The sequence below is a fragment of the Haliotis rubra genome, unplaced genomic scaffold (assembly GCF_003918875.1).
Source record: "Haliotis rubra isolate DU_JTF1 unplaced genomic scaffold, ASM391887v1 Scf332, whole genome shotgun sequence".
NCBI lineage: Eukaryota > Metazoa > Mollusca > Gastropoda > Lepetellida > Haliotidae > Haliotis > Haliotis rubra.
In genome coordinates, this window is record NW_025767005.1 from 727,376 (window position 1) to 795,462 (window position 68,087).

Consider the following 68,087-nt stretch of genomic DNA (forward strand, 5'->3'; position numbering starts at 1 on the left):
AAAGGACGTACGAATCAAGAGCTGCCCGAATGCTTGTGGCTCGTCCTGTTCCCAAACCTCGCCAGTCACAGCCTCCCAGACCCCCTCCTGCTGCTGCTAAATCAGTCCGCAAGGAGGTGAGGTTTCTCATGCCTAATCACCTGATTCCGAAACCTCCCCCGACAACAACAACCCCGCGTCCTCAGCGTCGACCAGCTGCTCAGGCACGTAATCCACCACCGCCTCAACAACAGCAAAATTATATTGGTAGTGCTGGACTTGGAAGGTGAGCTACAGTATATTGAATATCCCACTTACATATATTATTCACTCGCTTTGCCGAAATCCGAGACACTCCGACGCCATTCTCGTGAATATGACTCCTAATTTGGCAAGGATCAAATCTTCAAGCTTTTTATCACAGTGGGACGAGAGATATCGGCGTATGTGTGTGTTTGAAGTCATTTAATGATGTCTCCAGGTGTTAAAGGACTATAAGTCTGTTTTACGATGACATTTGTAAGATTTCTTAAATAGTATGGGCCTTGAAAGAGAGTAGCCGTAGAAGGTTCAATTATTTTGAAATTTTATTGGCAGTTTGGCATCAGTTTGGCATAAGCTTGTCATCAGTTTTTCATCAGTTTTTCATCAGTATGTCATCAGGTTGTCATCCGATTGTCATCAGTATGTCATGAGTATGTGGGAAACCTAGTTGTCTGTACTCCTATGGTTTGTGCATACGAGCATGTGTACGTTCGTTAATAGGACTTGCATAGCTTCGTGAGGACAAGCTGATTCTATTTCACAATCCGAGAATTAGTGTATGCCTTCTAATTTTGTAACTCTCAAACTACAAACTGTCGGCTTTAACAATCGCTTGGACGTTTCGAGAACATGCTGATCCGGGATTTTTCAATGAAATCTATGTATCTATATTCATATTGCAATGCGTGTTGTATTTAACGTCTTGCAACAATATTTTTTTCCCAACAGTATGTACCATAGTTAATATTTTCGAGCCTATTCAGTAGATTTTTTTTCGATAACGTCTCAGAACATCAAATTTCTCACACGGTCATAATCGAATACTCTCATCGATCTGCTCGTGACTGAGATAACTTCTAACAACAAAATTCGTGAAATTCCACGAAACAAACGCGTTTAAGTTATTATATCATATCATTTAGTCAGAAGCTTGCGCGTGTGTTACTTGTACAAGAAGAGTGAAAGTGACATAATCCTTAATACCTTGGACACCTTTATGCATGTGTATTTCATTACCGACATAAATTCTTGGGGGCTTTTTTTAAAATCTTGTATTAGATGACTAGGGGCATTGTCAAGCAATAACAACACATGGCGATTAGCTCTTCTCACCATCCTGTTGAATCTGTTCAACCATTCAGCAAAGATGGCTCCTGTCATCCAGGGCCTAGATTTTCGAAGCTCTCTTAGCGCTAAGATTGTCGTAAGTTAATGTTAATGTATGGCACTTACGACTAATTTAGCTCTAAAAGAGCTTCGAAAATCTAGGCCCAGGCTTTCTTGTTGGCATCATACTCTACATAACGTTTGTACTTGAGCTGTTTGAATCCACGGGAATTGAGTGCATTAATGAGTTTGTTCAGTTAATCTGAATCATGTCGATTAACCAATTAAGGTATTTATACTACATGCAGCCAGTGTAATTGGCTTTGTAGCCAAAGGAAAAGAACTTTTCTTCCACAAAACCATTGGCAAAAGACATCATATCCGGTTTGACATAATAACCAGGGTATTATAAGGGCAGGAAATCCGTTCTGGCAAAAACATGTCATTATATCTAGGGGGGTCATTATAACCAGGGACATAATAAGGGCAGGAATTTCATTTCTGCCAAAACATGGCATTATCTCCAGGGTAGCATTATAACCAAGGTGACATTATAACCAGGGTGACGATGGATAAGATGTGAAATGCAGGGCAAAAGATGTTTGATTGTGACTAAAACTTTAAAAAGAAGTGGTTGTTTTGTGTGCTTGTCAGAAATGGGGGCACTTGTCAACCTAGTAATGACTCATAGCGTTTATACTTTTTATGAAATCCAATTTTCAAATGTTATTTCCTTCAAGTTTAATGATAATCTTGTTTTAGGATTTGTTATTGTTCAAACCCACACTCAACAATATTCGAGTTTGTTGGGCTCTAGAAGAGGCGCCCCGTGAAGATCCTGGTTAGAATATTGATCTTCAGTAACCCATGTTTGTCGTAAGAGGCCACTGACGGGATCGGGTGGTCAGCCTCGCTGACTTGGTTGACACATGTCATCGGTTCCTAATTGCGTTAATCGTTGCTCATGCTGTTGATCACTGAACTGTCTGGTCCAGACTCAATTATTTACAGACCGCCGCCATATAGCTGGAATATTGCTGAGTGCGGCGTGAAACTAAAACTCACTCACTCACTCACTCAGTAATAGAAGCGCCTAATTGATTGGCGTATTGTACTCCTGAAATTCGTTATTGTAGGTCTTCCTCATCCCTTTGTTTCAGATACGGTCAGCAGCAGTACCGGTGGTATCCAAGTGAGCAGAGATGGAGTCGGTACAACACTCAGAACAGAGGGAAGCGTAGTGTGCGAGGTTCGGAAGGAGCAGGTCCTGAAGCATCTCAACCATCAGGAGCACCTGAAACACCTGTCCTGTCCTCGCCGATGTTGGGAGGGGTAGGTGGGGAACACACGCAGCCTCCTGCAGTCCATGATGACCCAGCAGTTACACAATTGGAACTCAAGACAATGAGGCGGAAGAGTCCGTTGCCTGATTCAACCATCCACAGTGAGGCTCCATTGCAATCTGAACCTTCTCTTTCGCGGATAACTGGCCAAGGGACATCAGCTTCTGAAGGTACAGCTGGACAGAACACTAGAAGGGAGGAGACAGATCTTATTTCGATTCCAAACATGAGAGGAATAGAACGAGTCGGAATTCAATTCCGCACACCCTCATTGGAGCAGGGACCATCGCCGGCAATCTTGAAAGGAATTGATGAAGCTCTACCCACAGAGTATGGCAAGGTGGATCCGTTAGATTTCAATTTTCCGTCTGTTCCTCTGAAACCTTTGAACGCACAAAGTATTAACTGGCACAGGTTGGCGACGAGAAACAACGCCAGAAAGGACCTGCATGGTCGAAATGAGGGCATCGTTGTACTTTCGGTGGCGTAACACATTCGGTAAGTGCGTTACTTAAACTTTATCTAAATGGAAAATATACTATTCACACTTTGTTAAGGGTCACAAAACTTCCCAACTTTACTTAAACATAGATTTATATTTTGAAATTGTAGTCATTTAAAACTGGATAAATAATAATATGGTAACCCTTCTTGGGGCAAACAGCCACTTTAAAACTAACCTTATGCACTTGATACATGAATAATCATAAAAATGGTTTTCATGGCACTAATCAACCATTTAGCAAATCATGAAACGAGTTATTGAGAAATAAACAACACCTGTCAATAGCAGGTATGGGATCCACAAGATGCAGTGACATACTGAAACCTAGGATCCATGCTTACAATAAGCTTAGATATTTAAACCAAATTAGACCCCACATAATAGTTTTCTGTTGAATCAATGATTTGATCCTTAGCAAAGTGTGAATAGTTAAAATTCAAATCATTGGAATTCGAAATGAGCACTGGTGAGGAAACGATTTAGCTGACACATTTCATATTGTAAATTTTGCTAACAATTTGTTGTCCTTTTCAGAAATTCAAAATGGTGGTCAACTAAAGCATTGTTGTGTTACCTGAGGCTCATTGAACACGACCACACTGCACGGTTACGCCATCATGTCATTGACAGTACTGACGACATTCATGTTGTCTTTCTAGCGCACAGTCTTAGGTTGGCCTGTACTGGACGAACCTGAGATCATTGTCAAGTACAGAAAGACATTCTGATACATACAGACATGCGACAACATATTTAGTTAAGGCGTTGACATTGTCATTCTGTTCTCGACAGAAAATCGCCATGGTAACAATCTCACCAGTCAGAAAGGTTATGGGTCGTAACCAAATAATGCATGTGATGTTAAATGGCTTTCAAAGAAGCCTGAGTATTGGTTCCTTGTTTCTTTTGTCTCAGTACAATTGTCGCAGAATTATGTCCCTTAATATTCGTCTGAAAATATACTAGCCAGTGATGTTAAATGGCTTTGAGTGAACTGTGAGTGTTTGTCTTCATATATACTCTCTACCTGCTGTTCTCACATCCTCGATAATCTCCAGAGTATACGTTGCTATAACTCTCCACTATACCCTGGATACATCAACGGCTTGGGGCGATGAATTTATTACCTCCCTTGGCCGGCTCCGCATTCTCACAGTAGCCAATCAGCTAAGCCGCCGTTACAACCGAGCTTGCCAGTGTCAACAAGGATAGCGGTCGCAGTCGCGAAGGTTTGTTCGCAGTGCCACTCAGATTTTTGGGGAAATAATAAAGAGAAATTGACAGATCTGAAACTTTAGAAAAAATATATGAGTACCTCTGCATCAAATTGTGTTGCCAAGTTTAAACGGTTAGATAATTTCAGAAGCGAAAGTGAGTTGTGACTTCCCAGCGTAGGCACCTGGTTGGATAAAAAGCCAGCCAATGGAGGTAATAAAATCATCGCCCCAAGCCGTGGATGCATCCAGGGAATAGTGGAAAGTTATCGTAACGTATACCCTGGAGATTATCGAGGATGCTGTGCTCAAAGTGTTTGCATAATTATAATATTTTACATATACTGAGGGAAACATATAAGGGAACACATAGAGGTACAAATGTTCCTTTATTCTTTACCAGATTTCTTCAAAGCTTTGTGTTGCACTGTGGGTAGACTAAGGCTTAGTCTCTGAATATATATACTTTTGATAGTAACAAACAAGCCCATTTATATTGAAAAGGAGCCCCAGGAGGAGCCCCAGGTAGACCTGAGGAATCTAGACTTGCTTTTTTAGGGCTTTAGCACTGCAGAGAGGGCTTGGCAGTAGGGAAATTAGTGTGGTTCAGGGACTGTGAGACAGACTACACTGTGGGTGAAAATCCGAGATGAAATGATGGAACACAGCGATGAAGTGGTGTTCCGTTATTTGTTTCCCTGAGTATATGAACTCTTAGAAAGGGCATCACGTAAACTTCAGAGCGCAATTTCAATTATCTTCCAATTCTTTTTATCTGTTGGGCAGAAAGGCAAACAAGTGATGAAAGTTGCATGCATGGGTCATTGAGAATCAATACTGATACCGGGTGTTACCGAAGAGCGTAAGAATGTCCTGTTTGACACCCGGAGTTCACATTAGAAACTAAGCGATGTTTACATAATGCCGCTCCCCGACACCATATATGTCACACTAGCGGCCTGTGAACAATCGGGTCTGGACTAGACAATCCAGTGATTGACATCATGAGCCTTCCCGTCGCCGGGACGATGTATGAATAACCACCTTAACTCGAATATGTTGCAACAGGAGACGATGCTTCATGTGGCAATTTCAAACTACGCTCTTCTTTCATTCGACTAGTGAGGAGCGTAATGGTGCAAATTGTTGAACGTCCATGGGAATCGTTTTGCTGAAGCGAGTTCTAAGTCCTGGTGGGGCGGTGGGGTAGCCTAGTGGTTAAAGCGTTGGCTCGTCACGCCGAAGACCCGGGTTCGAATCCCCACATGGGCACAATGTGTGAATGCTAAAAGCGGCGTAAAACCAAACTCAGTCAGTCTATGTCCTGGTACTGCTTTAGCATATTGTATAATGCATGTTGGTGACTCTCATGAATTCAAGCATGTTTTTAAATAAAGAGTTATTAACATTTAACCCTAATAAAACATTGTGTAATATATAGTGCATCGCCACATGAGTATTCCTTATCTGTGGACATGGTCACTTAGTACATGTCAAACCTCCTGCAACCTTTGTGTACGAGATAATGGTGAGTTTGTGATACCATGAAACGCACGATAATATTCTTGCCATATGAACCCTTTGGAGTTCATATTTTGAGAATCAATATTGCACAAATACCTTCATATTCAACGTTACTTGTGGTCGAAGTGCGTTCCAATCTCAAGTTCGCCCAAATTATGACCCTTTCGTTGTGACCGTCATCTATGTGGCAAAGCCTCATTCCAAACTAAACTGATATACTAAAACCAAAGTATACATTCAGGCATTGGTCTTGGCCGTCACCCAATTGCGTAGATCGATGCTCATGCTGTTGATCACTGGATTGTCTGGTCCAGACTCGATTATTTACAGACCGCCGCCATATAGCTGGAATATTGCTGAGTGCGGCGTAAAAGTTAACTCACTCACTCACTTGACCGTCACATTACAAACGTGCCATGACTGAACACAGTAGCCGATTTGCTACAGCATCAGATCCAAAACAGAGCTAGGTATGAAACAATCACAATTTGTATTAATTTTGTTAAAGCACTGGTTACCATCGCATCATGAAAGTTCATGAGAAATAGGCTTTACACTCCAATGTGGCAGAATCCAAAACGGAACTATGTATGAAACAATCACAATTTGTATTAATTTTGTTAAAGCATTGGCCACCATCGCATCATGAAAGTTCATGAGAAATAGGCTTTACACTCCAATGTGGCAGAATCAAAACGGAACTATGTATGAAACAATCACAATTTGTATTAATTTTGTTAAAGCATTGGCCACCATCGCATCATGAAAGTTCATGAGAAATAGGCTTTACACTCCAAACAGTATTAATAAAGCACAGCCACCATCGCATCATGAAAGTTCATGAGAACTATGTATGAAACAATCACAATTTGTATTAATTTTGTTAAAGCACTGGTTACCATCGCATCATGAAAGTTCATGAGAAATAGGCTTTACACTCCAATGTGGCAGAATCCAAAACGGAACTATGTATGAAACAATCACAATTTGTATTAATTTTGTTAAAGCACTGGCCACCATCGCATAATGAAAGTTCATGAGAAATAGGCTTTACACTCCAATGTGGCAGAATCAAAACGGAACTATGTATGAAACAATCACAATTTGTATTAATTTTGTTACAGCATTGGCCACCATCGCATCATGAAAGTTCATGAGAAATAGGCTTTGCTCCCTGGTGTATCTGCCATACTGTTTAAGCGGCGTTGAAACTGTCCAATTCGGCTTTGTCATTTAGCGTGTAAGGGGCCTTCAGAGAGAACAATGCGTCTTACAGAGATTGGGTTTTCGCATGTCATCTGTAGCCAGTGTTTACATGTTACTACTCACATGTTAATCTTGATATTTCTGTATGAAGTATTTTCCTGTAACCGCCTTGGTGAAGATGTGTACATACCCAAAGGCTTGTTATTTTTCTGTGTAGCGTTTAAATGGTTTGACGGAATAATAAAAATAGCTCAATTTATGATTTTTGAGTTTTGTCATCAAGCAGACTCGAGCAGAAATCACCAAATTTTAAAATCTCTTCAAATGAAGATACAGGAGAACTATTGTATAAAGCTTTTCCTTCTCATTGGACTCAAACCCGTATCTTCGGCCCGATGCGAGAACGCCAAGCAATATAGAAGTCAACTCATAAATAGAGTAGAACCCCAGGTGTCCCAGTCGCGGTGCAGAGATGCGTCCCCTTGGTACACAAGAAATCCGTCATTGTGGGTTCAAATTTCGTTTCGCCCCGGCTTGAATGGCAATGGTTCACTTGTTTTCTGAACACATCAGCTATGGTTAGGTTAACGAGACGTGTTGATGGACGGTATGACGGTCCTGGCGACGTGTTGTTACACGGGGACAGCCACTACGTGGACGGTCATCAGTGCTGTTGGTGGCGTTGTATCGCTGGCTAAGACGTTCTATCGTCTGTACGCTGCAATCGAATCATTAGACATTAGCACGTTGACCAACGTCAAGACGTCCAGTGGCTTGTTGTCGTTGATCGCTCGTTAACCTAACCTAGTGTTCAGAAAACAAGTGAACGATTGCCATTGAAGCCGGCAATTTATGCCTGAATGCATGCATGATGCACGTGCATCTCGATTTCAATGTTGTGTTTGTGCGAACAACGTCCCTTTTCACAAACAAAATCATTTCAAACCTCAATCTCAAACAATACTTTATTGGGCAATGCAGGATATACGACCACTTTTCATGTTTTCCACAAACTTGACTGTCGGTGTAGCTACATGTAGTCTACTACATACACATGTAACTAGTCTACTGTATACACATGTAACTAGTCTACTATATGCACATGTAACTAGTCTACTATATACACATGTAACTAGTCTACTATATACACATGTAACTAGTCTACTATATACACATGTAACTAGTCTACTATATACATGTAACTAGTACTACTATGTAACTAGTCTACTACATACACATGTAACTAGTCTACTATATACACATGTAACTAGTCTACTAGTCTATACACATGTAACTAGTCTACTGTATACACATGTAACTAGTCTACTGTATACACATGTAACTAGTCTACTATATACACATGTAATGTCTAACTAGTCTAGTCTATATACACATGTAACTAGTCTACTATATACACATGTAACTAGTCTACTATATACACATGTAACTAGTCTACTATATACACATGTAACTAGTCTACTATATACACATGTAACTAGTCTACTATATACACATGTAGTCTACTGTATAGTAACTAGTCTACTATACACATGTAACTAGTCTACTATATACACATGTAACTAGTCTACTATATACACATGTAACTAGTCTACTATATACACATGTAACTAGTCTACTATATACACATGTAACTAGTCTACTATATACACATGTAACTAGTCTACTATATACACATGTAACTAGTCTATATACACATGTAACTAGTCTACTATATACACATGTAACTAGTCTACTGTATACATGTAACTACATGTAACATGTAACTAGTCTACTATATACACATGTAACTAGTCTACTATATACACATGTAACTAGTCTACTATATACACATAGTAACTAGTCTACTATATACACATGTAACTAGTCTACTACTATATACACATGTAACTAGTCTACTATATACACACATGTAACTAGTCTACTATATACATGTAACTAGTCTACTATATAACATGTAACTAGTCTACTATATACACATGTAACTAGTCTACTATATACACATGTAACTAGTCTACTATATACACATGTAACTAGTCTACTATATACACATGTAACTAGTCTACTATATACACATGTAACTAGTCTACTATATACACATGTAACTAGTCTACTATATACACATGTAACTAGTCTACTATATACACATGTAACTAGTCTACTGTATACACATGTAACTAGTCTACTATATACACATGTAACTAGTCTACTATATACACATGTAACTAGTCTACTATGTACACATGTAGTCTACTATATACACATGTATACTACATGTAACTAGTCTACTATATACACATGTAACTAGTCTACTATATACACATGTAACTAGTCTACTATATACACATGTAACTAGTCTACTATATACACATGTAACTAGTCTACTATATACACATGTAACTAGTCTACTGTATACACATGTAACTAGTCTACTATATACACATGTAACTAGTCTACTATATACACATGTAACTAGTCTACTATATACACATGTAACTAGTCTACTACTATATACACATGTAACTAGTCTACTATATACACATGTAACTAGTCTACTATATACACATGTAACTAGTCTACTATATACACATGTAACTAGTCTACTATATACACATGTAACTAGTCTACTATATACACATGTAACTAGTCTACTATATACACATGTAACTAGTCTACTACATACACATGTAACTAGTCTACTATATACACATGTAACTAGTCTACTATATACACATGTAACTAGTCTACTATATACACATGTAACTAGTCTACTATATACACATGTAACTAGTCTACTATATACACATGTAACTAGTCTACTATATACACATGTAACTAGTCTACTATATACACATGTAACTAGTCTACTATATACACATGTAACTAGTCTACTATATACACATGTAACTAGTCTACTATATACACATGTAACTAGTCTACTATATACACATGTAACTAGTCTACTACCTGTTAATAATCTACTCATACTAATATTCTGCTTCATATTATGTATGTTGATATGACGTGTAAAGATTTGTTGGACAAGATGCATCCAAGGAGAGATATTTCAGTTACTTAATCTTTTAATAACTACAGCAAAGCTCGTGTAAGAAGGGTGTTCTCAAACCTATCAATCTGTGCGTAATGGCAATGTCCTATCTCTATATACTGTAGAATATACCCAAAGTACGTGTTTCATAAGTAAGTAAGCCGGATTGCAATTTCCGCTTTTCTGTGTGGTGTGTGACGCGGACCCGTGACCAGATTTTCCAATGAGACCCATTCTATTTGGCTTAAATGGCGTAAAGCGATGGGAATGTAATAATTAGAAACCTGAAATCTGTGAAGACAGTATGTGTTGCTTAGCGATGGACAGATCAGGTTCTGTAACGGGCGACAAATCAATAACTTGATTAAGCAGAAAGTCCAGTGACATGATTATTGATTTTGCTGAATCTAAATGTCAACTTTCAATTACGTCTGCTCTATACAAATGATGATATTGTGACGAAAATCGTCAAGAAATATATTTGTTTCGTAACTCAGGAGAAATTTTGATGTCACGGCTCTCACACTGCCTGTGTGGGTCACACAGTGTGACAGGCATGTCACGAAGCATATCATAAATCTTAGTCCGCCAGACGCAGTCCAAGTATATATAAAACGTCAGCGGTGGTGCGCTACCTGTCTACATTAGCCCAAACAGATTTCTTTGGTCGTAAATGACGACAGTGGTGAACATTATATAAATGGATCACTGAAAATAGTTTATAGCAACAAGACAATAGTTTATTCATTCTTTCGGCTATGGCCGAGAAGACAGCCAAATATAGTTACAGTCACGTGACTGACATACTACTTTGTGATCTAACAACGCTTAGAAATGTTATGCAATTGGACAAGCGCGTTTGGTGATGGTAGGTGCTGACTTACAAGTATTTAGATAATTTAAATTAAATGAATTGTAAATTACTTGGTGATTAACGTACTGCCTACGTGTGGCAAATGTAAGGCAAAGGTGACAATACCTGAAATTCACCTTGAATAAACCCAGATTTGAAATCAAGTCAAAGTCAAAAGATGTTTAGTGTATAAAAGACCCCCGGCCAATATACATTAGAGTTACAGTGATAAAGGAATATGGTTGATATTTACATATATATTTAAGGGTTTGCAGTTGGTTTTATAAGATCTCTTTTTGCTAATGCATGCTTTATATACAAAGACAATTGAACAATAATATTTTCATTATTAGTTTGTAACAAAGATATATATGCATACATGGGTTTTTGCTAGGTAATAGTCTTGTATATATTTCTGTCTTAATTCGTGACAACAAGGGCATATAAGTGTAAAATCTAACACGAAATGTTTTAATAAACCTGTTCACAACGCCAATATTGTCTGGTACAACCAAATAAAACCGAAACCATGAGAAAATAATACATTTCTGATATCAGTTACCCAAGTATATTTTCCCAAATTATCCTGATTTATAAGCAGATTGTAATATAACTTTGGCGGACGTTGTTCGTGCATATTTAGAATCTTAAACCAATATTTTAAACATCTTATTTGAGAATTAATATACAAAGGAAATCTGTCGGCAATATTTCATTTGAAACCTCCGGCTAATGCCGTCGGTTCCAAATGAATTCCCGTGCTTCAAATACTCAATAACACCCGGAAATTGTCCAACACAATATGTTTATCTCCTAATTAAAGGAGCCTTTTTTAACGTAAAGCTAAGTTCTGTGCGCATTTATTCAAATTCATTCTGTTTGCAAACATAATCCCAAAGTAAGAATACTGATCGGATACATTAATCAACTCACCATCGTAAAACCATTTCTTTTGCGGCCATAGGACCGCCCCTACTAAATGTTACAATTTCTAGTTTTTTAAAATAACCTGCTAAATTTCATTCATTAGTATACACTAGCTTTCTAAGATGTTTAATTGATTCTGTAAACCACAGTATCCGAAACTAAAATAACGTGTCAGCAAAAAAGAGGCATTAGAATTTCTACAGGATCTGGGTACATTTGGATTCCACGTTTTCCACCTAAATTGATATCATGATATAATTCACTAATGCAAAAGGTAAATAGGATTGGACGTAAGCAGCAACCTTGTCTTACACCAAGGGGGAATCGAAAAGATCTGTAACCCCGTCTTTGCAACGCACACAAGATCGAACGTTGGAATACATTGATTTCAGAATGCTAGACATTTTTCATTGTAAACCTGCCTTGCGTAAACACTGCCATAATTTAGAACGACTGCCGAATCGAATGCTTTTTAAAAGTCAACAAATGCTATGTACAATAACGCTTTTTTGACCAGTGCATACATAGTAAATATGTGATCCGTAGTAGAATATCCCTTTCTAAATCCTGCCTTGTTTTCAGGAATCTTATCACGAACATTCGTTCAGTTTGATAGTCTATTGTTCAATATGAACGTAAACACTTTCCCCAAGATACTCAATAATGATATATCCCGATAATTATCTGGATCGTTTCTGTCACCCTTTTTATGAAGTGAAATAATTATAGAGCTTGACCAACTGCAAGGGAAAATTCCATTTTCAAACAGCTTATTGAAACATTTCTTAAGGAACGGAATAATTTCGAATTTAGAACACTTTATCATTTCGTCAGGTCCATCCATTTTTAAGATGATTGCATCTGTTTCCTGTTCAGCGATAGGACTGTCCAGTACAAGTTGATCTACTTCTGTATAACAATCATTGTTAGAATCTAGAGTATTAATTTCATCGTCGAATGTCGAATCTAATATCTCACCGTTTGAATATACATCTTCGAAATGATTTAACCACTTAAGTTTTAGTTATGCTGTTTCCCGACGTCTTTCTTTTTTTGTAAATGGCGAATATTTTTCCAAAAATCAGACGGGCTGTTTATAGATCTTTCTAACCTTTGTCTGCGCATTCTCATATCAAACTTATATTTTCGACAAACTTAATACTTATTTCTACTTTCGCAATGTTTCCGAGCATTGCGTCGCGCATTTCCACAATCTGTATTTAGAGGTATTTTTTCGGTGTTTGTGATTGAGATATTTTAGCATACAAAGTCAATTATGGCTCCATTTACATTTGGATCAATTGTCTCGAGTAGAATTCCTCCAAACGAAGTTTGTTTTTTTCACGTTCGATAAGAAAGTGCTTGCAAAATTATTATTCCAAACCAGTCGTTAAATACTTGTTGACCCGTTGTCATCGTACATGCTATGATTCATACGGAGGAACTTACAAATTAATTCAAGAGGTAAATGGTCAGATTCATGCCGAGCCCTAATATTCAACATGCCGATATGTTGGAAGAAATCAGGCGAGCATATAAAATATTCATTGACACTCGCCCCTTGATTCGCACAAGACGTATATTCCCCTTGTAAATCGCCATATACTCTCCCATTAACGATAAACAACTGAAATGCGTAACATATAGTTAATAGTCTCTGGAAAAAATTGTTTGTAGTTGTATCGCTAGACTTCCGATCATCAACATTCACTTCATTATCTTCATGAAATCGAAAGTACAGTCCGTTTGATTTCATTTGAGACCGATGAATTGCTAACTAACACAGAATCTAATAATTGCAACAAAATCAAATTTTGAAATCGACAGACCAACTCTGATGATTTGACTCATAATTTTGGACACCCGAATGAAAAAGTTGTTTAACAAACAATCCTTATTTTTGACATCGAGTTATCACAGAATGAACTTTCTCCGCGAGAGCATCGATGTCGTCGTTCGCTATATCATGGTTTCGTTTGATGATATCTATGTCTCCACGAATATGTTACACAATCTTCCAGGTGTTCACACTAAGAAGTAATAATACCAATGTCATTCCGAAGGGTAATAGACGATTCATTCCGAGTTTACAACAAGGTGACAAGTAAAATATCGCGTCCCACATACACTTATTGAATATGCAATAAATACTGGACAGTTGTCTTGAGCGCACAAGCCCTGAAGGTCCGGGTTAGAATTGACCCATTGACTGACTGACTGACTGAGTTTGGTTTGACGCCGCTTTTAGCATTGAAATAACCCATGCTGGGGTCGTAAGAGGCGACTAACTGGATCGGGTGGTCAGACTCGCTGACTTGGTTCACATGTCATCGTATCCCCATTGCGTAGATCGATGCTCATGCTGTTGATCACTGGAATGTCTGGTCCAGACTCGATTATTTACAGACCACCGTCATTTAGCTGGGATATTGCTGCGTGCGGCGTAAAACTAAACTCAATCAATACATCTTGAGCCACAAAAAAGGCCCGGTCTAATATTCAAATCTATCTTATATTTGCAATTAACAATACAATAAATATAACCGTCTACGTTATCAGAAGTTCATAAATTAAGAAAATACGATGACCTCACCTGAAATATACAAGTGAGAACTGCCATAAACAAGTGACAAATGTCTTGAACAAGTGACAAATGCCTTGAACTACAAGTGACAAATGTCTTGAACAAGTGACAAATGCCTTGAACTACAAGTGACAAATGCCTTGAACAAGTGACTAATGCCTTGAACTACAAGTGACAAATGCCTTGAACAAGTGACAAATGCCTTAACTAGAAACGTAGCCTGGGACTGAATCAGTTTTCCCCTTGTAATGTATTCTTGGAAAAAGGGGTTTTCCCCAACCCTGACACATTTTCCTCATAAATGCTTTTACGGAAATAAACTCACCTTCTATTGCCATCAGTCATCTACTATTACCATTAACGTTTCTACTAAAATATGTATTAATTATATGCAAAATTCCAAAAAGCCCAACAAACTTGCATTTGAAACTATTGTTTTTCAGTCATATACTTGTCTGGTCCACACAAGATTATTAAAGGTCACATGCAACGTAAAACACAACTTTGCAGATTCTGATGCCTTTCCATATGGACTTACCGAAACAAATCGTCAAAAATGCAAATTCAAGTTACAAAGTTGAAAAATAACGCGATGAAAAAAAACGCGCGAAATCGGAGTTCAAACGTTTCACTAATTTTCCCCAGACTTTTCTGGGGAATACGGGTTTCAACAGCTGGGCTGCGCTCATAGCACGTGCGCAGTGAAATAGGTTCGCGCAACTTGGAAGCGGGCTGTCTGGTGAATACTCGGTGCAGGCTTTGGTGTGAGCTATTTTCATAATGTTTTGTTGATATCTCACAGGCGCGAGCTTTTTATATGTTATGACGGTAAAAAAAAACTGTTCATATAATTTCATTTGTCTATTTCACCACACGTTCTTCTTACCGAGTCACTTTCTCAGTTCGATACTTAAAAGCAATGTCATTATTTAGCGTTGACACAATTTCTAACTGTGATATAGATATGTCGTTGTCACAGACAAAACTCAATGTCTTGTGTTATTGACACCTATGTGTCTGCCTGCCAGTCTGCTAATGACAATATTCAATACACAACTGCGATCACTGACCACATGCAATTTGAACTTAACACCAATCAGGCTATACACCATAAACAAAACGCATTGATTTATGGCCCGAGTTCGGTCTCTGTCACATTATGTAATTACACAGACAGGCAGGTGTGATACTTGAACACAGGACATGTTATGATGTCTGTTGATTGCAAATTGTTATACACAAAAAATGAGCATGTATTTACAAAACCCAACATCTCTATATATACACACACAATGAGCCGGCGGCATCTGCTAATGAACCAGCCGTTACACTTGAGTGCACACCCACCCGCTCTGACTGGGTTCGGTATCCCGGCTGCTTCGTTTCGAGGGAGGTAAACCTAAGTACAAAATATTGCACTTTTGATTTGCGATTATACGCTTATAATTTTGTTTATTTGTTTTTTCATAATCAGCAATGCATATTATATGTCATGAAGAAGTGATAATTGTGTTTTAATTATGTTTGATTTTTTGTTTGCATGTGACCTTTAACAGACCGCCGCCATATAGCTGGATTATTGCTGAGTGCGGCGTAAAACTAAACTCATTCACTTACTCTGCCATATACATGGGTGCCAGCTAATGTGGGAGGAGAGCTTTGAGGACATCTGCATACCTAGGATGGTGAGTGGGTTTATTTTTCACACCGCACTCAGCAATATTAGAGCAATAGGGGGCGGTCTGTAATTAATCGGGTATGAACCAGACAATCCAGTGATCAACAGCATGAGCATCGATCAACGCAATATGGCATACGATGACACATGTCAACCTAGTCCGCAAGCTTGGCTACCCGATCCCGTTAGTAGCCTCTTACGACAAGCATGGGTTGCTGAAGACGAATTCCAACTGGACCTAAGATGGTGAGAAACCAAGAAACGACTTGGAGGAGTCCGGAGTTTTAACCCACGATTAAAGGTTTCCAGCACGCCTTGGGAAACATGAAAATGATGAAGATAAAAGTCTCACAGGTTGCAAACTCCAGCAAATACACTTGCTGGAGGGGTACACAAAAAATGGTAGTCTGTAAAAAACAGGCATGAGAACGGCAAAGCACAAAAAACACCGACAATCTTTTATTGCAGATTTACATCGATCTCAAAAACGTTCAAAATGAAACAACAATCCTGGAAATCTGCTGATCCAGGGAAAATTCTCGTCTGAAACAATCAAGCCTGGTTTAGCTAATCCAGTGATTGATAGTGTGAGGAACGACTTACGTTGCTGGTGTTCAATGACACTCTTTCAATCAAATCGAAAACCTGGCAAACTAATTCCATTAAGTTCAATCTTACATTGTACGCTGAGGATCAATTCCAGCACAAACCCCCCTAAGGCAGCTACAAATAACATTACTACTGCAAGTAAACAGTCAACAAACAAAACATCAACATTCATTTGATCCCACAAACATATGGAGTATATTTAATTTGACTGACATACACAAGGAACAATTATCTAATTCTGCGTAAATCAGAACAAATACATTTCATTTCTACTGCAATAATTCTCTTCTGATCACTTTCATCTCAAACAGACTAGTATTTGATAAGCAACATTAAAGCCATTTCACTGGGTAAGTCAATTTGATAGAGCACATGAGTTGTTAAAAAGATGCCAAATACCCCAGCTCCCATAAAATTGAAAGAAGAAATAATCTTTTACTTAAGTCCAATTTGATGAGAGTGAGAGAGTGAGATTAGTTTAGTGCTGCTTTTAGCAATATTCCAGCAATATAACAGGGGACACCACAAACGAGCTTCACACATTGTACCCATGTGGGCAATCTAACCCGGGTTTTCGGCGTGATGAGCGAATGCCTTAACCACAAGGCCACCCCAATTTGATGAGAGAATTTCTTTGTATTCTTTCTGCCAAAACACAAAAGTAGTTGTAGAGCTATCAAAACAATACCATGGAACTGGGATTCAGAACTTTGTATGTCCATGTCCCCACACACTAACATAAGTCAAATCAAATTGTTGCAACGGAAACAGTTTTTAATTGAAATTCTAAAAATACCTAAAGAGCAATATGCAGCAGTTGACCACCTGGGCTCGCTTGCACAAAGCGATCTTAGCGCTACTGATTGTAACTCCCATTCTCCAACATAGGCTTTAAGATTTGTGTGTGCACAGTTTCATAAAGGAATACCTATTATTTTAAGAGATCTCAGGGTGTAATTTCGTTATTTACCACCTGCAACACTGCATGTTCAAAATGGCTGGTCCAGGTTACCTTAAGTAACGGGTTGCACCTGTGCAGGTAACAATAAATCTCCAACATCTTATAACTGTCATTGCGTGTTTTACTTTGGAAGTAAGTGGCTCGAGGTAATACGATTCTCATAGCATGACTTGTTACAAGCAGAAACAATTGTGTACTCATAAATCATACTTGAGATCAATAAACAAAGGTAATGCAAAACAGAAACATTCATTATTTTCCATCATGAGGTCAGGTTCTGTTGAATGTATCCGATACTGAATACTTGTTATGAAAATTGCTAAACAAGTATGTAACTTACTTTTTAGAACCAGTGACATTATTTTATAGTGCAGCCAAACCTATAAGCCAGAGTGCACAGAACTGAATCAAACTTGTTGCCATGGCAACGTAATAAATATAATTTAAACACGATCTCTTTGTCATCGATCGGCATTGTCATGAAAGACTACCTATTAGTTAGTCAGATTTAGTCCTGACAAACACAAATCTGTTGGGTGACGTGGAATTTTGGAGTCTTTGAGTACCGCTATTTCCCTGTTTCCATCAGGGAAAAACAAATCATTAAAAGATTCCCAAGGCCAGACCAATTTTATGTCTTGTGTGGCGGATCCGCCTGTCATATTTTGTCAAGAATAAGACCAACAAAAAAATTTAAAAAATTTCCCGCGCAAAAAATAAAATCCTAATGTTAAGATATATGGCAGCAAGACTTCGACTACACGAGGCAGTTTGTTGGACTCTAAAACTCTGTTCTCAGAGAATTTAAACTGAATTATCTAACAATATTTGTGTTAGAAATCAGTGCTTCGAGCACCTCAGCAAGTAGTGAACTTGAAAATCAATGCCTTTTGAAAATCTTATGTGGATTTTTATTTGACTGTGGATTTTTTTTTTTTCAGCCCTGCCTTTAGGTTTTCGGAGGACAAAAACCTGTAAAACAAGAAATAAAATTGGTCTGGCCTAAACAGCCAAATACAGAACTTCAGCCCTGGTAAATATAGCTCTTAAATTCAGATGAAAAATGTTGAAAACGTTTCAAGTTCTGCACGAGAAATGAAACCTACCACCGTTTCAGCATAATCAAACTTATTTCTATAAGAAACCGGAAAAACATAATTGCCAAAAACTTGCCAAAGGCATCTCTTCAAAATCTGTTTGGTATCTACCAAGGTTTTTGGAAATGATATATTAACAGTTTTTTAATCTTTTGCAGAAAAGAAATGATTATGGATGCACAGACAAGTCGTTGATTTTATCTCCCCATTATATACTGAGGGAAAGAAATAAGGGATCATATAAAAGACAGGTGTTCCTTTACTTTTTTCCCAGGTTTCTTCACAACCTTTGTATCACACAACTTGTGAAGAAACCTGGAAAAAAATGAAGGAACACTTGTGCTTTCATGTGATCCCTATTTTTCCCTCAGTACATAATGCGAGAATACAAAGGGTCACTTTATTTAAAGATATGTCAAACAACATTGATTGTTGAAATATCCAAGTGCCCAAATGGATAAAGTGAGGTGAGGTGAAATTGGGTTTAACGTCGTGCTTGAGAATATTTCGCTCATATGACGACGTGCATGCGTGTGTATATGTATGTGCGGCTGCTTGTACTAGCCCAGACTGAAGCTGGTTTTATAGTGCTAGCTCACTGAGATACCATGCCGCAGTGAAGCATGAATACCCCACTCAGACACAGTATACTGACTCTGAGCCGACCAGTCCTTGTTGTACCCATTAATGGCGAGCGCCAGGCAGGGACCAACAAGTACCATATTTTAACGTCTTTTGGTATGACGCGGTCGGGTTCGAACCCGCGACCTTCCGCTCTCCGGGCGGACGCTCTAACCACTACACCACAGAACGGCCTCCAAATGGATAAAGGAGATTAGTGTTTGTTTTTTTGTGCATTGTACTCTTGACATCCTATCAACCATACTACATCCACACAGAGATTGTGACCAATCAAAATTCACTTTTTCCTTTGAAGTATGGAGGTCATTCAATAGCTGAACTGTACAATCCAGGGAAATCGAAGACAGTCTAGACTATACAAGAGCAAATTTAGTTATTCAATGGAAGAAACATAAGCCATGATAATCTACAACAGAGAACTGTATTGTGTAATGAAAGATTTCGTTGACTCCACTTCAGTAAATCATTCACCATGGTAACAGATTCGCATACATGTATGGTTGTTTGGTTGTCATCTTGGTAAAACAACCAAATGTCAGTTCGCTACAGTGTACACGTATCAACATCCATCTTAACAACATCCATGTCATGTTACCAAGGCAACACACTATGTCTCCTCTCTTATTACCATAGCAACACATCAACATCTATTCTCTGCCATTTAAGGATATCATTGTCCAAAAGAATAGTGTCTCTTTCCTTAAATTTTAACACTGCAATATGCAGCGTGTCTCTTACAGAATGTATTGTTGTTGTAGTAACATCAAGTGTGTCTCTTGCTTGTCCGGGTACCATAGCAACATCTTGTCTCTTCCAGGTCATTTAAGAAAGGAACATCTCTTCTGTCATGTTACCATAGCATTCCTCCATGATGGAAGTCAGGGAAGAGTTGCTGTGAAGCGCCATAGTTGATGCCAGAGCCCGAGTCTCATGAGGGTTCGACGCAGCTGGAGGAAAAAGACCAGCGAATGTGTAAGCTTGTAAGATGATAGATCTCATCCAGAAGGCGGGTGTTCTACGAGAGCCTTCCACTGATGAAGCTGTAGAGAGTGGGATGAAGAGGCGCTTACACAACCTACGAAGACGACGCCTAATCGTATTGCTGGGCACTGCTCCACTTGACCCAAGAACTAAGGCTGCTGTTACTGTTTCTGCTTGAGTTCGGTTTCTTTAGATGAGTGACCCGGATGAACCTGGAGTTGCCACTCGTTGCCGTCCGGTACAGGGACGATCATCAGCACCGGTTTGCTGATGACGTTGAGCACGTCATGTCATGTGGTAAGATGACAGCCCAATTGCCTAGCTACAGCGGTTGCAGAGCTACCTCCGTGCAACTTTCCAATGGCCACTCCCCTCTGCTCAGTCGTTAGTCTAGGCATCATTTGTGTGGCGTGTACACCTCCTAGCGTCAATACTGAACTGTTTTTTGACACAAACCGTTATAAAGAATACCTCAGAGTGAAATGCATGCTTTCCATCCTGAACCGTCGACGCACGTGCAAAAATTATGGTTTTGCTGCACTGTTGGTGTGTTTGTGCGAATGGTTCGTATGGACGCCAAATTGCATGACATCATCTCATCTGGGATCATTACGTCATTTTACCATGAACGTTCCATGGACGCTTACTTTCATGAAATTTCATTTTTTCGAAACTTGCGTTTCTTTTGCTGTTCAGTATAGAAACGTAGTCTGGGACTGAATCAGTTTTCTTTCCCCTTGTAATGTATACTTGGAAAAAGGGGTTTTCCCCAACCCTGACACATTTTCCTCATAAATGCTTTTACGGAAATAAACTCCCCTTCTATTGCCATCAGTCATCTACTATTACCATTAACGTTTCTGCTAAAATATGTATTAATTATATGCATTTTATATTCTAAAAACCAACATACCTGCATTTGAAACTATTGTTTTTCAGTCATATACTTGTCTGGTCCAGACAAGATTATTAACAGAGCGCAGCCATATAGCTGGATTAACGCTGAGTGCGGCGTAAAACTAAACTCACTCACTTACTCTGCCATATACATGCGTGCCAGCTGATGTGGGAGGAGAGCTTTCAGCGATGCCCGTCTTCCAGGACATCATCATACCTAGGATGGTGAGCGAGTTTATTTTTACACCGCACTCAGCAATATTAAAGCTATAGGGGGGCGGTCTGTAATTAATTGGGTATGGACCAGACAATCCAGTGATCAACAGCATGAGCATCGATCAACGCAATATGGGATACGATGACATGTGTCAACCAAGTCAGCGAGCCTGGCTACCCGATCCCGTTAGTAGCCTCTTACGACAAGCATGGATTGCTGAAGACGAATTCCAACCGGACCTAAGAGGGTGAGAAACCAAGAAACGACTTGGAGGAGTCCGGAGTTTTAACCCACGATTAAAGGTTTCCAGCACGCCTTGGGAAACATGAAGTTGATGAAGATAAAAGTCTCACAAGTTGCAAACTCCAGCAAATACACTTGCTGGAGGGGTACACAAAAAACGCTATCTGAGCTCAAGAGTTGTCAGACTTCCATGGAAGCCCGGGGGGAGGAGGGGGATAGATCGCTGACTTTGCTCGCGAATAGATGTCCGTCTCTGAGAATGTGGGTTCCAGTAACTATGAAGATCCAGGATAGAATTGATAACGGGGTCGGGTGGTCAGGCTTAAGTCTTCAAAGTGTCGTCGTGACCTTAAAAAATAAGTGAAGGTCACGAAAATCGACTGGACCCTGCGCCTTCCCTCGATGAAGCTTGATGTCAAATATGAAGAAAATCCAGTGAACGGTTCTTGAGGTATCTCGCTGACAAGGGTAAAACGTTAAAGTCCCCTGGTGACCTTGAAATGAAGGTCAAGGTCACCGAACCTGACTGGGACCTTTCTTTTACTGTGATGAACCTAGGTACCAAATAAGAAAAGAATCCAGTTAACGGTTCTTAAGATATTCCAATTCGTACGGACGGACGGACGGACGGACAGAACCTAATACAATAATACATCTGAATTTATATCTTGAAGAACTCTTAACCAATCCCAAAATAAATGTGCTGCAGACGTTCTTTTAGTTAGGAATCAAAAACATATTCCTTTGTCCCAATAATACAAACTATTCTCCATATTAACAGTGAATCTGAATTACATTTTACTGAAAACCTAAGCAGTCTAATTGTACACAAATGACAACACATGATTTAAACATCAAAAAACAAAACATTTCAATTCCAAATTCCATCTCCATCCCAGACTCAAAATTTGCATCTTTCCTGTTTGAAATCTCACATTATTCCAGCTCTAAGATGGTAGTCTGTAAAAACAGGCATGAGAACGGCAAAGCACAAAAAACACTGACAATCTTTTATTGCAGATTTACATCGATCTCAACAACGTTCAAAATGAAACAACAATCCTGGAAATCTGCTGATCCAGGGAAAATTCTCGTCTGAAACAATCAAGCCTGGTTTAGCTAATCCAGTGTTTGATAGTGTGAGGAACGACTTACCTTGCTGGTGTTCAATAACACTCTTTCAATTAATTCGAAAACCTGGCACACTAATTCCATTAAGTCAAATCTTACATTGTACGCTGAGGATCAATTCCAGCACAAATCCCCCTAAGGCAGCTACAAATAACATTACTACAGCAAGTAAACAGTCAACAAACAAAACATCAACATTCATTTGATCCCACAAACATATAGAGTATATTTAATTTGACAGACATACAAAAGGAACAATTCTCTAATTCTGCGAAAATCAGAACAAACACATTTCATTTCTATTGCAATAATTCTCTTCTGATCACTTTCATCTCAAACAGACTAGTATCTGATAAGCAACATTAAAGCCATTTCACTGCGTAGTCAATTTGGTAGAGCACATGAGTTGTTAAAAAGATGCCAAATACCCCAGCTCCCATAAAATTGAAAGAAGAAATAATCTTTTACTTAAGTCCAATTTGATGAGAGTGAGAGAGTGAGGTTAGTTTAGTGCTGCTTTTAGCAATATTCCAGCAATATCACAGGGGACACCACAAATGGGCTTCACACATTGTACCCATGTGGGCAATCCAACCCGGGTTTTCGGTGTGATGAGCGAATGCCTTAACCACAAGGCTACCCCAATTTGATGAGAGAATTTCTTTCTATTCTTTCTGCAAAAACACAAAAGTAGTTGTAGAGCTATCAAAACAATACCATGGAACTGGGATTCAGAACTTTGTATGTCCATGTCGTACACACACTAACATAAGTCAAATCAAATTGTTGCAACGGAAACAGATTTTAATTGAAATTTTAAAAATCCCTAAAGAGCAATATGCAGCAGCTGACCACCTGGTCTTTGTGTGTGCACAGTTTCATAAAGGAATACCTATTATTTTAAGAGATGTCAGGGTGCAATTTCGTTATTTACCACCTGAACCACTGCATGTTCAAAATGGCTGGTCCAGGTTACCTTTAGTAACAGGTTGCAGGTAACAATAAATTTCCAACATCTTATAACTGTCATTGCGTGTTTTACTTCGGAAGTAAGTGGCTCGAGGTAATACGATTCTCATAGCATGACTTGTTACAAGCAGAAACAATTGTGTACTCATAAATCATACTTGAGATCCATAAACAAAGGTAATGCAAAACAGAAACATTCATTATTTTCCATCATGAGGTCAGGTTCTGTTGAATGTATCCGATACTGAATACTTGTTATGAAAATTGCTAAACAAGTATGTAACTTACTTTTTAGAACCAGTGACATTATTTTATAGTGCAGCCAAACCTATAAGCCAGAGTGCACAGAACTGAATCAAACTTGTTGCCATGGCAATGTAATAAATATAGATTAAACACGATCTCTTTGTCATCGATCGGCATTGTCATGAAAGACTACCTATTAGTTAGTCAGATTTAGTCCTGAAAAACACAAATCTGTTGCCATGGAGTCTTTGAACCGCTATTTCCCTGTTTCCATCAGGGAAAAACAAATCATTAAAAGATTCCCAAGGCCAGACCAATTTTATGTCTTGTGTGGCGGATCCGCCTGTCATATTTTGTCAAGAATAAGACCAACAAAAAAATTTAAAAAATTTCCCGCGCAAAAAATAAAATCCTAATGTTAAGATATATGGCAGCAAGACTTCGACTACACGAGGCAGTTTGTTGGACTCTAAAACTCTGTTCTCAGAGAATTTAAACTGAATTATCTAACAATATTTGTGTTAGAAATCAGTGCTTCGAGCACCTCAGCAAGTAGTGAACTTGAAAATCAATGCCTTTTGAAAATCTCATGTGGATTTTTATTTGACTGTGGATTTTTGTTGTTTTTTTTGATCCCTGCCTTTAGGTTTTCTGAGGACAAAAACCTGTAAAACAAGAAATAAAATTGGTCTGGCCTAAACAGCCAAATGCAGAACTTCAGCCCTGGTAAATATAGCTCTTAAATTCAGATGAAAAATGTTGAAAACGTTTCAAGTTCTGCACGAGAAATGAAACCTACCACCGTTTCAGCATAATCAAAATTATTTCTATAAGAAACCGGAAAAACATAATTGCCCAGACTGCCGAAACTGAAGCTGGTTTTATAGTGCTAGCTCACTGAGATATCATGCCGCAGTGAAGCATTAATACCCCACTCAGAGTCCTTGTTGTACCCATTAATGGCGAGCGCCAGGCAGGGACCAACAAGTACCATATTTTAACGTCTTTTGGGATGACGCGGACGGGGATCGAACCAGCGACCTTCCGCTCTCCGGGCGGACGCTCTAACCACTACACCACGGAGGCGGCCTCCAAATGGATAAAGGAGGTTAGCGTTTGTATTTTTGTGCATTGTACTCTTGACATCCTATCAACCATACTACATCCACACAGAGATTGTGACCAATCAAAATTCACTTTTTCCTTTGAAGTATGGAGGTCATTCAATAGCTGAACTGTACAATCCAGGGAAATCGAAGACAGTCTAGACTATACAAGAGCAAGTTTAGTTATTCCATGGAAGAAACATAAGCCATGATAATCTACAACAGAGAACTGTATTGTGTAATGAAAGATTTCGTTGACTCTACTTCAGTAAATCATTCACCATGGTAACAGATTCAGCATACATGTATGGTTGTTTGGTTGTCATCTCTGTAAAACAACCAAATGTCAGTTCGCTACAGTGTACACGTATCAACATCCATCTTAACAACGTCCATGTCATGTTACCAAGGCAACACACTATGTCTCCTCTCTTATTACCATAGCAACACATCAACATCTATTCTCTGCCATTTAAGGATATCATTGTCTAAAAGAATAGTGTCTCTTTCCTTATATTTTAACACTGCAATACGCAGCGTGTCTCTTACAGAATGTATTGTTGTTGTAGTAACATCAAGTGTGTCTCTTGCTTGTCCGGGTACCATAGCAACATCTTGTTTCTTCCAGGTCATTTAAGAAAGGAACATCTCTTCTGTCATGTTACCATAGCATTCCTCCATGATGGAAGTCAGGGAAGATTTGCTGTGAAGCGCCATAGTAGATGCCAGAGCCCGAGTCTCATGAGGGTTCGATCGAGCTGGAGGAAAAAGACCAGCGAATGTGTAAGCTTGTAAGATGGTAGATCTCATCCAGAAGGCAGGTGTTCTACAAGAGCCTTCCACTGATGAAGCTGTAGAGAGTGGGATGAAGAGGCGCTTACACAACCTACAACGGTCTAGAGATGCAGCAATGTAGATTCTAAGTGCTCTGACCGGACAAAGCGGGAGGTCTTTGATGCCATCTGGCCCGAGGATAGTGGACAAAAGAGATAGGGTAGGTCTATCTGGTTGTCCTGGTAGTGGGTTCTTCGCACTGAAGTACCATGGGAGATGCAGATAAACTCTGCCATGCATCTTCCATACAAAACGTGCATGATTGACGTCCAACATCCATAGGAGAGTTTTGTCCAACATAGCAGAGTGAGTGATTGAGTTTAGGTTTATGCCGCACTCAGCAATATTCCAGGTATATGGTGGCGTATAAAGCATAAGTTACAATATCATCAACACCTTGTTACCGTGACAACGCTTGCTCGCTTCTCATCCACTTCATATTACCAAAGAAACATTTCATTATGACATGCTCACGTGATGAAGCGTAGGTGACAATAATGTGAGATTCAATAAAATCAGTGCGTAACTGTTGCTGGAATAACATTTGTTGCCATGACTACACAGTCCACTGGGTACAGATAAAGCAACATTTGACCCTTGAAGAGTCAGTCAAGCACAACCACCTTTCCTGTAATACACTGTCACTTAATTGATCATTTCCAGGACAAGTTCATTCAACTGGATGCTGCCGTCCAAAGTCAGGGACAGGAAACGTTCTGCTGCCTTATCGCTCACTGTCCGTAAAGCTGGTAACCGTAGCAACATCTTGCCATATCTGCGTGTTTCTAATGGATAGTGGAACTTCATGTAGCGCAGCATTGCTTCCAGGATCTCAATCTGAAGTGTGATCACGCTCTCCTTGTTCTGTATACCTACTGCATCTGAGGATTGGACAGGGATTGAATTAAATATACATTCCATAGTGATAGCTGATGAGTTTGTATGAGTGAGCAGGTGGCTGGGTGGGTGTTTGATTGAGCAGGTGGCTGGGTGGGTGTTTGAGTGAGCAGGTGGGTAGGTGGGTGTTTGGGTGAGCAGGTGGCTGGGTGGGTGTTTGAGTGAGCAGGTGGGTGGGTGGGTGTTTGATTGAGCAGGTGGGTGGGTGGGTGTTTGGTGAGCAGGTAGGTAGGTGGGTGTTTGAGTGAGCAGGCAGGTGGGTGTTTGAGTGGGTAGGTGGGTGTTTGGGTGAGCAGGTGGCTGGGTGGGTGTTTGAGTGAGCAGGTGGGTGGGTGGGTGTTTGATTGAGCAGGTGGGTGGGTGGGTGTTTGAGTGAGCAGATGGGTGGGTGGGTGTTTGAGTGAGCAGGTGGGTGGGTGGGTGTTTGATTGAGCAGGTGGCTGGGTGGGTGTTTGAGTGAGCAGGTGGGTGGGTGGGTGTGTTTGGGTGAGCAGGTGAGCAGGTGGGTGGGTGGGTGTTTGAGTGAGCAGGTGGGTGTTTGAGTGAGCAGGTGGCTGGGTGAGCAGGGTGTTTGGTGAGCAGGTGGGTGGGTGGGTGTTTGGGTGAGCAGGTGGGTGGGTGGGTGTTTGAGTGAGCAGGTGGTGGGTGGGTGTTTGAGTGAGCAGGTGGCAGGTGGGTGGGTGGGTGTTTGAGTGAGCAGGTGGGTGGGTGGGTGTTTGATTGAGGTGAGCAGGTAGGTAGGTGGGTGTTTGGGTGAGCAGGTGGGTGGGTGGGTGTTTGAGTGAGCAAGTAGGTGGGTGGGTGGGTGGGTGTTTGAGTGAGCAGGTGGGTGTTTGAGTGAGCAGGGTGCTGGGTGGGTGTTTGAGTGAGTAGGTGGGTGTTTGAGTGAGCAGGTGGGTGGGTGGGTGTTTGAGTGAGCAGGTGGGTGGGTGGGTGTTTGATTGAGCAGGTGGCTGGGTGGGTGTTTTGAGTGAGCAGGTGGGTAGGTGGGTGTTTGGGTGAGCAGGTGGCTGGGTGGGTGTTTGAGTGAGCAGGTGGGTGGGTGGGTGTTTGAGTCAGCAGGTGGGTGGGTGGGTGTTTGAGTGAGCAGGTGGGTGGGTTGGTGTTTGAGTGAGCAGGTGGATGGGTGGGTGTTTGAGTGAACAGGAGAAGGAAGGAGGAAAAGAGGGAGGGAATAGTTGAGCTAGGAAAAGGCAGAGAAGGAGGGGTGAAAAGAGGATAGAGAAAAGGAAGGAGAGAAAGTGAATGAGGAGAGAGTGAGGGAGATGGGGAGGGAAAAAGAAGAAAAAGGGGAGAGAACATGGCGAACAGTCGAACAGTGGTACGATGCTGACAGACTTACTGTATCAATGAGAGAGTGAGTGAGTGAGTATGGTTTAACACTGCTTTTAGGTGAGGTGAAATTTGGTTTAACGTCGTGCTTGAGAATATTTCGCTCATATGACGACGTGCATGCGTGTATGTGTATGTGCGGCTGCTTGTACTAGCCCAGACTGAAGCTGGTTTTATAGTGCTAACCCACTGAGATACCATGCCGCAGTGAAGCATGAATACCCCACTCAGACACAGTATACTGGCTACGAGCCGACCCGTTCTTGTTGTACCCATTAATGCCGAGCGCCAGACAGGGACCAACAAGTACCATATTTTAACGTCTTTTGGTATGATGCGGTCGGGGATCAAACCCACGACCTTCCGCTCTCCGGGCGGCCGCTCTAACCACTACACCACGGAGGCGGAATCGTGTATTTGAAGAATGAAGCTATTCTATTTCTGAGTGGTTGAATGATTGAATGAGTTCAGCTCAACAGATCAGCTTTTGAACAATGTTCATTAACATCACTGAATGTCACTTTGATGTGACTCAAGCCTGGAAGAGGTGAGTGAGTGAGTTTAGTTTTACACTGCTTTTAGCAATATTCCACCAACATCATGGCAAGGACACCAGAAATGGGCAGGGCTCCAGATAAATTTTCAACAGCAGGAGTACGTACTCCTTACTTTTTCAATATAGGAGTACTGGAAAACCGTAGGAATACATTTAGAGTACTGAATGGAAATTAATGGAGTATCAGTAATCTTGTGTTTCATTTCATATATACACCGCAACATTGCTACTCTTTTTGTAAACAGGTCAATGAACAATAAAACAATACTTTTTCAGATAAATACGTCTGTAAATTATTCTAAGACCGTACACCATTGCTGTGGTGTGTATCTGTTACGTTTTCTAAATTATTTCCTACCATATCATATTATTTATCCGAACATACACCGATACGGCCCTTATCTGGAGCCCTGAATGGGATTAACACATTCTGCTCATGTGAGGAATCGAACCCGGGTCTTCAGCGTGACGAGCGAACACTTTAACCACTAGGCTACCCCACCACCCCTCCCCCAGAAGGAACACGACTACAAAGCGACCACATCTTACCGGGGTAAGTGAGGACCAAGGCATTCAATATACAGAATTCAGCATGGTCAAGGTGGACTTCCTTCAGTCTAATGGCAAACTCCAGCGTTGCGTTGATCAGTTCCTTCCCCCAACCCATCGTCTGGGCGATCTCGGACGGAACCAACAGCCCCTCAGCAAACTTGATTGTGTTGTCTAACCCCATGGATCTGAAATACATACCATGAACACTTTCATTACCTGAGACTGCAATAACAGGAGTGAATGAGTTTAGTTTTACGTCGCTTTTAGCAATATTCCAGCAATATGACACCAAAAATAGGCTTCACACATTGTACCCATGTGGGGAATTGAACCTGGGTGTTCGGCATGACAAGCAAACACTTTAACCACTAGGCTACCCCACAGACCCTTTGACACCCTGATACGATAACACACAATCAGCCACTACGTGGTGACGATTGAGTCCATGGTACCATTCCTTCACAACATGGCCCAGTGCTGAATCTTACCTGTATGCTAACCTCAGTACGTTCAATTCCATGAAGGAAGATTTCAACAAGGCCATCTGGTCCACCATGCCTAGATCACTGAAACCTGAAAATACATTACTTTGCATTGGAAAATAGTCATGTACCAGGAAATAGTATTCTGAAATCCAGCGATAAATATTGATGCATTAACACATACTGTTGTACACCCCACTGTCCATACAGTCACTTTGACCTATAAAGCTATACTGTTGTACACCCCACTGTCCACACAGTCACTTTGATGTATTCAGTTATACTGTCGTACACCCCACTGTCCACACAGTCACTTTCATGAATTCAGTTATACTGTTGTACACCCCACTGTCCACACAGTCACTTTGATGTATTCAGTTATACTGTCGTACACCCCACTGTCCACACAGTCACTTTGATGTATTCAGTTATACTGTTGTACACCCCACTGTCGATACAGTCACTTTGATGTATTCAGTTATACTGTCGTACACCCCACTGTCCACACAGTCACTTTCATGAATTCAGTTATACTGTCGTACACCCCACTGTCCACACAGTCACTTTGATGTATTCAGTTATACTGTCGTACACCCCACTGTCCACACAGTCACTTTGATGTATTCAGTTATACTGTTGTACACTCCACTGTCGATACAGTCACTTTGATGGATTCAGTTATACTGTCGTACACCCCAATGTCCACACAGTCACTTTGATGTTTTCAGTTATACTGCTATACACCCAACTGTCGATACAGTCACTTTGATGTATTCAGTTATACTGTCGTACACCCCACTGTCCACACAGTCACTTTCATGAATTCAGTTATACTGTTGTACACTCCACCGTCGACATACAGTCACTTTGATGTATTCAGTTATACTGTTGTACACCCCACTGTCGATACAGTCACTTTGATGTATTCAGTTATACTGTCGCACAACCCCACTGTCGATACAGTCACTTTGATGTATTCAGTTATACTGTCGTACACACCCCACTGTCCACACAGTCACTTTGATGTATTCAGTTATACTGCTGTACACCCACTGTCGATACAGTCACTTTGATGTATTCAGTTATACTGTCGTGACACCCCACTGTTGATACAGTCACTTTGATGTATTCAGTAATACTGCTGTACACCCCACTGTCGATACAGTCACTTTGCTGTATTCAGTTATACTGTCGCATTACACTCCACTGTCGCATACAGTCACTTTGATGTATTCAGTTATACTGTTGTACACCCCACTGTCGCATACAGTCACTTTGATGTATTCAGTTATACTGTTGTACACCCCACTGACCACACAGTCACTTTCATGAATTCAGTTATACTGTTGTACACTCCACTATCGATACAGTCACTTTGATGTATTCAGTTATACTGTTGTACACCCCACTGTCCACACAGTCACTTTCATGAATTCAGTTATACTGTTGTACACTCCACTGTCTATACAGTCACTTTGCTGTATTCAGTTATACTGTCGTACACCCCACTGTCCACACAGTCACTTTGATGTATTCAGTAATACTGTCGTACACCCCACTGTCCACACAGTCACTTTGATGTATTCAGTAATACTGTTGTATTCCCCACTGTCGATACAGTCACTTTGATGTATTCAGTAATACTGTCGTACACCCCACTGTCGATACAGTCACTTTGATGTATTCAGTAATACTGTCGTACATCCCACTGTCGATACAGTCACTTTGATGTATTCAGCTATACTGTCGTACACCCCACTGTCCACACAGTCACTTTGATGTATTCAGTTATACTGTCGTACACCCCACTGTCCACACAGTCACTTTCATGAATTCAGTTATACTGTTGAACACTCCACTGTCGATACAGTCACTTTGATGTATTCAGTTATACTGTAGAACACCCCACTGTCCACACAGTCACTTTCATGAATTCAGTTATACTGTTGTACACTCCACTGTCGATACAGTCACTTTGATGTATTCAGTTATACTGTTGTACACCCCACTGTCCACACAGTCACTTTGATGTATTCAGTTATACTGTCGTACACCCCACTGTCGATACAGTCACTTTGATGTATTCAGTTATACTGCTGTACACCCCACTGTCGATACAGTCACTTTGATGTATTCAGTTATACTGTCGTACACCCCACTGTTGATACAGTCACTTTGATGTATTCAGTAATACTGCTGTACACCCCACTGTCGATACAGTCACTTTGCTGTATTCAGTTATACTGTCGTACACTCCACTGTCGATACAGTCACTTTGATGTATTCAGTTATACTGTTGTACACTCCACTGTCGATACAGTCACTTTGATGTATTCAGTTATACTGTTGTACACCCCACTGACCACACAGTCACTTTCATGAATTCAGTTATACTGTTGTACACTCCACTGTCTATACAGTCACTTTGATGTATTCAGTTATACTGTCGTACACCCCACTGTCCACACAGTCACTTTGATGTATTCAGTCATACTGTTGTACACCCCACTGTCCACACAGTCACTTTGATGTATTCAGTAATACTGTTGTATTCCCCACTGTCGATACAGTCACTTTGATGTATTCAGTAATACTGTCGTACACCCCACTGTCGATACAGTCACTTTGATGTATTCAGTAATACTGTCGTACATCCCACTGTCGATACAGTCACTTTGATGTATTCAGCTATACTGTCGTACACCCCACTGTCCACACAGTCACTTTCATGAATTCAGTTATACTGTTGAACACTCCACTGTCGATACAGTCACTTTGATGTATTCAGTTATACTGTAGAACACCCCACTGTCCACACAGTCACTTTCATCAATTCAGTTATACTGTTGTACACTCCACTGTCGATACAGTCACTTTGATGTTTTCAGTTATACTGCCCTACACCCCACTGTCGATACAGTCACTTTGATGAATTCAGTTATACTGTCGTACACCCCACTGTCCACACAGTCACTTTGATGTATTCAGTTATACTGTTCTACACCCCACTGTCGCATACAGTCACTTTGATGTATTCAGTTATACTGCTGTACACCCAACTGTCGATACAGTCACTTTGATGTATTCAGTTATACTGTCGTACACCCCACTGTTGATACAGTCACTTTGATGTATTCAGTTATACTGCTGTACACCCAACTGTCGATACAGTCACTTTGATGTATTCAGTTATACTGTCGTGACACTCCACTGTCGATACAGTCACTTTGATGTATTCAGTTATACTGTAGTACACCCCACTGTCTGACATACAGTCACTTTGATGTATTCAGTTATACTGTCGTACACTCCACCGTCGCATACAGTCACTTTGATGTATTCAGTTATACTCGTCGCATACACCCCACTGTCCACACAGTCACTTTGATGTATTCAGTTATACTGTCGACACCCCACTGTCCACACAGTCACTTTGATGTATTCAGTTATACTGCTGTACACCCCACCGTCGCATACAGTCACTTTGATGTATTCAGTTATACTGTCGTACACCCCACCGTCGATACAGTCACTTTGATGTATTCAGTTATACTGTAGTACACCCCACCGTCGATACAGTCACTTTGATGTATTCAGTTATACTGTCGTGACACCCCACTGTCGCATACAGTCACTTTGATGTATTCAGTTATACTGTCGTGACACCCCACTGTCCACACAGTCACTTTCATGAATTCAGTATTACTGTTGTACACTCCACTGTCGCATACAGTCACTTTGATGTATTCAGTAATACTGTTGTACACCCCACCGTCGCATACAGTCACTTTGATGTATTCAGTTATACTGTCGTACACCCCACTGTCCACACAGTCACTTTGATGTATTCAGTTATACTGTCGTACACCCCACTGGCCACACAGTCACTTTGATGTATTCAGTTATACTGCTGTACACCCCACTGTCGATACAGTCACTTTGATGTATTCAGTTATACTGTTGTACACCCCACTGTCGATACAGTCACTTTGATGTATTCAGTTATACTGTTGTACACCCCACTGTCGATACAGTCACTTTGATGTATTCAGTTATACTGTCGTACACCCCACTGTCCACACAGTCACTTTGATGTATTCAGTTATACTGTCGTACACCCCTGTCCACACAGTCACTGTGATGTATTCAGATATACTGTCGTACACCCCACTGTCCACACAGTCACTTTGATGTATTCAGTTATACTGTCGTGCACCCCACTGTCGATACAGTCACTTTGATGTATTCAGTTATACTGTCCTACACCCCACTGTCCACACAGTCACTTTGATGTATTCAGTAATACTGTCGCACACCCAACTGTCGCATACAGTCACTTTTATGTATTCAGTTATACTGTCGTTACACCCCACTGTCGATACAGTCACTTTGATGTATTCAGTTATACTGCTGTATTCCCCACTGTCGATACAGTCACTTTGATGTATTCAGTTATACTGTCGTACACCCAACTGTCAATACAGTCACTTTGATGTATTCAGCTATACTGTCGTTCACCCCACTGTCGATACAGTCACTTTGATGTATTCAGTTATACTGCTGTATTCCCCACTGTCGATACAGTCACTTTGATGTATTCAGTTATACTGTCGTACACCCCACTGTCCACACAGTCACTTTGATGTATTCAGTTATACTGCTGTACACCCCACTGTCCACACAGTCACTTTGATGTATTCAGTAATACTGTTGTATTCCCCACTGTCGATAGTCACTTTGATGTATTCAATAATACTGTTGTATTCCCCACTGTCGATACAGTCACTTAGATGTATTCAGAAATACTGTTATATTCCCCACTGTCGATACAGTCACTTTGATGTATTCAGTTATACTGTCGTACACCCCACTGTCGATACAGTCACTTTGATGTATTCAGTAATACTGTTGTACACCCCACTGTTGATACAGTCACTTTGATGTATTCAGTAATACTGTCGTACACCCCACTGTTGATACAGTCACTTTGATGTATTCAGTAATACTGTCGTACACCCAACTGTCGATACAGTCACTTTGATGTATTCAGTAATAATGTCGTACACCCCACTGTTGATACAGTCACTTTGATGTATTCAGTTATACTGCTGTACACCCAACTGTCGATACAGTCACTTTGATGTATTCAGTTATACTGTCGTACACCCCACTGTCCACACAGTCACTTTGATGTATTCAGTAATACTGTTGTACACCCCACTGTCGATACAGTCACTTTGATGTATTCAGTTATACTGTCGTACACTCCACTGTCGATACAGTCACTTTGATGTATTCAGTTATACTGTTGTACACCCCACTGTCGATACAGTCACTTTGATGTATTCAGTTATACTGTTGTACACCCCACTGACCACACAGTCACTTTCATGAATTCAGTTATACTGTCGTACACTCCACTATCTATACAGTCACTTTGATGTATTCAGTTATATTGTTGTACACCCCACTGTCCACACAGTCACTTTGATGAATTCAGTTATACTGTCGTACACCCCACTGTCGATACAGTCACTTTGATGTATTCAGTTATACTGTCCTACACCCCACTGTCCACACAGTTACTTTGATGTATTCAGTAATACTGTCGTACACCCAACTGTCGATACAGTCACTTTTATGTATTCAGTTATACTGTCGTACACCCCACTGTCGATACAGTCACTTTCATGTATTCAGTTATACTGCTGTATTCCCCACTGTCGATACAGTCACTTTGATGTATTCAGTTATACTGTCGTACACCCAACTGTCGATACAGTCACTTTGATGTATTCAGTTATACTGTCGTACACCCCACTGTCGATACAGTCACTTTGATGTATTCAGTTATACTGCTGCATTCCCCACTGTCGATACAGTCACTTTGATGTATTCAGTTATACTGTCGTACACCCCACTGTCCACACAGTCACTTTGATGTATTCAGTAATACTGTCGTACATCCCACAGTTGATACAGTCACTTTGATGTATTCAGTAATACTGTCGTACACCCCACTGTCCACACAGTCACTTTGATGTATTCAGTTATACTGCTGTACACCCCACTGTCGATACAGTCACTTTGATGTATTCAGTTATACTGTTGTACACCCCACTGTCGATACAGTCAATTTGATGTACTCAGTTATACTGTAGAACACCCCACTGTCCACACAGTCACTTTCATGAATTCAGTTATACTGTTGTACACTCCACTGTCGATACAGTCAATTTGATGTACTCAGTTATACTGTAGAACACCCCACTGTCCACACAGTCACTTTCATGAATTCAGTTATACTGTTGTACACTCCACTGTCGATACAGTCACTTTGATGTATTCAGTTATACTGTTGTACACCCCACTGTCCACACAGTCACTTTGATGAATTCAGTTATACTGTCGTACACCCCACTGTCCACACAGTCACTTTGATGTATTCAGTTATACTGCCCTACACCCCACTGTCCACACAGTCACTTTGATGTATTCAGTTATACTGTCGTACACCCCACTGTCCACACAGTCACTTTGATGTATTCAGTTATACTGCCCTACACCCCACTGTCCACACAGTCACTTTGATGTATTCAGTTATACTGCTGTACACCCAACTGTCGATACAGTCACTTTGATGTATTCAGTAATACTGTTGTATTCCCCACTGTCGATACAGTCACTTTGATGTATTCAGTAATACTGTTGTATTCCCCACTGTCGATACAGTCACTTTGATGTATTCAGTAATACTGTTGTATTCCCCACTGTCGCATACAGTCACTTTGATGTATTCAGTTATACTGTCGACACCCCACTGTCGCATACAGTCACTTTGATGTATTCAGTAATACTGTTGTACACCCCACTGTTGATACAGTCACTTTGATGTATTCAGTAATACTGTCGCATACCCCACTGTTGATACAGTCACTTTGATGTATTCAGTTATACTGTCGCATGACACCCAACTGTCGATATACAGTCACTTTGATGTATTCAGTAATACTGTCGTATACCCCACTGTTGATACAGTCACTTTGATGTATTCAGTAATACTGTTGTTCACCCCATTGTCGATACAGTCACTTTGATGTATTCAGTAATACTGTCGTACACCCCACTGTCGATACAGTCACTTTGATGTATTCAGTAATACTGTCGTACATCCCACAGTTGATACAGTCACTTTGATGTATTCAGTAATACTGTCGTACACCCCACTGTCCACACAGTCACTTTGATGTATTCAGTTATACTGCTGTACACCCCACTGTCGATACAGTCACTTTGATGTATTCAGTTATACTGTTGTACACCCCACTGTCGATACAGTCACTTTGATGTATTCAGTTATACTGTTGTACACCCCACTGACCACACAGTCACTTTCATGAATTCAGTTATACTGTTGTACACTCCACTATCGATACAGTCACTTTGATGTATTCAGTTATACTGTTGTACACCCCACTGTCCACACAGTCACTTTCATGAATTCAGTTATACTGTTGTACACTCCACTGTCGAGACAGTCACTTTGATGTATTCAGTTATACTTGTCGTGGTACACCCCACCGTCCACACAGTCACTTTGATGTATTCAGTAATACTGTCGTGACACCCCACTGTCCACACAGTCACTTTGATGTATTTAGTAATACTCGTTGTATTCCCCACTGTCAATACAGTCACTTTGATGTATTCAGTAATACTGTCGTGCACCCCACTGTCGCATACAGTCACTTTGATGTATTCAGTAATACTGTCGTACATCCCACTGTTGATACAGTCACTTTGATGTATTCAGCTATACTGTCGCATACCCCACTGTCCACACAGTCACTTTGATGTATTCAGTTATACTGTCGTATACACCCCACCGTCCCACACAGCTACTTTCATGAATTCAGTTATACTGTTGTACACTCCACTGTCGCATACAGTAACTTTGATGTACTCAGTTATACTCGTAGAACACCCACTGTCCACACAGTCACTTTCATGAATTCAGTTATACTGTTGTACACTCCACTGTCGCATACAGTCACTGTGATGTATTCAGTTATACTGTCGTGACACCCCACTGTCCACACAGTCACTTTGATGTATTCAGTCATACTGTTGTACACCCCACTGTCCACACAGTCACTTTGATGAATTCAGTTATAGCCTGTCGCATGACACCCCACTGTCCACACAGTCACTTTGATGTATTCAGTTATACTGCCCTACACCCCACCGTCGATATACAGTCACTTTGATGTATTCAGTTATACTGCTGTACACCCAACTGTCGATACAGTCACTTTGATGTATTCAGTTATACTGTCGTATACACCCCACTGTTGATACAGTCACTTTGATGTATTCAGTTATACTGTTGTACATCCCACTGTCGCATACAGTCACTTTGATGTATTCAGTTATACTGTCGCGACACCCCACTGTCCACACAGTCACTTTGATGTATTCAGTTATACTACTGTTGTACACCCCACTGTCGCATACAGTCACTTTGATGTATTCAGTTATACCGTCGTACATCCCACTGTCCACACAGTCACTTTGATGTATTCAGTTATACTGCTGTACACCCCACTGTCGCATACAGTCACTTTGATGTATTCAGTTATATTGTCGTGATTACCTCCACTGTCGCATACAGTCACTTTGATGTATTCAGTTATACTGTAGTACACACCACTGTCGATACAGTCACTTTGATGCATTCAGTTATACTGTCGCATTAACTCCACTGTCGCATACAGTCACTTTGATGTATTCAGTAATACTCGTCGTACACCCCAATGTCCACACAGTCACTTTCATGAATTCAGTATTACTGCTGTACACTCCACTGTCGATACAGTCACTTTGATGTATTCAGTTATACTGTTGTACACCCCACTGTCGCATACAGTCACTTTGATGTATTCAGTAATACTGTCGTACATCCCACAGTTGATACAGTCACTTTGATGTATTCAGTAATACTGTCGTACACCCCACTGTCCACACAGTCACTTTGATGTATTCAGTTATACTGCTGTACACCCCACTGTCGATACAGTCACTTTGATGTATTCAGTTATACTGTTGTACACCCCACTGTCGCATACAGTCACTTTGATGTATTCAGTTATACTGTCGTTACACCCCACTGTCCACACACAGTCACTTTGATGTTTTCAGTTATGCTGCTGTACACCCCACTGTCGATACAGTCACTTTGATGTATTCAGTTATACTGTCGTACACCCCACTGTCCACACAGTCACTTTGATGTATTCAGTAATACTGTTGTACACCCCACTGTCGATACAGTCACTTTGATGTATTCAGTTATACTGTCGTACACTCCACTGTCGATACAGTCACTTTGATGTATTCAGTTATACTGTTGTACACCCCACTGTCGATACAGTCACTTTGATGTATTCAGTTATACTGTCGTACACTCCACTGTCGATACAGTCACTTTGATGTATTCAGTTATACTGTTGTACACCCCACTGTCGATACAGTCACTTTGATGGATTCAGTTATACTGTTGTACACCCCACTGTCCACACAGTCACTTTGATGTATTCAGTAATACTGTCGTACACCCCACTGTCCACACAGTCACTTTGATGTATTTAGTAATACTGTTGTATTCCCCACTGTCAATACAGTCACTTTGATGTATTCAGTAATACTGTCGTACACCCCACTGTCGATACAGTCACTTTGATGTATTCAGTAATACTGTCGTACATCCCACTGTTGATACAGTCACTTTGATGTATTCAGCTATACTGTCGTACACCCCACTGTCCACACAGTCACTTTGATGTATTCAGTTATACTGTCGTACACCCCACTGTCCACACAGCTACTTTCATGAATTCAGTTATACTGTTGTACACTCCACTGTCGATACAGTCACTTTGATGTACTCAGTTATACTGTAGAACACCCCACTGTCCACACAGTCACTTTCATGAATTCAGTTATACTGTTGTACACTCCACTGTCGATACAGTCACTTTGATTTATTCAGTCATACTGTTGTACACCCCACTGTCCACACAGTCACTTTGATGAATTCAGTTATACTGTCGTACACCCCACTGTCCACACAGTCACTTTGATGTATTCAGTTATACTGCCCTACACCCCACTGTCGATACAGTCACTTTGATGTATTCAGTTATACTGCTGTACACCCAACTGTCGATACAGTCACTTTGATGTATTCAGTTATACTGTCGTACACCCCACTGTTGATACAGTCACTTTGATGTATTCAGTTATACTGTCGTACACCCCACTGTCCACACAGTCACTTTGATGTATTCAGTTATACTGTTGTACACCCCACTGTCGATACAGTCACTTTGATGTATTCAGTTATACTGTCGTACACCCCACTGTCCACACAGTCACTTTGATGTATTCAGTTATACTGCTGTACACCCCACTGTTGATACAGTCACTTTGATGTATTCAGTTATACTGTCGTACACTCCACTGTCGATACAGTCACTTTGATGTATTCAGTTATACTGTAGTACACACCACTGTCGATACAGTCACTTTGATGCATTCAGTTATACTGTCGTAAACTCCACTGTCGATACAGTCACTTTGAAGAATTCAGTTATACTGTCGTACACCCCACTGTCCACACAGTCACTTTCATGAATTCAGTATTACTGTTGTACACTCCACTGTCGATACAGTCACTTTGATGTATTCAGTTATACTGTTGTACACCCCACTGTCGATACAGTCACTTTGATGTATTCAGTTATACTGTCGTACACCCCACTGTCCACACAGCTACTTTCATGAATTCAGTTATACTGTTGTACACTCCACTGTCGATACAGTAACTTTGATGTACTCAGTTATACTGTAGAACACCCCACTGTCCACACAGTCACTTTCATGAATTCAGTTATACTGTTGTACACTCCACTGTCGATACAGTCACTGTGATGTATTCAGTTATACTGTCGTACACCCCACTGTCCACACAGTCACTTTGATGTATTCAGTCATACTGTTGTACACCCCACTGTCCACACAGTCACTTTGATGAATTCAGTTATACTGTCGTACACCCCACTGTCCACACAGTCACTTTGATGTATTCAGTTATACTGCTGTACACCCCACTGTCGATACAGTCACTTTGATGTATTCAGTTATACTGCTGTACACCCAACTGTCGATACAGTCACTTTGATGTATTCAGTTATACTGTCGTACACCCCACTGTTGATACAGTCACTTTGATGTATTCAGTTATACTGTTGTACATCCCACTGTCGATACAGTCACTTTGATGTATTCAGTTATACTGTCGTTACACCCCACTGTCCACACAGTCACTTTGATGTATTCAGTTATACTGTTGTACACCCCACTGTCGATACAGTCACTTTGATGTATTCAGTTATACTGTCGTACACCCCACTGTCCACACAGTCACTTTGATGTATTCAGTTATACTGCTGTACACCCCACTGTCGATACAGTCACTTTGATGTATTCAGTTATACTGTCGTACACTCCACTGTCGATACAGTCACTTTGATGTATTCAGTTATACTGTAGTACACACCACTGTCGATACAGTCACTTTGATGCATTCAGTTATACTGTCGTACACTCCACTGTCGATACAGTCACTTTGATGTATTCAGTAATACTGTCGTACACCCCAATGTCCACACAGTCACTTTCATGAATTCAGTATTACTGCTGTACACTCCACTGTCGATACAGTCACTTTGATGTATTCAGTTATACTGTTGTACACCCCACTGTCGATACAGTCACTTTGATGTATTCAGTAATACTGTCGTACATCCCACAGTTGATACAGTCACTTTGATGTATTCAGTAATACTGTCGTACACCCCACTGTCCACACAGTCACTTTGATGTATTCAGTTATACTGCTGTACACCCCACTGTCGATACAGTCACTTTGATGTATTCAGTTATACTGTTGTACACCCCACTGTCGATACAGTCACTTTGATGTATTCAGTTATACTGTCGTACACCCCACTGTCCACACAGTCACTTTGATGTTTTCAGTTATACTGCTGTACACCCCACTGTCGATACAGTCACTTTGATGTATTCAGTTATACTGTCGTACACCCCACTGTCCACACAGTCACTTTGATGTATTCAGTAATACTGTTGTACACCCCACTGTCGATACAGTCACTTTGATGTATTCAGTTATACTGTCGTACACTCCACTGTCGATACAGTCACTTTGATGTATTCAGTTATACTGTTGTACACCCCACTGTCGATACAGTCACTTTGATGTATTCAGTTATACTGTTGTACACCCCACTGTCCACACAGTCACTTTGATGTATTCAGTAATACTGTCGTACACCCCACTGTCCACACAGTCACTTTGATGTATTTAGTAATACTGTTGTATTCCCCACTGTCAATACAGTCACTTTGATGTATTCAGTAATGCTGTCGTACACCCCACTGTCGATACAGTCACTTTGATGTATTCAGTAATACTGTCGTACATCCCACTGTTGATACAGTCACTTTGATGTATTCAGCTATACTGTCGTACACCCCACTGTCCACACAGTCACTTTGATGTATTCAGTTATACTGTCGTACACCCCACTGTCCACACAGCTACTTTCATGAATTCAGTTATACTGTTGTACACTCCACTGTCGATACAGTCACTTTGATGTACTCAGTTATACTGTAGAACACCCCACTGTCCACACAGTCACTTTCATGAATTCAGTTATACTGTTGTACACTCCACTGTCGATACAGTCACTTTGATTTATTCAGTCATACTGTTGTACACCCCACTGTCCACACAGTCACTTTGATGAATTCAGTTATACTGTCGTACACCCCACTGTCCACACAGTCACTTTGATGTATTCAGTTATACTGCCCTACACCCCACTGTCGATACAGTCACTTTGATGTATTCAGTTATACTGCTGTACACCCAACTGTCGATACAGTCACTTTGATGTATTCAGTTATACTGTCGTACACCCCACTGTTGATACAGTCACTTTGATGTATTCAGTTATACTGCTGTACACCCAACTGTCGATACAGTCACTTTGATGTATTCAGTTATACTGTTGTACACCCCACTGTCGATACAGTCACTTTGATGTATTCAGTTATACTGTCGTACACCCCACTGTCCACACAGTCACTTTGATGTATTCAGTTATACTGTTGTACACCCCACTGTCGATACAGTCACTTTGATGTATTCAGTTATACTGTCGTACACCCCACTGTCCACACAGTCACTTTGATGTATTCAGTTATACTGCTGTACACCCCACTGTTGATACAGTCACTTTGATGTATTCAGTTATACTGTCGTACACTCCACTGTCGATACAGTCACTTTGATGTATTCAGTTATACTGTAGTACACACCACTGTCGATACAGTCACTTTGATGCATTCAGTTATACTGTCGTAAACTCCACTGTCGATACAGTCACTTTGAAGAATTCAGTTATACTGTCGTACACCCCACTGTCCACACAGTCACTTTCATGAATTCAGTATTACTGTTGTACACTCCACTGTCGATACAGTCACTTTGATGTATTCAGTTATACTGTTGTACACCCCACTGTCGATACAGTCACTTTGATGTATTCAGTTATACTGTCGTACACCCCACTGTTGATACAGTCACTTTGATGTATTCAGTTATACTGTCGTACACCCCACTGGCCACACAGTCACTTTGATGTATTCAGTTATACTGCTGTACACCCCACTGTCGATACAGTCACTTTGATGTATTCAGTTATACTGTTGTACACCCCACTGTCGATAGTCACTTTGATGTATTCAGTTATACTGTCGTACACCCCACTGGCCACACAGTCACTTTGATGTATTCAGTTATACTGCTGTACACCCCACTGGCCACACAGTCACTTTGATGTATTCAGTTATACTGCTGTACACCCCACTGTCGATACAGTCACTTTGATGTATTCAGTTATACTGTTGTACACCCCACTGTCGATAGTCACTTTGATGTATTCAGTTATACTGTTGTACACCCCACTGTCGATACAGTCACTTTGATGTATTCAGTTATACTGTCGTACACCCCACTGTCCACACAGTCACTTTGATGTATTCAGTTATACTGTCGTACACCCCACTGTCCACACAGTCACTGTGATGTATTCAGATATACTGTCGTACACCCCACTGTCCACACAGTCACTTTGATGTATTCAGTTATACTGTCGTACACCCCACTGTCGATACAGTCACTTTGATGTATTCAGTAATACTGTCGTACACCCAACTGTAGATACAGTCACTTTTATGTATTCAGTTATACTGTCGTACACCCAACTGTCGATACAGTCACTTTGATGTATTCAGTAATACTGTCGTACACCCAACTGTAGATACAGTCACTTTTATGTATTCAGTTATACTGTCGTACACCCAACTGTCGATACAGTCACTTTGATGTATTCAGTTATACTGCTGTATTCCCCACTGTCGATACAGTCACTTTGATGTATTCAGTTATACTGTCGTACACCCAACTGTCGATACAGTCACTTTGATGTATTCAGTAATACCGTTGTATTCCCCACTGTCGATACAGTCACTTTGATGTATTCAGTAATACTGTTGTATTCCCCACTGTCGATACAGTCACTTTGATGTATTCAGTAATACTGTTGTATTCCCCACTGTCGATACAGTCACTTTGATGTATTCAGTTATACTGTCGTACACCCCACTGTCGATACAGTCACTTTGATGTATTCAGTAATACTGTCGTACACCCCACTGTCCACACAGTCACTTTGATGTATTCAGTAATACTGTCGTACACCCCACTGTTGATACAGTCACTTTGATGTATTCAGTAATACTGTCGTACACCCCACTGTCGATACAGTCACTTTGATGTATTCAGTAATACTGTCGTACACCCCACTGTTGATACAGTCACTTTGATGTATTCAGTAATACTGTTGTACACCCCACTGTCGATAGTCACTTTGATGTATTCAGTAATACTGTCGTACACCCCACTGTCGATACAGTCACTTTGATGTATTCAGTAATACTGTCGTACATCCCACTGTTGATACAGTCACTTTGATGTATTCAGCTATACTGTCGTACACCCCACTGTCCATACAGTCACTTTGATGTATTCAGTTATACTGTCGTACCCCCCACTGTCCACACAGTCACTTTCATGAATTCAGTTATACTGTTGTACACTCCACTGTCGATACAGTCACTTTGATGTATTCAGTTATACTGTCGTACACCCCACTGTCCACACAGTCACTTTGATGTATTCAGTTATACTGTCGTACACCCCACTGTCCACACAGTCACTGTGATGTATTCAGTTATACTGTCGTACACCCCACTGTCCACACAGTCACTTTGATGTATTCAGTTAGACTGTCCTACACCCCACTGTCGATACAGTCACTTTGATGTATTCAGTTATACTGTCCTACACCCCACTGTCCACACAGTCACTTTGATGTATTCAGTAATACTGTCGTACACCAAACTGTCGATACAGTCACTTTTATGTATTCAGTTATACTGTCGTACACTCAACTGTCCACACAGTCACTTTGATGTATTCAGTTATACTGCTGTATTCCCCACTGTCGATACAGTCACTTTGATGTATTCAGTAATACTGTCGTACACCCCACTGTCCACACAGTCACTTTGATGTATTCAGTAATACTGTCGTACACTCCACTGTTGATACAGTCACTTTGATGTATTCAGTAATACTGTCGTACACCCCACTGTCGATACAGTCACTTTGATGTATTCAGTAATACTGTCGTACACCCCACTGTTGATACAGTCACTTTGATGTATTCAGTAATACTGTTGTACACCCCACTGTCGATAGTCACTTTGATGTATTCAGTAATACTGTCGTACACCCCACTGTCGATACAGTCACTTTGATGTATTCAGTAATACTGTCGTACATCCCACTGTTGATACAGTCACTTTGATGTATTCAGCTATACTGTCGTACACCCCACTGTCCATACAGTCACTTTGATGTATTCAGTTATACTGTCGTACACCCCACTGTCCACACAGTCACTTTGATGAATTCAGTTATACTGTTGTACACTCCACTGTCGATACAGTCACTTTGATGTATTCAGTTATACTGTCGTACACCCCACTGTCCACACAGTCACTTTGATGTATTCAGTTATACTGTCGTACACCCCACTGTCCACACAGTCACTTTGATGTATTCAGTTATACTGTCGTACACCCCACTGTCCACACAGTCACTGTGATGTATTCAGCTATACTGTCGTACACCCCACTGTCCACACAGTCACTTTGATGTATTCAGTTATACTGTCGTACACCCCACTGTCGATACAGTCACTTTGATGTATTCAGTTATATTGTCCTACACCCCACTGTCCACACAGTCACTTTGATGTATTCAGTAATACTGTCGTACACCCAATTGTCGATACAGTCACTTTTATGTATTCAGTTATACTGTCGTACACCCCACTGTCGATACAGTCACTTTGATGTATTCAGTTATACTGCTGTATTCCCCACTGTCGATACAGTCACTTTGATGTATTCAGTTATACTGTCGCATATACCCAACTGTCGATACAGTCACTTTGATGTATTCAGTTATACTGTCGTACACCCCACTGTTGATACAGTCACTGTGATGAATTCAGTTATACTGTCGCATTACACCCCACTGTCCACACAGTCACTTTGATGTATTCAGTTATACTGCCCTACACCCCACTGTCGATACAGTCACTTTGATGTATTCAGTTATACTGATGTACACCCAACTGTGGATACAGTCACTTTGATGTATTCAGTTATACTGTTGTACACCCCACTGTCGATACAGTCACTTTGATGTATTCAGTTATACTGTTGTACACCCAACTGTCGATACAGTCACTTTGATGTATTCAGTTATACTGTTGTACACCCCACTGTCGATACAGTCACTTTGATGTATTCAGTTATACTGTCGTACACCCCACTGTCCACACAGTCACTTTGATGTATTCAGTTATACTGCTGTACACCCCACTGTCGATACAGTCACTTTGATGTATTCAGTTATACTGTCGTACACCCCACTGTCCACACAGTCACTTGATGTATTCAGTTATACTGCTGTACACCCCACTGTCGATACAGTGACTTTGATGTATTCAGTTATACTGTTGTACACCCCACTGTCGATACAGTCACTTTGATGTATTCAGTTATACTGTAGTACACCCCACTGTCGATACAGTCACTTTGATGTATTCAGTTATACTGTCGTACACTCCACTGTCGATACAGTCACTTTGATGTATTCAGTTATACTGTCGTACACCCCACTGTCCACACAGTCACTTTCATGAATTCAGTTATACTGTTGTACACTCCACTGTCGATACAGTCACTTTGATGTATTCAGTTATACTGTTGTACACCCCACTGTCGATACAGTCACTTTGATGTATTCAGTTATACTGTCGTACACCCCACTGTTGATACAGTCACTTTGATGTATTCAGTTATACTGTCGTACACCCCACTCCACAAAGTCACTTTGATGTATTCAGTTATACTGCTGTACACCCCACTGTCGATACAGTCACTTTGATGTATTCAGTTACACTGTTGTACACCCCACTGTCGATACAGTCACTTTGATGTATTCAGTTATACTGTCGTACACCCCACTGTCGATACAGTCACTTTGATGTATTCAGTTATACTGCTGTATTCCCCACTGTCGATACAGTCACTTTGATGTATTCAGTTATACTGTCGTATACCCAACTGTCGATACAGTCACTTTGATGTATTCAGTTATACTGTCGTACACCCCACTGTTGATACAGTCACTGTGATGAATTCAGTTATACTGTCGTACACCCCACTGTCCACACAGTCACTTTGATGTATTCAGTTATACTGCCCTACACCCCACTGTCGATACAGTCACTTTGATGTATTCAGTTATACTGATGTACACCCAACTGTGGATACAGTCACTTTGATGTATTCAGTTATACTGTCGTACACCCCACTGTTGATACAGTCACTTTGATGTATTCAGTTATACTGCTGTACACCCAACTGTCGATACAGTCACTTTGATGTATTCAGTTATACTGTCGTACACCCCACTGTCCACACAGTCACTTTGATGTATTCAGTTATACTGCTGTACACCCCACTGTCGATACAGTCACTTTGATGTATTCAGTTATACTGTCGTACACCCCACTGTCCACACAGTCACTTTGATGTATTCAGTTATACTGCTGTACACCCCACTGTCGATACAGTGACTTTGATGTATTCAGTTATACTGTTGTACACCCCACTGTCGATACAGTCACTTTGATGTATTCAGTTATACTGTAGTAAACCCCACTGTCGATACAGTCACTTTGATGTATTCAGTTATACTGTCGTACACTCCACTGTCGATACAGTCACTTTGATGTATTCAGTTATACTGTCGTACACCCCACTGTCCACACAGTCACTTTCATGAATTCAGTTATACTGTTGTACACTCCACTGTCGATACAGTCACTTTGATGTATTCAGTTATACTGTTGTACACCCCACTGTCGATACAGTCACTTTGATGTATTCAGTTATACTGTCGTACACCCCACTGTTGATACAGTCACTTTGATGTATTCAGTTATACTGTCGTACACCCCACTCCACAAAGTCACTTTGATGTATTCAGTTATACTGCTGTACACCCCACTGTCGATACAGTCACTTTGATGTATTCAGTTATACTGTTGTACACCCCACTGTCGATACAGTCACTTTGATGTATTCAGTTATACTGTTGTACACCCCACTGTCGATACAGTCACTTTGATGTATTTAGTTATACTGTCGTACACCCCACTGTCCACACAGTCACTTTGATGTATTCAGTTATACTGTCGTACACCCCACTGTCCACACAGTCACTGTGATGTATTCAGCTATACTGTCGTACACCCCACTGTCCACACAGTCACTTTGATGTATTCAGTTATACTGTCGTACACCCCACTGTCGATACAGTCACTTTGATGTATTCAGTTATATTGTCCTACACCCCACTGTCCACACAGTCACTTTGATGTATTCAGTAATACTGTCGTACACCCAACTGTCGATACAGTCACTTTTATGTATTCAGTTATACTGTCGTACACCCCACTGTCGATACAGTCACTTTCATGTATTCAGTTATACTGCTGTATTCCCCACTGTCGATACAGTCACTTTGATGTATTCAGTTATACTGTCGTATACCCAACTGTCGATACAGTCACTTTGATGTATTCAGTTATACTGTCGTACACCCCACTGTCGATACAGTCACTTTCATGTATTCAGTAATACTGTCGTACACCCCACTGTCGATACAGTCACTGTGATGAATTCAGTTATACTGTCGTACACCCAACTGTCCACACAGTCACTTTGATGTATTCAGTTATACTGTCGTACACCCCACTGTTGATACAGTAACTTTGATGTATTCAGTTATACTGTCGTACACCCCACTGTCGATACAGTCACTTTGATGTATTCAGTAATACTGTTGTATTCCCCACTGTCGATACAGTCACTTTGATGTATTCAGTAATACTGTTGTATTCCCCACTGTCGATACAGTCACTTTGATGTATTCAGTAATACTGTTGTATTCCCCACTGTCGATACAGTCACTTTGATGTATTCAGTTATACTGTCGTACACCCCACTGTCGATACAGTCACTTTGATGTATTCAGTAATACTGTTGTACACCCCACTGTTGATACAGTCACTTTGATGTATTCAGTAATACTGTTGTACACCCCACTGTTGATACAGTCACTTTGATGTATTCAGTAATACTGTCGTACACCCCACTGTTGATACAGTCACTTTGATGTATTCAGTAATACTGTCGTACACCCCACTGTCGATACAGTCACTTTGATGTATTCAGTAATACTGTCGTACACCCCACTGTCGATACAGTCACTTTGATGTATTCAGCTATACTCTCAAACAGCCTCACAATGTAATGGTATATCTACACAATTATACAAAACAAAATACAACCAGAACTGAAACTGTAGCATAAAACCAGTCTACCGATTTCAGCTCAGAACAAGCATATTTGCATACACATAAAAGTTTGGACATGTGATATGGTGTAAAATAGTCATTATGACACTGTAGAAAATACATCAGTATCCGCCGGGGACACCGGAAATGGGCTCCACACATTGTATCAATGTAGGGAATCTAACCCGGGTCTTTGGCATGATGTGCGATTGCTTTAACCACTAGGCTATCCCGCCATCCATTATCAACGTCTCAACTGTACCCAAATGTAAACTGTAATAACATTAGTCTCGATGATTAGGTGACGGGGCATCATTTACAGGGTACTGGCAACATTGAAATTCAGTAGAGAATGTCTTCAATACATTTTGTCAAACATTTTATTTGGTTTGTGCAAAATGAATTGCTTTTTCAAAGTGATATGACTTGCAAAATTGCGATACATTCAGCTTCAATAGTGAGAGTGATATAAAATTCCAGCTATATGCAACTCTGTAAATAAATCTGACCAGTGATGAACATTCAGCTCACAAACAGGAAGGCACATCAAACAATAAATGTGTGTAGTTTTGATTACTAGATATTTACCCCGATCTTCTGATCAAACAATATATGTGTGTAGTTTTGATTACTAGTACCTTCTGACCTGGTACCTTCTTGGCCCACTCGATGATGTATTTTAGTTCAGAGTACCCACACTGCATCAGCTCGTTCACGCTGATACCAGCCGTCAGACCTCCTGAAACAGAGGTCACAAATAATACAGTGGGTTGGAGGTCAGTCCTCCTGAAACAGATCACACATGATATGGTGGGGCTGGAGGTCGACCCTTATGAAACAGAGGCCACACATGATATGGTGGGGGTGGAGGTCGGCCCCCCTAAAACAGAGGTCACACATGATATGGTGTGGGTGGAGGTCACCACCAACCCCCTGGAGGTCGAAAAAAAAACCCAAAACAGAGGTAAGACCCTGATAATTATGGTGGGGGTGGAGGTCAGTTCCCCTAAAACAGAGGTCACACATGATATGTTGGGAGCGGAGCTCAGACCTCCTGAAACAGAGGTCACACGATACAGTGGGGGTTGAGCTCAGACCTCCTGAAACAGAGGTAACACATGACATGGTGGGTGGAGGTCGGCCCCCTGAAACAGAGGTCACACATGATATGATGGGGGTGGTGGTGAAACAGAAGTCACACATGGGTGGGGGTGGAGGTCGGCCCCCTGAAACAGAGGTCACACATGATATGGTGGGGGTGGAGGTCAGCCCCTGAAACAGAGGTCACTCATGATATGGTGGGGGTGGAGGTCAGCCCCCCTGAAACAGAGGTCACACATGATATGGTGGGGTGGAGGTCAGACCCCCTAAAACCCCTGAAAACAGAGGTCACACATGATATGGTGGGGGTCGGCCCCCCTGAAACAGAGGTCACACATGATATGGTGGGGTCGGTCACCCCCCCTGGAACAGAGGTCACACATGATATGGTTGGGGTGGAGGTCGGCCCCCTGAAACAGAGGTCACACATGATATGGTGGGGATGGAGGTCAGTTCCCCTAAAACAGAGGTCACACATGCAATTTCCGTGGACTGGTTGTTGCTTTTGTTACTGTTTTTCTCCGGTGAGTACCCAGATGATGTCCCAGAATTCATGACTACCTCTGCTGCGCCACCCTCATGACCAATTGATAGTATAAGTATAGACTGATCTACAAAGATGAAATCTTTTTTACTCGAAAATCTTATGTTGATTTTGTAAATGGATGTAGAATTTGACTTAAGAAATAGTTTGACCTTGAATTTGGTGAGAAGCCTGGTATAATAGCATTGTTTTGAAAGTAAGGCTCACTAAGTACATGGGGAATCTTCTGGGGAGAGTTGTGAGCTCGGGTTCACTACTAGTCAGTCTGAATGTTGTATTAAATGGCATTATTTTGATAACAAATGAAAACATTTTAAGTTTAACCATCTGCCAGTGGTAAAAAATGTTAGGACTGAAATAGCGAAGTCAATGTACGTCTTTATATTTTGTCTTATAATCCTAATTAGTTTATTATCATATTTGTATGCAGTTTGAAACTTAATAAAATGCACACGATCTGCTTATACTCAGTGAATTTATAACATGACTGTAATGTCTAGACATCTTATAGATTGCCAACGTGTATCATATTTCACACACACACCCTAAGTACGACCTAGTGTATGTTGTCTGTCTCATTACACTTCCCGGCAAAAAAAAAAGGATTCTGTTGAATGCCATAACAAATAAATAAAAACAAACTGCAAATATTAATATTAAAACAGACTAAAGTTATAGCAACAATATCAGGCTATTACCTTGTTCGGGGAATGTATCCATCAATATCAGCATAAAGGAATGAGGTGCCATTCATCTGCAGCTGACAAAGTATCCTGTTCCATGTCATGTGTCTTTTAACAGTCTAATATGCGAAAAGTGATCTATCGTTTCAGGTTTTTCACATTGGTGTATCCCATTGGTCACCCAAGATAGCACACCTGGCAACTAATGGGGAACATTCCTCAGTTATCTCCCTTTACAGCTTCGCCAATAGATGGCGCCAATCACTACGGTCCTAAGTGTACTTCCGGCATAATGATGGCGTTCAAAGTTTGTTGCACGGTCGATTTCAAATGCGCAGCAATATTACGATGCCTGAAACGTGCTGCCGTGCCTCGGGATGCTGCAATAGAGGTTCGACGTCTCCAAGAGGTCAAAACCTGCTGAAGTGGTGGTTGACTATCATTCGGAGTAGCGACGAATGAAACAAAAGCATTATGAGGTAGCCGTCAGCTCTCGCTGGTCTCACTCTCAGTGTTGTGTGCCGTTTCCACTTCTTACAGGGCGATTTCGTTACTGTAACTAATTACGGTAAGTACCACGTATTTTGTATCTTTTACAGTTTGAAGAAAACGTTGTTATTGTTATTCTCCTTGCCAAATTTAGTTAAAGTGCAAGCCAACCGAAATTACGAGCAGGGGTTTTGAATCGATTCAGGGAAAAGAATGTGTTGCTTAAGAGGGACACATGCTGTACAAAACTTTTCACGCGAAACATTAGGGGCCTCTCACTGTAGTAATCATCAAAACTTACAGGACACAATCATTTCCCATTACAAAGGGTGCAGCCCAAGGCGTCACCATCTGTAGAATGCCACCGATGTTATCGTCTGAAATCGACACCCCAGTAAAGATTAGCTATAAACATGATAAAACAGTTTCTGTAGTAGTAAGGCTTTATTCATTGTTAACATTGTTTCAAAATTTTCCACCGTACTTGAACACAGCTATTGCATTCTAATGTCAAGTTAATCTATTGAATTTATTTTCAACTATATTTCAATTATATCTTAGCAAAGCATTCATCACTTGATATGGCCTGTTGATTTTACCTGCTTGTCTTCTCTCATACAACACCTGGTCATGCATCTTAAATACAGTTGTCAGTTTGACACTGAGTTACATAGAGTAATTTACTTAAAATTCTAATGTATGTGATATTTTCACATATGCTTATATCTCCTGATGACAGGTAGGTAGAGTAGGCAAGTAAATCGTAAATTGGAACCCATTTTTTATTATTTTCAGTGTTTTAGGGTAATTGGCATTTCACAAGTAAATTTTCATGTGAACCTGTGGGTTAACTTTCATTTGGTTCTTGCTTTTAAAAAGCAAGTTAGCATCATTATATACATGTTTGCAAAGTTGTTTATGTTTGACAATAACACCTTTGTTCCCTTCATTGTTGAATTAAAGTTTACCAAGAATACTAATATACAATTGACTTGTTCTCTTTAATGCATCATATTACATCTCCCTACAGGTGCCTGTTGTCCACAAAGATGAGGCCCAGGTGATTCCAGAATACACATGCTACATGTTAGTGTTTGTTTTACTTTTGGTATGAATTTGTCTGAATAATGTCTGGTGTACTTGTTGAACACATCTTTGTATCAGAAAAAACAATTAACAAAGAGAGTTACTTGCTTGATAACGGTGTTAGTAGCTACACCACAATGTCGCTCATATTATATTAAAGAAGTTGTATATCCATAGAACTCTCCTTGTTGTTCATCACACCAACTTCTAAATGCCAATCAGAGAAGGAAAAAAAATGTCAGCATATTTAAATTATGCTTCTCCATAGTTGAAACATTTGTTAAGAATAATGATTTCCACCTTCGACCTATCGGAATGAATATGTTCATTATGTGACATGTCTTTCTCTACAATAGTAACTTAAATCTGATAATGATACATTTTCTCATAACTGGCTGTCATAAGATAATATTACCCTGTATCAGTTTGGATAGTAATACTCCACTGATGTTTTCCAGGATGAACACGTCTGAGGCAACAGAGAAAAACAGATGCTGTACGACCAATTCTTTCCCTGGACTGTATCAGCTGACCCACTTAATGCTGGTGGATACTTGTGATGTTGAATGTAACATCAGTGAGGTCGCTGGGGAGGAAACAATCACCCATGATGATTTTGATGGCAAGAATATTGAGCCAAACATTTTTCTCTCCAGACTGGGCACAGGCCAAATATGAAAGTAACTGTATATCAACACAGAGACAAACATGCAGTGCTTCCAGTACTAACTATTATGCTTAGTGCTGCAGCAATTTTCATTTACACAGGACTGTCAAAATATTTAGACTTCACTGTTGTACTTCCATTTTTGGTGCATATGCATGTCACCTAAATTATCTGTACAGCAATATTGACAGTATGATTGTCAGTGTGGAAAACATCAACATGCATCTGATGTAAGTGTTAATCAAGGTTCTTCAAAGGAGATAATTTTTTACTGTATGTGTGTCTATATTTATTAATGTCCATACATGCAGAATATAATATGTTGAACAATAAAAACTGAAATTACAACACAGACTTTGTTGATTTTTGTCTGATGATAATTGACACATGAGAATAATCGTAAGTATTGTAGAATCTCAATTGTACCATTTAGACTACCATTCAAAAGCTAAATTATTCCTTGTTTCAGTATTTCAAATACACACTGTGTTCACTGACACTGTGAGTCCATTATAATTGTGATGAGCCTTGATGTAATTTGCAAACCCTTCACACACGCTGGAATAACAAATGTGGAATATTTGTATTCAAATTTAAAAGGCTCCCACCTTAAAAGACAATGTACCCGATACCGCCTTGCTTCTGGCATCAGATAGTTCAGACCTACAGTAATGGTTCAATGTGTTTAAAATATTTCAGTAATTCACTCATGCTTAGTTACATTATTTGAAAACACCTGAAACACAATTTCAAATAATATTCTTGTGTTTTCAAAATGTGATCTATCATTTAGATACTGGTTATTTGTGTTGAGAAGAGACAGCCTTTAAAAATGGTACAGATTGGGGTGGGGTCCCAAATGATACTTAGAAATATATTGTGCAAGCAATATGCCAATTTACTGTACTGTAGAGATCATCAATTTTGTACACGTGTACTAGAGGGGGGGGGGAAAAGCAAATTTGTACATAAAAAAGATTATGCTTAAACTTATGGGGTGGGGGTGAGTTTAATTGATTTTGAATATGACGTATGCAAAAGGGGTGTCACTTACTTTGTACATGAATTGTAGGGAGGTCATTCACATTGTACATGCTTCTCCATAAAAATCATCACCAACACCCACCCCATTAATTATGAACGGTCCTTAAATATGTATGTAGATACTATAAACCGGAAGTTATGAGCTTATTTAACGTGTGAATGTGTGTAATATATTTTGTTGAACACACTGTCAGCGAGTCGTTCATTCGATGAAAATGATTTGTTTAAATTATTTCGAAAACGACCCGTTGCCATAGCATTTCCTCTTTCCATTGCATCCCAAAGCGTTAGGCTATGAGAATAGGTTGTTTACGTGAACGAAAACTGAAGCACTTATGTTGTGCGCGTAATCAGGTCAGCGCTAACGTTATTTGTGTAACGCTAATTTCAGTGTACACTAATCCTATGTTCTAACAACTATTACGACCGCATTAATGCTCTGCGTAATGTGACATAATGGGAAGTAAATGGTTTGACGAATTTACAAAGCAACTACTCAATAAGAAATTCCCGAGAAAAGTCAATATTACAATAACTGCAGTACCGTTCTATTAGCATTATTTTTCGCCCAGACACGCTAGTTCTTCGTGCTTTGACAACAGTCGTCAGTCAGGACAACTTCCAGATTCCGTAATTCGTAATATAAGAACCACAGAGTTAAAAGTAGGTTTAATGTCGACTTAAGTTTAGGCTTGGCCGATAGGCAGGCCAGTATCAGAGTGACATCTACTGTTGGACCGTAACTACCGCAGCGCTCCAAGGGGGCAAGGGGGCACAACTCCAGGAATGTTCCCCATTGCATGATGTCCGACATTCTTTAAAAAAGTAATTTAGTTAGCCAATAATGAGTAATCAATCAATGTATTGGCGGTTAATCTTTTTGAAGGAAGGACATTGTTTTTACAACGATCTGCTGTGCAGGATAAAAGCAATTAATCAATCAGCGTGTTATCGGTTAATCCTTTGATCGATGTTTGTTTTGTAACTCAGCTGATAACTCCTCTTAATGCACTTCCATGCGCATATTACATAAGATGTAATACATTTGCCACATCAGACCTCAATTTGTAATGATGAGTATTTACTCCAGACACAAGAAATGCCAAATGGGAACCTTTGTCGGGTAATCTGAGTGGTGTTATCACCAATTATACCTGTTATAAATTCATTAACTGACCATCAAGTGAATGATGACAAATAACATGTGTACGTTTACCACCAAACAAGGGTTACAGCAAGAGAGTAGTAATCGTAGTATTGCATGCAAGTTTGATTGCCTGAAAAAAATCCTTATGGGCCGACACTGTTTTGAGGATATGAACGGAACTTCATTGTTACATAAGGAATATATATAAGCATTTGCTGTGTACATATGTAACTTAGTTAAAAACTGTATATACCTATGTACCTAAGTAAAATTGTTTGCAATGGCAAAGTGGGGTTGTTTAGTTTATGGATTCAAATATATCAAATGTGTGTTTTGATATCATAGCAATACGCAATACGTAATAGACATCATATTTTTACATGATTAAATATCGAGGTAAAAACACAGAAATAGGATCAAATTGGACCAGTCACTATACCATCGAACATTTGAAAATCTGTAAAAGCCTACACTGCTGGGATACTTTATTACAATCAGACAAGAACTACCAGGGATAATTTCAAATAACGGCATCTGATGGCATCCACCCTTCCTAATGTCCCACTGATTTGGTTGAAGAAATTCTGCCAAGGCGGACAGTAGCAGGGTCCCCACGTCCATCACGGTCGAGGGAGCAGGGGCTGACCAGTGTGCAGCAAGGTTTCATAATTAGACTGTTGGCTGGAAACATTAATCACTCTGGATCAGTGGCCCTTTAAAGATGTTGGCGGTCATACTGATACAGAATGGCAGATCTCCTCAAATGGAGGTCACACACAATTCACCCGGCACTGGAATTAACAAACTCACCTTCATATTTGGGAATCACGTCTGGCCCTGCTTCGATCAGACTTTCCACCAGAGGATCAATGAACTCCTTTCTCTGCCCTTGTGGAAATCCAATGAGGCCATCAGACATAACAAGGGGAGACGTCTCATCCATACGTCGTTTTAATCTATGCTTTCCTCCAGGAGATCGGTCTTCTCGGACAGCTGAACAACATACACAATAGGCTTAATTAATGTTAAAAATGTCAAAAAAAATGAAAAAATGCGAATATATTTGTTTAGAATAGAATAGAATAGAATAATACTTTAATGCCTTTTCAGGAATTTGTGTTACATCAGCAGAGCTACTGACACATCAGAGAGATACCAAACATATTTACATAAATTCTTTGATTTAGGTATCTTCACATTTGTTTAAGAGAGATATGGTACTTGGAATAAAGGATGTACGGGCTCTCTTAGTTTTCACAATTGGAACTTCGTAGCGGCGGCCTGAAGGGAGGAGGTTGTATTCCCGAATTTAAGTAGTGAGTACGGTGAGATATGATTTTGACAGCTTGATTCACCTATTTGCCATTAACTGTAAAAATATAATAACGTTTAAATGTTGTTTACGTGTTTGTTATTTAGATTTGATCTGCAAACAGAGAAACAATAAGAAAGACTGCAAGTTGCCAAGTTCATGTGCTGAAATAGAACCTCTCCATATACTTCAGTTATTTTATCTATCCATTGGTACCACAAGCTAAGATTTGACATTTTTGTGAGTCGCATGTAAGATCAAATTTTTATTGTGTATTTACAAAATTTCAAGTGTACTTGTACGCAATAGACTTAAGGAATTGAGTTTTCACATATATTTGCGTAATTTATGCCGATACGCAGCTTATCTGTACCTCTGCTTACTTGGTCAAGAAATTTGCCTATTTTGCAGAAAATTACTCGTGTGCATTACTTGCAGGACTTAGCATTTAACCATAACATATTTCAGTTCACTGCGAATTTTAACTAGTGACGTGAGAGTTGTTTTTAATGATGTAAAAGCTGCATAGGTTTACTGAAATGAATAATCATTGAGTCATTATTTGCGGGGGTTGAAAATTGTACAAAACTCCAATGGACACAGGTCCAGTAATCTTTCCAAATCAACTTGACCAAATATCAATTTCATTTGACCACTAGGGATGTCACGATACATAAGTTTCATGAATCGCTACGTATCACAATACCCATGTCACCATTCGATACATTTCACGATACCCATTGTGCAGGAAAAATAATTATTTATAACTCTCATAACGTCAAAAACACAAGATACAATTGCAAAATGTAAACAATACATAAACATTTAAACCGATACTTTCAAAACTAAAGCTCGATACAGTTTTGAATGTATCGATAATTGTATCATCTTAGAACAAGAATTGACGCATCGAATCCTTTGATGTATCGTGGCATCCCTATTGACCACAAATAACAATTTGGTTTCGTTTGCAAATAATCTTTAGCCATTGGCAGCAATTGCATTTTTATTTCATCATCAAAATACATAGATCAAAATGTTTTCAATAGTTTGGCACTACTCAGAGGCCCAGATAAGCTGCGTATCCGGGTAAAATACGCATAGAAAATTCCCATTTACGCATTGAAAAATAATTGTTGCGTACCAATTACGCATTTAAAATGTTAGATACGCAAAAAGTTTAAAACAAGTGCGTACGGAATATATTTATAAAAATCGCTTGGGTATGAAAATGACATCGATTGCTATCAAGTTGTACTGTTAGTATAGGGCAAGTGTTGTACTGTCAGTATAGGATGAGTGATTTCCATTATATTTAAGTTGGTTTTGATTAGGTATGACATAAGGCAGAACATACCTGCTTAGTAAACTTACTCAATGACATAATACTTAGGTGAGTAAAATGACTGAAATAAGCACATATTAGAAAGCAGTGGGTAACGGAAAATGAAATACCCACTCAACATTCATAATACCCACTCCAAAAAAATACAGTGGGTACAGTACCCACATGAGCTAAATCTTATCTGGAGGTCTGGCTACTGTAAAGTTTAACATGGACACTTACTTGACCAACCGGAGAATACCGGGCAATGGTATTGATTCAGTCATTCCAAATAATTAATTTGAGGGCTTTTTATAAATGCAGCTTTTAAGAAGTGGTTAACTAAATGCATTTTGTCTTTGATTGATGTCAACTTTTGTATCGTTGCTTAGCAAAAGTGCATGTCTGTCTGCAATTGTATCATGTTTTTTGATGCTGTGAGAGTTATAAATGATTATTTGAGATAGTGAGATTCCATTCATTTAGCCATTCTCACCGGACTTAAGTTAATAAGAAAAATACCTGCCACGATACAAATACCAGGAACATATTGAAATTACCAAAGACTAAGCTGCAAAATTTGCAGAATTGTTTCCAAAATTTACAAAAATTTGATTGCAAAATTTACAAAATTTGATTGCAAAATATAATTTTTTTTGGCAGAGATGTTTCTCTTTTCCCCCCAAATTACCTCAGGGACCAAAATATTTTTCCAGACACAAACCTTCTCGCTTCATCCCCATCTGAAGGCACTTGTTAAAGCGGCACGCTTGACAGCTGTTTCGAGTATATTTGTTGATTTCACAGGTGCCGCCTTCCTTGCAGCAATACGTTAAATTTTTTTGAACAGTCCTCTTGAAAAAGCCCTTGCAACCCTCGCATGAGAACACGGAGTAGTGATACCCTGACGCTCGATCCCCACAGACCAGACAAGACGTGTATGACATCTCCCCTGGGAAATTGCTGGACGGATGTATCTCCACTTCGTTACCGGCAACCGTTTCCATGGAAACAACCTCCAGTGGTTTGGACGATGTTATACTTGTTTGGCTACCTGTCTGTGTTTCGATGGAACTGTTGTGAAAGTGTTGTAAAGCTTGACTTGTCATGAGGGACTCTGTGGTGAGATGCGGGGTTGAAAATTGTACAAAACTCCAATGGACACAGGTCCAGTAATCTTTCAAATCAACTTGACCAAATATCAATTTCATTTGACTACACTAGGGATGTCACGATACATAAGTTTCATGAATGCGCTCATTATCCACAATACCCATGTCACCATTCGATACATTTCCATGAATACCCATTGTGCAGGAAAAATAATTATTTATAACTCTCATAGCGTCAAAAACACAAGATACAATTGCAAAAATGTAAACAATACATAAACATTTAAACCGATGCTTTCAAAACTAAAGCTCGATACAGTTTTGAATGTATCGACACTAATTATCATCTTAGAACAAGAATTGACATCGAATCCTTTGATGTGTCATTGGCATCCCTATTGACCACAAATAACAATTTGGTTTAGTTTGCAAATAATCTTTAGCCATTGGCAGCAATTGCATTTTTATTTCATCATCAAAATACATAGATCAAAAATGTTTTCAATAGTTTGGCACTACTCAGAGGCCCAGATAAGCTCATTATCCGAATTAAAATCGCAGCATAGAAAATTCCCATTTCGCATTGAAAAATAATTGTTGCAGTACCAATTACGCATTTAAAAATGTTAGATCGCCAAAGTTTTAAAACAAGTGCGTCACGGAATATATTTATAAAAATGGCTTGGGTATGAAAATGACATCGATTGCTATCAAGTTGTACTGTTAGTATGGGGCAAGTGTTGTACTGTCAGTATAGGATGAGTGATTTCCATTATATTTAAGTTGGTTTTGATTAGGTATGACATAAGGCAGAACATACCTACTTAGTAAACTTTACTCAATGACATAATACTTAGGTGAGTAAAATGACTGAAATAAGCACATATTAGAAAGCAGTGGGTAACGGAAAATGAAATACCCACTCAACATTCATAATACCCACTCCAAAAATACAGTGGGTACAGTACCCACATGAGCTAAATCTTATCTGGAGGTCTGGCTACTGTAAAGTTTAACATGGACACTTACTTGACCAACCGGAGAATACCGGGCAATGGTATTGATTCAGTCATTCCAAATAATTAATTTGAGGGCTTTTATAAATGCAGCTTTTAAGAAGTGGTTAACTAAATGCATTTTGTCTTTGATTGATGTCAACTTTTGTATCGTTGCTTAGCAAAAGTGCATGTCTGTCTGCAATTGTATCATGTTTTTGATGCTGTGGAGAGTTATAAATGATTATTTGAGATAGTGAGATTCCATTCATTTAGCCATTCTCACACGGACTTAAGTTAATAAGAAAATACCTGCCGCGATACAAATACCAGGAACATATTGAAATTACCAAAGACTAAGCTGCAAAATTTGCAGAATTGTTTCCAAAATTTACAAAAATTTGATTGCAAAATTTACAAAATTTGATTGCAAAATATAATTTTTTTGGCAGAGATGTTTCTCTTTTCCCCAAATTACCTCAGGGACCAAAATATTTTTCCAGACACAAACCTTCTCGCTTCATCCCCATCTGAAGGCACTTCAGCAAAGCCGCACGGCTTGACAGCTGTTTCGAAAGTATATTTGTTGATTTCACAGGTGCCGCCTTCCTTGCAGCAATACGTTAAATTTTTTTGAACAGTCCTCTTGAAAAAGCCCTTGCAACCCTCGCATGAGAACACGGAGTAGTGATACCCTGACGCTCGATCCCCACAGACCAGACAAGACGTGTATGACATCTCCCCTGGGAAATTGCTGGACGGATGTATCTCCACTTCGTTACCGGCAACCGTTTCCATGGAAACAACCTCCAGTGGTTTGGACGATGTTATACTTGTTTGGCTACCTGTCTGTGTTTCGATGGAACTGTTGTGAAAGTGTTGTAAAGCTTGACTTGTCATGAGGGACTCTGTGGTGAGAGTACCACTGTCTATTGTAGTCTCACAGCCGTTTTCATCTTGCATGATAATAAGGATGTTGCCAGCACTGTTCATGCTGTTGTCGTTGCTACTGGCCATCTCCATTTTCCTTCACCTTTTGAAAAAATAAAAAAAAGTCAGCAGGGTTTTACCTCGAGTCCTGTTTTTCAGGGTACCTGGGACTCATATTCTTAATTTTCAGAGGTCCAGGACTAAAAAATGTACAGTAATTAAATTGCAAATGATACCAATTACCATAAACCAGCTAGTTGCAAACTCAGTGATAACTTATTGTTACTTGATTGGAATTTATACAAAAAGTATTTGGACTTTTTCTGTGTCCTTGTGGACTCGCTAATAAATTTCGTTAGGACGCAGGAATTTGCGTCCTGTAAATCCCCTGAGTCAGATAAGGACAAACTTTATGGAACAACTTCTTTATTCAGGTGATGCAACATTTTGAAACAGATTCTTGTATCATTGTCCTGCAGGTACAAAAAGCATGTTTGTTAGTTTGTCCCATGCCACAACCAGCAATATTCAGCTACATGATGGCAGTCTGTAAATATTCACGTCAAGACCAGGCAATCCAGAGATTGATGTTATGAGCATTGGCATATGTTGAAGGCGTCAACCAAGTCAGAGAGAAAATCTGAACAGGGCTCGATTTAGTGCTTTGTTACTTGCACTGGTGCAACCCAATATTACAAAATACAACCTAGCTATGAGTTTATCTTGCAAAAGGTGCGTGAATTGTTGAGAAATAAATCAACAATAAATCTAACATATGCATAAATATGCCAGCCCATTTTTCTTCTAAACTTTGAATAGCTATGGCAATGAAACATTGCTATTCATAAACACGTCTCGGCTATGACAGCCCTTGTAAACAGGGATCAGCTGTGTCTCAGTGTTGCTATGGTTTCATGGGTACTACATCACTGATTAAGGTTTATTGCACCCGAAACATTTTAACACACTACGTTGCAACTGGAATTTGGCTGGTGCAACTAGGTCTTTATCTTAGGTTGCACACGGTGCAAGTAGGTTAACATCTCTTAAATCGAGCCCTGCTGAAAACATTGTTTAAAAAATCCATATTACAAGTGCGACTTTCTTTAATCACCACACAAAAGGGTGCTGTCAGTATTGCTGTTGTAGGCACGAGGCCTACAGATGTGTACCCCAGGTATGTTTCGGTTACAAGACCGGCAGTGAGTGGGTATCAAGATCATACTCATCCTTTTATAAACATTTGTATTCCCAAAGTGAAAGGCCAGTAGAATCTGATTTGGATGATTTCTTTAATGGGGTGAATGTTAATTTGATAGACTTGCAAAAGGAAATTTTTGAGAGAGATATTACAGAGGTAGAACTGAAAGCAAGCTTATCTCAAATGAAAAGTAATAAATCTCCAGGATGCGATGGTATATCAACAGAATTTTATCAGTTGTTCTGGGAGGATATTAAAGTCCCATTTATAAAGAAGTTACAGCATACTTTTCAAGTAGGAACCATGACTGTTTCACAGAAGAGAGGAATTATTACATTGCTGGATAAACCAGGCAAAGATCCCTTGCTAATTGAAAACAAAAGACCAATTACTCTGCTGAATGTTGACTATAAGATAATTGCCGAATCTTTAGCTAATAGATTAAAAAGAGTGCTCCCAGATATAATCCATCCTACCCAGACAGGATTTGTGAAAGGTAGATATATAGGAGAGAATATTAGATTTTTATTAGATATATTGGAAATGTATGAAGACTCAGATGTTGGTTTTATTGTTTCACTAGATTTCCAAAAGGCATTTGACTCCATTGAGTGGGATTATAAAATGTTTTTAAAAATTCAATTTTGGTAAGATAATGTGTAAATGGATTTCAGTTTTGTATGAAAAGCCTCAAAGTTGTGTTGTTAACAAAGGCAGGGCAACCAAATGGTTTCAGTTGTTCAAAGGTGTTAGACAAGGATGCCCCTTATGCCCTTATATTTTTATCATTTGCTCCCGAAATCATAAATATGTAAGTCAGGATAAATTTAGATATTCAAGGGGTCAGAATTGGGGAGAAAGAAGTGAAAGGCATTTATTTTGCAGATGATACCAACTTGACATTAAAAAATATACATTCAGTAGCAAAAGCTGTTGAATTTTACAACAGATCTGAAAAAATAACAGGCCTTAAGATAAATGTAAAGAAAAGTAATGTTATGCCTATACAGAACCGTCCAATATCGTGTGGTATAAAAGGTTTAGACATTGTTTATAGTGGCATTAAATGTTTAGGTATCCAATTGTTTAGAAATAATGATACTTTAGCAACAGAACATCTCAAACCCCAAATTTTGAAAATAAGAAAACAATTCCAAATTTGGTCATCAAGAAATTTATCAATTTTTGGAAGAATATTGCTTTCTAAAGGGGAAGGTTGTTCAAGGCTCATATACCAAAGCAGTATGATGCAGGTTCCAGCAAGTTTGTGTAAAGAAATCAATGTGGAATTGTTTAGATTTATTTGGAATTATAAGAATGAAAAAGTGAAAAGAAACAACAATGCTAAATGTAAAAGAACTAGGGGGAGCTTCAGCTTTGGATTTTACCAGTATGAGTAAGGCACTCTGTTTGGCAAGGATACCGAGATATTATTCCTCTGATGGAAGCTGGAAATTGTTTTTAGAAAAAGCTTTGAAAAAAGTAGGATGGTTATCTAAAATGTAATTATGACCTAAGAAAATTGCATATTGCTGTACCATCATTTTATAGATGTATGTTAAAGGATTGGAGAGAAATTGTTAACATTGATGAAGATATATTTCATCAAATAATTTGGAATAATAAATTAGTCATTTTAAATAAGAAGTCTGTGTATAATGATGAATGGGTAAAAGCTGGCATTGTATATGTTAGAGATTTGCTTGATGAAAATGGACAGTTAAGAACTAGACTAGAGTTACAAGAGATATACAATTTGAATATTAACAGTAGATATATACAACATCAAAAGAGCTGTTCAGAGGGCAATAGGGAGCAATATGTTTTATAAATATAGTCCAAAAATTCAGTTTTTGTTACAGGGAAGTATTATGAATGATAAGATTAAGTCTAGGCACTTTTATTCAATGATTGTGGATAACAAAGTCACTTTACCATATACATTTAATGATTAATCACATACTAGCAAAATGTACGGTCTTTTTACAACCCTTCCGTTATCCAACAAGTTAAAAGAAATACAATTCAAGATTATACACAATATTGTGCGATGTAAGAAATGGTAAGATACTTCATTAAGTTCCTTTCAGTACTCTAAATGTACTCTTAAGTTTTTCCAGTACTCCTATATTGAAAAATATACATACTCCTGATGTTGAAAAATTATCTGGAGCCCTGTTTATAAATATATGTCTCACTATACTGATATCAAAGTTTCTATGAAGCATTTCATTATAGATTTGAAATATGCTCTGGAAATATATAAATATTCAAAGGTAAAGTTTATATACTTAGAAGCACTCATGTTAGATTTACAATAACATTATAATTGGTAAATAGTTGAGTTTTTAAATTTGGATTTAAAATACTCTATATAAAAATCTCACTACACCAATATCAAAGTTTCTATGAAGCTTTTCCTTATAGATTTGTAATATGCTCTGAAATTATATATAGGTAAAGGTTATGTATGTAGAAGCACTCATGATAGATTTACAATAGAAAATATAATTGGTAAAAGTTTAAGGCTATAAACCAGTAGTACCTGACCATGTGGACTTGTATGGTTTATGTAAACGTGGTTAGCGAGGCTGAACCCCCCAAAAAAATCCAAAAAAAATGATCATACTCTACCCCATTACTAGTGAGTGAGTTAGTGAGTTTAGTTTTACGCCACACTCAGCAGTATTCCAGATATAGTATATGGCAGCGCTCTGTAAATAATCGAGTCTGGTCCAGACAATCCAGTGATCAGCAACATGAGCATCGATCAGTTCTTACCCGATCTTCACGGGTCACCCCACAACTAAAGCTAAGGACTCAAAAGGTAATTTGGGATTACTGATTAGAAAAACGGTACTGTTTTGTGTTCTATTTCAGGTATATGGCGTCAGTCCGTAAATAATCGAGTCTGGACCAGATAATCCAGTGATAAACAGGATGAACATCGATCTAAGCAATTGGGGTATGATGACATGTGTCAACCAACTCTTATGACAAGCAAGAGTTGCTGAAGACCAGTTCCAATGGATCTTCATGGGTGGTACTTATGACTGACTGTCTGACTGATTTTGGTTTTACGCCGCTTTTAGCAATATTCCAGCAACATCACGGCAGGGGACACCAGAAATGGGCTTCACACATTGTACCCATGTGGGGATTCGAACCCGGGTCTTCGGCGTGACGAGTCAACGCTTTAACCATTAGGCTACCCCACCGGCCCTGGTACTTATGAAAGCCTAGTGGTTTGGAAAGGTTGCTTACCTTACTTTGTAAGCATGATAAAAGGATAGATATCAATAGAGTTAGGAGCTTTGATTCAGTATACGTCAGTATAGATCTGTGTCTAGCCCCATGCCTTATGTCATCTCTCAGATTTGGTGGGTAAGTTGGTCATATGCCTCTATCACACCCCGAAACATTGGATTTCCAATCCAATGTAACCCCAGGTACAAGTGAGGACAAAAACGATCACTCCACTACCCTACCCCTAATGATTGTCAAGGGTGCTTGACTGGAATGGTGATACAAGGGCAAAGGACAGCATTTGCAGCAACTTACCCTATCTCTCACACAACAAACCCTAAGGATCATATAAGCACAAAGGTTTGTTTGTTTTGGTTGTATGTTGTTTAACGCCCCACCAGCTATATGGTGGTGGTCTGTAAATAATAGAGTCTGGACCAGACAATACAGTGATCAACATAATGAGCATTGTTCAACTTAATTGGGAAACAATTACACATGTCAACTAAGTCAACGAGACTGACCCCGTTAGTCGCCTCCAGCAACAAGGGGCAGTGGGGTAGCCTAGTGGTTAAAGCGTTGGCTCGTCACGCCGAAGACCCGGGTTCGAATCCCCTCATGGGTACAATGTGTGAAGCCCATTTCTGGTGTCCCCCGCCGTGATGTTGCTGGAATATTGCTAAAAGCGGCGTAAAACCAAACTCAGTCAGTCCAGCAACAAGCATAGGAAGCTGCAGACCAATTATAATAATGAGATTCTTCTGGGGTCAACAATAATAATGAGACGATCCTTTGGGTTTGGCAACCTTTACGATCCTTAAGGTTAGGCACCCTTTACAATCCTTAGGGTTAGGCACCGGGAGTACTGCACTTTACCCGGGCGTACTTTTTCAGATTAATTAGCGCTGCTGGGGTTCCCTAACCCTAACCCCTAACCCTAAGGATCGTAAAGGGTGCCTAGTAACCCTAAACCCTAAGGATCGTAAAGGG

General features: G+C 39.8%; 1 protein-coding gene across 2 annotated transcripts; it reads right to left on the reverse strand.

Moving 5' to 3' along the window:
- Positions 1 to 19,909: 19,909 nt before the first annotated feature.
- Positions 19,910 to 60,735, reverse strand: LOC124284271 (steroid hormone receptor ERR2-like). Of its 2 annotated transcripts, XR_006900513.1 has the most exons (7): positions 60,338 to 60,735; positions 57,788 to 57,970; positions 50,863 to 50,955; positions 30,010 to 30,094; positions 29,519 to 29,706; positions 26,237 to 27,065; positions 19,910 to 20,635 (listed from the first exon to the last, which is right to left on the reverse strand). XR_006900513.1 is itself a non-coding variant. In XM_046720347.1 (6 exons), exons 1-6 carry the CDS (start codon positions 60,720 to 60,722, stop codon positions 26,830 to 26,832), a joined length of 1,170 nt encoding a protein of 389 aa, XP_046576303.1. In that variant the 5' UTR covers positions 60,723 to 60,735; the 3' UTR covers positions 25,517 to 26,829. The 2 variants fall into 2 exon arrangements, 1 of the variants encoding a protein (XP_046576303.1); XM_046720347.1 differs by lacking the exon at positions 19,910 to 20,635 and having other exon boundaries at positions 25,517 to 27,065.
- Positions 60,736 to 68,087: the final 7,352 nt, after the last annotated feature.

Coding starts and splice junctions, on each gene's coding strand:
- LOC124284271 (XM_046720347.1), bottom strand. CDS start 60,722: ATGACAAGTCAAGCTTTACAACACTTTCACAACAGTTCCATCGAAACA. Junction 29,707..30,009: donor GTACTGAGGTTAGCATACAG/GTAAGATTCAGC, acceptor TATGTATTTCAG/ATCCATGGGGTTAGACAACA. Junction 27,066..29,518: donor CTTGGTCCTCACTTACCCCG/GTAAGATGTGGT, acceptor TCCAATCCTCAG/ATGCAGTAGGTATACAGAAC.